The sequence below is a fragment of the Primulina tabacum genome, chromosome 1 (genome assembly GCF_025594145.1).
Source record: "Primulina tabacum isolate GXHZ01 chromosome 1, ASM2559414v2, whole genome shotgun sequence".
In the NCBI taxonomy this organism is placed as follows: Eukaryota; Viridiplantae; Streptophyta; class Magnoliopsida; order Lamiales; family Gesneriaceae; genus Primulina; species Primulina tabacum.
In genome coordinates, this window is record NC_134550.1 from 2952911 (window position 1) to 3005574 (window position 52664).

Consider the following 52664-nt stretch of genomic DNA (forward strand, 5'->3'; position numbering starts at 1 on the left):
TATTTTATGATAGAGGATTTCATCCTATCATCGCCAAGCTTTTAATGATATAGACGTGTATTTAATAAATAGGTCTCTTGTGAGATGGTCTCACGAATCTTTATCTGTGAGACTGATCAACCCTACCGATATTCACAATAAAAGGTTATACTCTTATGGTCCGTTTGGTACGTGTGATAGGATAAGTAAATAATAAATAATTAGAGTGATTAAAAAATGAGATATATAGATTAATAGTATGGTGAGATAAATAACATGATTTTTGTATGATTTTAAAATGATGGATTAATTTTGTAAATTTTATTGTAATGACCAAAATGTCCAAATGCTAATTAAATATATATTCTTAAAATAATTGGATAGATAATTAAATATTTATAATTATAATTTACATTTATTAAAATTAATTTAAATCATTAAAAAAATAAATTAGAATTGAAAAAATATTTATTTTCGTAAAAAAATTAATTAACAAGATTACAAATTTATAAAAATTTAATTTAAAATAGATTTGCATTACAATTTATTTTCTTTAAAATGATTGAAAATAATAAAAATATATGAAATTAATTTATAAAAAAATATAATAAAAAATTAAATATTATATTAATTATTAAATTTTCACTAATTTTAATTTTCATATTATATTGAAGAAAACAATTCAAGGGTATTATGGTCAATATACAATCTTATCATGATCATTATTCAAAAATATTAATTATCACACCCTTTGAGGAGGGATATTTAATCACAAAAATAACCTGAATAGTGTTGGCTTTCAATCATAATCAAAAGCCTGTAGATTAATAAAAAACGAACCAAACGCAAGATAAGAGAATGATTATTAAATAATCATTCCCTTATCATGGCTACCAAACATAGCCTTAGCATAAAAAGTAAAAATATTTCATTGATGACCCAAATAAGATATATGTCTCACAAAATATGACGTGTGTGACCGTCTCACATAAGTTTTTGTCGTATATAACAGATGTGTGTGTGTATATATATTCGGAAGGTACCTCTTTTCGTTGACGATTTATTTGCTACATATACAGTATAATTACATTAAGATGGACCCAAATATAAAATTTATTTTTTAAAAAAATATTCTAAAACATATCAAATTTTTCCCAAAATACTCATTTTCATGCTGTTCTTACTTGGTGTGATTAACCTCAACCTCTCCCTGGATTGTAACCTTATCCATTGGTGCACACCACTTTCGGGCCAAATCCAAATATGGATACCCTATTTGTAAACCCTAATTGATCCTCAATCTTATCCTTCTGCTCAAGATTTCCATGCAGCTACCTTGAAATAGAAATAACCATTTTCCCCAGTCACTTGGGATTTCCTATCCCATCCTTAGCATTGTCACAATCCCATGGCTAGGAGCACACAAATTTTTTTTCGAATTTAAATTGATATAAAAAAAATTTTATGATCAAAGAGAAAATAATTAAGATAATTAGTGATGTCAACTCATTAATCGAACCCCAATAAAGTCAATCCTATCCCCTGAATGGTTATCCCATCCCATAGTACGGCTCCTCCAAATAAACGAGGGACCAAAAAATAATTACAACTTTTCTACATGTGTCACCATTTTATTCCATTGTGCATTTGTGGGGGAGGAAATGTCGTCATGCGCATGTTCTCACCACTTGCCAATATAGGAACTTTATGTTCACGTTTGTTTCCCCTGTGAAAATGGATCATGGTACAACTATACGACCCCTCAAGTTTAAAACTTTCCACAAGAGTAATTTTCAGAAAAAAATTAATAAATATAAGAATTTGTTTTACAAAGTAATAAAACTATTACACCTACTAGAATTTTAAAATTATCAAATTTGCCAATATAATTTGATGTTATCAAATTATTGTTTCAGTTACGTATTTCAAATATCGACAATTTTGATCATTTTTTATCGACAGTGCTGATGTGACACTACAGGTCAACAGCACATCAGTACTGTATCGGTGCTACATAAGCTTCACGTCAGAAAATTTACTAAAATTGTCATACAAAAAAATAGCGAACTAAAATTGAAATTTGATGGTATAAATGACCGCAACAAAACACATCCAGACAAATTTATTTTCCCTAAAAAGTATCGGTTTGACTCAATTTCCATTGCTAAGAAATTACAACTGCCCAGTTTCAAATTCATAATTACCCCCTAGCACATATTGGTTTGTGGGAGATACATATCGACCTCCTATTATTTCTTGAGTTCACGTGTCTATTACAGTGAAAAGGGATACAAAATAATTGTTAACGAAAATCATCGCCTTTAGTGTCGTTCGCTTTAGCGTGACCCCAAGCTTGATAAACAAGGTTCAAAATAATTTTGATCGCATTTACCTACATTCCTAGGCGAGTAGTAAGAAAGTCAATCAAGTTACAATTTTTTTAGGAGGTCTCATTTGAGATTGTTTCACATATCTTTACTCTTGAAATAAGTCAGTCATTACCATATTTACAATAAAATAATAATATTTTTTCATGAATGACTCAAATAAAATATTGATATCACAAAAATAACTCGTGAGTTTCTGTAACATAAATTTTATATATTAAAGGGTGGTTTGACCCCACACCTCTAAGCGATCGATTCTTTCAACGGTAGCCGCCAATACAAACTCATAATACGATACTTAGGTTTCTAGCTTTACTAAAGAGATAAGATCAGTCGAAGTGTATACTGCACTTCTTTTTAGTAAAGAGGATAACATGTATTTTAAGGAAACTTTTTATCTTATAAAATATTTTGTGTTGTATGAACACCAAATTACCACGTTTACATTGGATTCACATTGTGCGTGGGTATTCATTTTGGAAATTGAAATTTCACTTAATTCCTAAAATGACCCAAAAAAATCAGATTTTTTTGGGTATAAGTGTACGTAGCATGAAACGGTTTATATCTAAAAATCCACATTTTTGCTGCTTATTATTTGTCTCTTTTAACCTCGTCAGTCCAAATACATGTTAATCCTACATCTGTTTCGATCTCAAAAAAATTAAATGAATTTACGATCAAAGTTATGGATCAAATTCTGATGCTGGTTCCAATTATTTATTTTCGAAATCGATATTTGGTTATGATTCGAGTTTTGAAATTGAAAAACTGTTTCGATTTTGATATTTGAGAGACGAGACGGTCTCCATCTCACTTATGTGGTTCGAAGCCGAGTCTATGGTAGAGAAGGACAGTTGTCACATCCATCATAAATTCTTCCCAAAATATTATAAATTTTTATATATAATTTTCAAAATTCACAAAACAATTTAAAATCATTTTATTTTAAGTAATTATATAATAAAAAATTATAATTTGGAGTGTCAGATCACACATGAAATAATTGTTGATGAGAGTGATGTGAGAGGGGTCATACATAGGGTTTTGAATGACGTGGAATAACAAGAGATAAGTGGTCCATTGGGGTTGAGCTTCTAGGGTTTTTACACGTGTAAAATTGTAGACTCGAATATGTGCAACGAACCAGCGTGGAAGCTGTCATTTTCTTTGGGTTTCTCTCAATCTATTTATTTATTTTCAATAAGTATAAAAGTATTGTTAAATAAATTTAGAAAAAACTACACTTTTAAATAATTTCACATCCTATATATTTTAATGACATACACCCTTGATCGGAATACTTGAATATGTGGGGGCGACCAACGACTTGCATATCGAGACTATTCCGATCACAAGATATATCATGTTCAATCATTTAGTACGTGGAAGCGATAATTTATTATCTAGATTATTATTTTCATACTGCTCTTCGCAAATCCCAACATACCCATGAACCTCTTAACAGTACACCACTAAATCCTCAATCCTTAGCTTGCTGTACAGTGACAGCATCAATACCCACTAATCGTTGTTTTCAGATATTGTTGCCGGTTGACATCTCTTCTAATTCGTCGTTACTGACACTGAAGTTTGGAGCTATATCACACAAAAAGAAGCATGTTCAGGGTCCCGATGTCTAGTAGAGTAGAACCGAAGCCGCAGGGAATCCCACTCCGTGGATTTCCTGCTTTGTCCCAGCCGGGGAGTTCGTGCTACGGAGTCCGCCTTCGAGCCCAGTTCCAAATTGTTATTAGTATCATATTGAAATGTATCTAAAAAATACATGTTGAAACAAGAGATTACAACTCAACTAAACCGACAAAAAAACTAGATATTTCATTATTTAATACTATGGACAAAAGGAACCTAAAATTAATAATAATCACAGAGTAATTAAATTATTTCGAATTAATTAGACTTAAATACAATATTAATCTTTTTACACTTTTAGTTTTAGTTAATCACCCAACAATAAAGATAAATTAGTTAATCTTTTACAGACTGTACTCTTCTATATGTTATGATGGAAAAATGCAAAGCATTTGCAACCAAACTAGAATATAATATATGAAATATACATTTAAAATAAAAAAAAATAATAATTTATCTTACGTATTATTAAATTAAAATTTTAAAAAAATTAATTTTTTTTTTTTGGTGGGTGGTCATATCAGTTGAGGCGGTTTTTAAGGACAGACAAAGTGGGCAGCTTGGATTGTCGGCTCGCCTTAATTTCAAAAGAGTGCAGTGGCTCAGGCTCTACTCTTGTCAAATCCATCCACATACATCCACTTCCTCCCACACTTGCACTCTTTTTACTGAAAATGACATGCCACGACTTTTATTCGTCCTCCACATGGGATGCATCAAATCCCAAATCGAGTGTTAATTCATTTTCAAGTTAAATATCGAATAATAATGTTGCCATAAATAATTTAATATCGTAAAAATGATAGTTAATATAATATTTGATTTGATCGATTAAATTTAAGATAAGATAATAAATTATAGTTTTTTAAGTAAATACAAAAAATATTAATAATAATATTTATTAATTAAATATTTTGATTGATGTAAAATAAATTATTAACATACTGACAAAATAAATATGCGATATGATAGTTAAATTATCAATTGATTAATAATATTTCATTTGAACTGGTGTATCTTGAGATAACGTCTTATTAATTATTTCCAAAATCTTCATGTTACGTCTGTCCTTGGAATATTGGCCTAAGAATGCATCTAAGAGTGAATATTTATATTTACGTGTGGGATCCTTATAAAGATGACATGAGATTTTCCGAAGCTATGCTACTCATTGTCACCACAGTGATCTAGTCGCATATCTCTATGATAAGACACAGCGTAAAAAACCAACAAAAATCTTTATTGTTGTTAATTAACCTAACATGTGTTTCGATGATGACAAGACGGTAATTATAACACTAATATTGTAAGTAAAGATATTAATTTAGTCAATTAATTAAGATGTCTTGTTTTATAATCTAATTAGTCAAAGTTGAGTTTACATTTCTTTTCTTTATCTTATTTTCTCTCCTACCATTCGAATTTTAAAAATTTATAACTTTCCTTTAATTTTTTTTAAAAAAACAACTTTATTCTTCTTCTTTTTTTTTTTCCAACAACACGTATCGTGTGTCCACGACCGCTAATATTGGTAATTATCAAACCGATAGATGGCCAAAATTTTCTTAAAACGACACATATATTTCAAACCGGTTTACTTTAACTCGACTTTTTTTAAAAAAAAACTTTTACTATTGAAGCACATGCACTTAATTTTTATATATTGAAGTGTATAATCAACCACTTTAAAACTATGCGTCGAGTTCAGAGTGCCAGAACGATGGAGAATGTAAGACAAAAAGATATTTTCTTGAAAATGGACCCCACTTTAAGGCTAATCAATATAACCCTTGCCATTGGCTCTTCGAATAAATATATAAATTAACAACAAATATGTATCCATAATCCAATGTATACTGTCTCCATCCTAAATATAATCTGTATTTTCTTAAAAAATATATATTTGTATTAATTCCGTCACTCCACCGTAATAGACTCACAAAACCCTACAAAACAAAATTTCCGGTGGACAATACAAGACAATGACGTCTGCATTATCTATAAAGAATCTTTCGTAAATGTAATTACTTTGATCACTTGATATAGTTATTTTTTAAATGACAATACTACGTCTATCCTTTTGAAATAAATTAATTTTCGAATTACCTTACTCATAATCCTCGAAATAAATTGTACATATATTTAATGTAAGGAGCAGGTCCCTTGTGAGACGTGTTAGCTATGAATATATTTATGATAAAAAATAAAATTTATTAATGAGTGATTCAAATAGAATAGTCGTTTTACAAAATTGACTCGTTAGACTTTCTAACGAAAATTTTATGTTGGATCTATCACATAATAAGGAGGGCAAAAACTTGTGTGAGACGGTCTCACGGATCGTATTTTGTGAGAAATATATCTTATTTGGTAATCAATGAAAAAATATTACTTTTTATGCTATGAGTATTACTTTTTATTGTGAATATCGGTAGGGTTGACCTGTCTCACAGATGAAAATTCGTGAGACCGTCTCACAAGAGACATAGTCCATAAGGAGATGGGATGCATCAATTTATGAAACGACATACGTTCCATTCTATATATATGGTGATACCCTCATAAGGATCCGGGTCATCATTAACCCGGCTTATTACTCAGATAGCCCAGATCAGAATTAATAGGCCGAGCACTCTCCGCAAGAACCGGGCACTTCTTCTGTTCCCGGGTGATCGCCCAATAGCCCGGGCCCTCAAGCAAATGCCCGGGTACCTTATCACCCGGGCCACCTCGAGAATTGCACCACACTCGAGTGTGATTGATACAAGCTGTCTAAATCTGTCAGAACCACTTGGTCTTGGAGTGTCCTAGAAGTCATCAGAAGCTATAAGTATGGGCAGCCGACTTGCCATACTTTGTAGGTGGCGCGAGAATCGAGGTACATACCTCATTTTCTACTATAAATAGCAGGCATATTTCTCATTTAATGAGGCTGAAATCTTTGAACTCTCAAGCACTGACATATTTTTTCTCAAATATTGCTTGTGTTTATCTGAAAATCGGTTGATTTTAGCATCAGAGTGTCTACGCCGGAAACTCCTGCGGCGCCCATTCACAAGTTCCTTTCTTAATTGCAGGTGTTGTTGCAGCCATTATCTTCACTCAAATTCCCAAACACTAAAAATTATTGATTCTATCCGTTCGAACTCCTTACCCGGCTCATCCATTTCAGCGAGATTGCATCAATATATTTGAATTAGAACAAGATCGATCAATAGGCAGAAGAATAGAAGATAAATTAAGGTATATTTTAGAAATCGAACTTATTTTTTAAACTTATCAATGATAATGTGAGCATTTTGATATTGGCTCGGCATTTGCAACGGACAAGTTCGTTATACCGCCTAGGTTTCAGCCCTATAATACCCTACGTTTTGTCAAGTCCAAAGCACCTCTCATTGTGTGGTTGATTGTGTGTGATGTCATTGCGTGACTGTGGGGTTTATTCCCATTGTAAAATAAATAAATTCCCATCCCACCAATCAAGATTTTTACCAAATTATTATTATTTGTTTCAACAGTTTCACCTATCTCGAGCCCCTACATTCACACTGTTACATGGAATGATTTAATGTGAATATCTGACTGTATTTATATAGTGTTACTATTTAAAATATGTAATTTAATTTTTATATTTAGTTGCATTTTTTTTGTTTTATTGATATATCTATATTAACTATGATTTGGAAACTGTGTTATAAATTTTTTTAATGAATTAAATAATTATAAATAAGAAATTTTTATATTATTTTGTTTTAACTACGATTTTATTTAATTTGTGTGAAAAACAAACAAACTTATATATATAATTGGGATGAAATGAGTAGTATAAAAAAAAAATGGTAAAAACTTGTGTGGGACGGTTTCACGGGTCGTATTTTGTAAGACATATTTCTTATTTGGATCATCCATGAAAAAGTATTACTTTTTATGCTAAGAGTATTATTTTTTATTGTGAATATCGGTATGGTTGACCCGTCTCACAGATAAAGATTCGTGAGATCGTCTCACGAGATACCTACTCATAAAATATTTAAGATAATTATTATCATTTTAACTAAAAAATTTAGGTTTTAAAAAAAAACAAACAAACTTATATATAATCGGGATGGAATGAGTAGTATAAAAAAGTATTTAAGATAATTATCATCATTTTACCTAAAAAAATTTAGGTTAAAAAATTATATCTAAAGATATTCTTCAATCCAAAGAAAGCTTGTCTCAAATGAAATTCGAACCTTGAAATTTTTTTTTATATCCGCAATCTTGAGTAAACTTAATCGAGTTCGAAAAGTCGAACTTCAAAATTTTCTTGATATTCAACTTAGTTAAGTTTGTTTTTTGGTCCCAACAACATTTTCCTTATATGCATGCCTGGGTATCACTAATTATACAGGTAACCTTGGCACCCGGAGTAGTTGTTTTAACATTAATTAATTAGTGTTTTGTTCATATTCCAATTTAAACATACCCAAAACATTAGTATTGCATGGATCGGGGTGGTTACGCTCGGGATCGCCACCCAACCGAAAAGTTTGCCGCACCGGCCAACACTACTGATTTGAATATATATTTTTAGCCAATCGCCGTTATCAGGTGTGAACAGAAATTGAAGCGTATATTATACCAAACGAAAACAAATCAAACCACACACACACAAAATTGACTAAAATTTTAATCAGATCACGATTTGAGTCGGCTTTGATTTATTTTTTTTTTTAAAAAAAAACCAAAAAATTTGAGTTAGTCTAAAATTTATATTTAGGAATTCAAACCAAATTAACCAAAATAGTTTCGTAAGTATTATAATCATATAATAGATATTATTAAAAACTTAATTTAGTATATTTATTTCCAATTATAGAAACTTAACTTGTTATAAATGGTTTTATTTCTTTTCTTAAATCAATTTATACATCTTAAACCATATAAATTATTATCAAAGAAGCCTTTCGTTCGAATAATTAAATATAATACACCAAATTGAGTAATAATTTTAGATTTTCATCCTCAAACTCATCAAGTTGGGCTCTAGTGTAATACTTTTGCCTTAAAAAAAAACAAATTTGCATAGTATATTGACATTATTTCGAAAATTGTTGATGCACCATCAGATATTTATACAAATTATTCACTTATATTTATAAAAAGAATAATCAAATATAGTTTATAATCAAACATTATTTGGAGTATCCGTTCTAGCTTCATTTAAACGTGAAAGACGATATGAAACATATGATAGTGGGAATAAAATAAAAATATTTTAATGTTCAAAAATTGAACTATTATTCTAAACCCTTTTTTTTTGTCGGAGTAAGAAGTTATATTTATATCGGACACGTATTGCATGACCGAAAATTAATAAACAAACATAAATTAAATAAGGTTCCCGAGCTTTATCCAAAATCTTTGGGCACTAAATGCCACCTTCATCACAAAAACATCATATAAATAACATAAAAATCGGGTATAACGATATAATTTTATCATAAAAATTTTTTTGTCTTGTACTATTTTTTTAAAAAAATTATTAAATTTTGTTCATCATAAAATATTATTCATAAAAATTTCCCGCAAAACGCTCAAATCTTAGTCCATACCACTGACTACATACAAATATCAGATGGGGCCTGCGTGAGTTCTTTCCGATCGGTGAAACCTGCCTGCAACATGTATTTTTTTAAAAAATCTGACGAAATCCAAGGGTCAGATTAATTTGGTTGTTTTAAATTATTAAAGTTGATAATAATTTTTTAAAAAAATTAAAAAATAAAACATTTTTAAAAATATATAAAAGTGAATGAGATGATTTGACCATTGTGGATTAAGGTGTGTTATTTTTTAATTATGTATGTTATTCTTTAATCATGTTTTTAAAAATCATGTGTAAGCTTTCAAATTTTAATCATGTGTAATTTTAATTTTTTTCGATTATATGCAATTTTTTTTTTTTTTTTTGTTTAGATACTCATATATATGATGTTTAATTAAATAAACAAAATATTTCAACATTATTTTTGCAACAACATGACCATAAGATGAAATCATCATCGCTGACATCAACCGGCAACCAACGATATAACTAATTTCATCACACCAACATCATCACACCATCGAACATGTTCTAATACTGTATGACATGATGATCCCTTATCAAGACAAAAAAAAAAGAGGATAAATGTTTGGATCATATATATAGGCAATAAACGAAATGCATGCAGCCTTTAAATGAATCACGACTCACCAAATTAAGACACAAGAAAGAAAAGTCCATGGCTTTGCCTTGAGCCAATTCAACTTCCCAATTTGACAAAACCTAATTCCACGGGCTTCTTCAAAACCTATGAGCTGTAATTTCTTTTGTCTCGTCAATTTCACATTTTCAATTAATAATACAGAGCTGACAAAAACTTGTGTGAGACGGTCTTACGAGTCGTATTTTGTGAGACCAATATCTTATTTGGGTCATACATGAAAAATATTACTTTTTATGTTAAGAGTATTACTTTTTATTGTGAATATCAGTAGGATTGACCCGTCTCACAGATAAAGATTCGTGAGACCGTCTCACAAGGGACATACTCTACAGAGCTACACAATTCGCATAACTAAAGATCATATTATTTAGTCTATACATCACAAGATATTAAATACCTCTATTCCAATTTCCACATACCGGCCTTGGTGTGGTACATAGTGTTTGAATTAGTTTATAACGAGCTACAATGAACTACGTAGTATAACAATTGTGATTATATGGAGTAAACGCTAAAAGAACTCATTGTTCACATTACTCTTAAGGTAGGTTTTTTTTTTTTCACATAATGGATAATGAATACCGGAATTAGATCATATACGATTTCTACCATGACAAAAAAATTCAAATAGTCAGAATTCGGTTATATTTAGAAACGTCATGCCAGCACTTAGACAAAATAATTTTAAAAGCAAAAAAATAAAACTACTGTACCTAAAACAAAGTTTGACTAATTAAAAGCCTAAAACTAAAAAAAAATAGGTCCTTATGTGATTATTTTCCACAAAGAAATATATAGTAATATAAAAGATCCATATTTATATAACATAATAGGAGATGTTTGATCGAATAACGACACAAGAAGACACGTAATGTTCACACACGAAATCCATACGAGTGTCCTTCTCGCAATTTTATCAAAAGCCAAGACTGATTTCGAAAATCCATGTTTATAAATAAAGTCTACCCTTCACTTTATATCCAGTCCCAAGATAGCAACTTCTCTTTCTTGCTATTCATTCCAAGTTGCGAGTTAAAAGTCTCTGCAACAGTACTATTAAATTCAACAATCCCTCTACCAAACATACCTATCCACAATAACAAATTGAATATGAACCTTGAAACTGATGATCCAATGGCACTCATTTCTCAGTACTATCCATCAGAAATCTACAGGCAGTTTGTACCAGAACAAGGTTAGTTTGCACTTCATGTACATATACACTATGTATCTGTATATCTGGAAACTATGTTACGTGCATGCATTTGAGTGGATTTGTGTTCATACAGAAGCCGCGGCGCCGAATCCTAAGCCACGGCGGAGACGGAAGAAGAACAGAGGAGATGAGGGCGGTGGAGATGGGGTGATGAGGAAGAGGAAGCTGAGCGAGGAGCAGATGAGCATGCTGGAGAAGAGTTTCGGGAGTGAGCATAAATTGGATTCGGACAGGAAGGATAGGCTGGCGGCGGAGCTGGGGCTGGACCCTCGCCAGGTGGCGGTGTGGTTCCAAAACAGGCGCGCGAGGTGGAAGAGCAAGAAGCTGGAGGAGGAGTATTCCAGGCTTAAATCCGAGCACGACACCACCGTCGTCGAGAAATGCCGCCTCGAGACTCAGGTAGGTACATTCGTTTCAACTGTTGGAGTCGATCATTTGTTGGGTAAATTTCTTTCAATTTCGTGTGATTTTTTTTTATCAAATTTAAAGTTGTCACTTACTGCCATCACACATGTGGTATTGTGGCATAAATCTCTCTCGACGGAGATATCATGCGTTCGAGTTCTCGTTAAAACAAAAACTGATCAACCCCCGTTATACTCCCCCCCAAAAAAGGCTACTTACTTGGGCTACTTTAATTGGAACTTTTACGAAATATATTGTGAAGTGTAGCTAGATGCATGATATTAGCTTAAAATAGATGAAGAAACTAAGTGGAAATGCATGCACTTAATTAGGTTGGGAAAGGGTCCATCTTTGTCCAAAAAATGGAAGACAGGCAGTGGAAAATTGTCATTAGATTCGAGGGTAGCTTCCACCCCAAATTTTAGTCTGTGCTCTGCTATTGTTTTTTCAAAGCTCCGTACATATAGTTTAAAGGTGGACAACTCTGAGCCATAGGCTGTCTTGGTGGAGCTGTTACATGCCACCCCCACCCCACCCCCAACCCACACACACACATACACACACAAAGTGTAGCATACAACTTTATAGTATAAAAGCAATATCGGATTTAGATTACAGATAAAGGAAAATATTTTTTTTTATCGTAGTGATGCGAAAAATGCAACAAAATATTGTATTACTTGTTTTGGTGCAGCTGCTGAAGGTAAAGGCGCAACTCCGCGAAGCGGAGCAGGAGATCCAGAGACTGTCGGAGCGCGGAGATGGGTTCTCGAGCAACAGCCCGAGCTCGTCCTTCTCGATGGATGCCATGAACGAGCCGCCATTCCTCGGAGAATTCGGGATGGAAGGACTCCAGAATGTGATCTATAACGGGTCGTATAATAACTATGGATTAGGAATAGGTTGGGATAATTTGTATCGTATGTGATTAATTAAATTAATCAGTTGATTAATAACTTATAATATTATGTTAGCTAGAGGGGTCGATGACATTTTGCACGCACGTAGATAGTGACTAATAATGTAAATTATTTAGTTTTGTATGTGTAAGTGTAATGTCATGAATTTGGCTTAGCTTTTTGACTAGGGATATTAATTAGGTTGTCGTATATCGTGTCTTTATTCTGTATAAAATGAATAAATTAAGGGTTGGCGTGTGTACATTGTCAATGTTATTAAAAATGTAGCCAACTTCCCCCCAAAAATGTAGCCGAAATATAAGAAATCAGAGCAATCTAAATGGAATACAGGTGAGCAGTTCTTTTGCTTCAATTTTTTTTTAAAAAAAATAGGAAGTTACACATAATAATAATTTAAAAAAATGTACGAGACACATTTGTTAATTTACACCTTATTTGTTAAATTTATAAATTGCACGTTGTCCATGAATTAAATATCTAAAGGTGATGTGGAAGTTGGACTCCATATCCCAATTCTCACCATCTTTGGTCAGGGGAGCACGCAACTTAAAGTTTGACAATTTAAGAAATAAAGTTCGCAAAATTTTTTTCTCATCCAAAGCAATCATGCATTGGAGTTATTTTATTGGAACGTTTACATTCATTTCCACTGCATTTAATGTATTTGGATTTGCTTCCCTCGTGAAAAATGATAACTTGTACGACAGGTACAACCAATGCCAATGAGAAAAAAAACATTATATTTTATTTGTTAGTTTCGAGATTTTTTTTTGAGAAAATTTAAAATATTTATTTGAAGATTTTTAAAAATTTGAAAAATATATTTTTTTGTATATATATCTTGTGAATTTTGAAGATATTATGAGATATTGAAAGAAATTATCTTGATTGATATCAGAAGATGTGATGAAATATTTGAAAATATAATTTCTATCTTGAATTTGATGTGGTCTTGTATATAAACTGAGTGTTCATTCATTATGATGTTCATCGAGGGACAAAATTTGTATGAGACATATATCTTATTTAGGTCATTCATGAAAAAGTATTAGTTTTTATGCTAAAAATACTACTTTTTATTGTGAATATCGGTAGGGTTGATCCGTCTCACATATAAAGATTCCGTGAAATCGTCTCACAGATAAAGATTCGTGAAATCATCTCACAAGAGACCTACTCCTTATCTTATTTCAAATTTTAGATCCCATGTTTTTAATAATAAGAAAAACAACTCCAAAACTAGATGTTTCAAAGTTTGAGATGTCTTAGTCGAAAGACTACTTATGTCTTGTTAGTGACCCACAAATTTAACAAGAGATGGGATGATACAAACCCATCGATCGAATCTGCCCCTTGATTTTTATCGTGAAATACGATATTTTTAAGAAACTTTAGATAAGATTTTAGGGAAAGGGAAGAATCATGGTCCATTTTGAAGAGACTAATATTGAATTGGAACCACACGTGCAAGAAAGTTTCGTTTGTCTTAAAGGCTGGTAGCACCAGCCCGGACTGCCCTTGTGTCTGATATCAACATGGCAGTGTTACCTAACTGGTTAACTAAAGCTCAGCCAATTCTTATTTTTTATAATAAAAAATTCAATCTTTTTCCAAGTTGGATGACAGCATTTAATGGGGTTTCAAATCTGAAAGGTTTTTCAACAATTTACATAGGTAAACTTTTTACCTAATTATTCGGAATTCTTGTCCCCGAGTATTTATTTTTTCGGTCAATCACTTGATAGGGCCTGCTACACTGCAAGTTGTTCAATTATCGGGCCGGGCTCGGTTTGGGTTTAAGAGTGCTTCATTTTGGGCTTGAGACCCATTAAGTTGAAACAAAAGGAGGAAGATCCTTTTCTATTTAGCAATTACGTCGGCTTGTACGATTTACGTTTCAGTTTCCTTTTCTAGTTTTAGTTTCAAATCCTTCCGCGTTTGTTGTCGTTCCCTTCAGTTGTATAAATGTTCATTTGTTCGAAATTGGGCAGAACTGAATTTCATATTGTTTGGGAATTTGATTTTCTTTGTTCGTATATTTAAAATTTCATTTTAGTAGCATCTAAATCAACAGAGACTAGAACTAACCATTGCATTTGGACACAAGTCGCTTAGTTTTTTAAGTTAAATTTTTATTATTTTTCAATCATTCCGTACGTTTCGCATTTGACACACTTACAAAGCTTAGAGCAATTTATAGATGAATTACAAATTGGCTTATGATTTTATTTTATTTTGTTTTATTTTTCGTTCATAAAAAACTACATAATGACCCCAAAAATTATTATTCTTCATCTCTTGTAAATTATAATATACTATATCGTTGTTTCAAATTTTAAAATATGAAGTAGTACTAGAAAGCCAAATAATCTAATATATTGGATTATTGGTAAGTTGTATTATAAAATTCAACAAATGAAAACGAGTGAAAATAAAGAAGAAGATAAAAAGAATTAATCAAAACTCTGTAACATAATATTTTTTATATAAAAAATTATTATTTAATTCATATTAAAAATTATTGCCAAATACAAACAGTGAAAACATATTATCGAATTGGACAAAAACTTGTGTGAGACAGTCTTGCAGGTTGTATTTTGTGAGACATATATCTTATTTGGGTCATTCATGAAAAAATATTACTTTTTATGCTAATAGTATTACTTTTTATTGTGAATATCGACGTGATTGACCCGTCTCACAAATAAAGATTCGTGAGATCGTCTCACAAAATACCTAATCATCGAATTGATAACGAACCCAACTTTAAAAACGTACCAAATATTTTAAATGTAAATTCAAAAGATGTTTAATTTACTGAAAATGAAAACTATTTGTTTCCCATCCAATTGCTAAGCATTATTACAACAAACTACATAATTAACACAAGTGGTTTGGATTATATACGTGATCCCCAACACAATTAAGCTTATTAATCACTATATTTAACCACCATTACATTGGATCATCATAATCCTAATACCCCCAAGCTGACGTGGCAACCAGTGGCCTGTCATGCCAGCAAAGCAGCATCTCCGCCTGTCTCTTGGCAACGTGGAATCCTCGAACTTCAACTTTCCTAAGTAAAAACTCCGCTTGAAACTCAGCAAACTGGCTCAGCCTCACCTGCCTCAGCCCCGCAGCCACCAGCGCTTCCCTCAGCGGCGTCACGCTCCGCCCGGCTGACCCCGCATCTTCAAGGATCCTGGGGAACAGCACGTACGTCTCTATGCGCTGCATGTAATCCCCGCCGCCGTCGAAGTTAGCAGCTTCCAAGGATTCCAACAGCGTGGAGTAAAACTCCAGCCCATCGATTACCGTCTGCCTATACGACGAAGATCTGAAACCCATCGGCCCTTCGACGTCCACATGCACCACTACTTGCGGCGAAACTTGCCGGAGATCGTTCAGAAATCCAGACCCGACGTGCCGGAATATCGCGGGGGATAAGAGAACCGCGACCTTCTCACCGTCCATGAATTTGATGGATTTGAAGGATAAATATTCGAAGGTTCGTATCAAAACAAACTCTATCTCGAACCTTATATCTAGCTCTCGTGCAAACTGTGCTAAATTTTCTCTGGTCAATCTTGATTCCATGGCGCAATCGTCAGGAATAAGAGCCGAAATTCGAAGAATCGGCAGCCCGCCTTTACGCGAGTCTGCTTTCTCCGCCAGTTCTCTCATGAAGGAAGCCCAGTGGCCTCCCAGCCCGATGTCGAAGTCAATGACATGGACTCGAATGGAGCCTTCTAAAGCGTCGAGCATGGCTTGATTAGCCGTGAAGCTTGAAAACATGGTGATCGGAGAGATGCTGGCGAAGATATTTTGAGCTTTGATTGTTTGAATTATCTCCGAAGAGCTTGCGGGACGAGTGATCGGATTTGATCCAGTGAGTAGCGATTGAAAGGCTTCTTTGAAATAGAAAGCAGCTCTCTGAAGAGGCTTACCAACAGGAGACCTCAAGCGTTGATTGAGCCGCGCTAATATAACGTGCCCTAGTTGAAGAGAGTTGGTCTCAAAGCACTCAGCAAGTCGAATCAACTCATCGATGTAATCGAACCCCACGTTCCAGTTGCAGCTGTTGAAATCACCGGCGGGTTGATTCAAAGACGCTGTAGTGTACGTCGATACATCGGAGAGAAGCCCAAAATCAGCTGGCACAAACTGGGTTGAATCGAACGTGGAAACATTTGAAAATTCAGAAAGAGTTGAGTATTGATCTTGATTAATCTGAGTGTTTTCGAATTGCGAATTGATTATTGGTTTTGAAACCGGGGCAGTGGAATCGTCATGCAAGCCCAATTCTCTCATCAACGAATCCCAATCCTCCAAGTTCTGATTGACCAGAACATGATCTTGATCTTCCAGCTGAAGAGAGTCGTGACCACAAACAGAGCCCACTATGTTGTTATCAGTGTTGGAATTGGTGGTGGGCTTTTGATCCGTAACGGGGCTGGGGCTCCCTCGTAGTTCAAGAACCGATTTGGGCTCGTAGGGGGAGCAGCCGGTGGCCGGATTCCTGTTGACGTTACGTTCGAATGATTTGGAATTATTTTGATCGTTAGCAGCAAAGGGGACTTTCATTTCTCGAATAAAACGATCGGGAAAGGGCAAGAAAGCAGGCAGAAACCTTACTCAAGGGGAGGGATGGCTTTGTATTCTGGAGATATTGAATACAGTAGTTTGCAAATTGGAATTTCGAGGGCTCTTTTTGAGTGATGATTGTTGTCCTTTTATCTTTGCTTCCAAGGGGGGAGGGGGGGGGGGGGGGGGGGGGGGCGTGTATGCATGTGTGGGTGCGTATCATGGTCATGCATGGGATGCATGAGTGCATGATATATAATGGGACAATACATGCATATGGAGAAATGATTAGGGCCAGCGACTGATTTATTACTTGGAAGCTTGTTGCTCAAGGCTTTGAAGATACACTTTAATGATATTACTTTCTTTGATACTCATCAGCTTTCTGTTCTTGCTTGATTTGCCCATTATTAATACTTTCAAATATTTTTTCGTGGGGAGGTTTTGACTTTAGTTCCCATAATTTTCACCTTTTTTTCACACCAATTATCATGCTCATCTGTAACTCCTACATACAACTCATTGTCAGACTTGGCAAGATTCTGAAATGTCAAGACCAGTGGTCCATTAATTAGTTTATACTCCAAACACCTGCAGGATCAAATATGGTCGGTCACGTACCCACGGGCCACGAGGGTTTCTGGATTTTACTCTTTCCGCAATTATTCTTGTGATCCATGTCATATAGTTCGAATTATTGGCTTTAATTAATGATATACGTCCTATTTGAATTTTACCTTCTCAAGATTAAATTAATCTAATTTTGGTTTGGTTTGGTTTGGTTTGGTTTGAATTTGGCTTGCTACTTTGCTATTATCATACAAAATGTATTTTCAAATCATAACTCCTAATCATTATCAGATAATCAAATTAAATTCGAATTAATTTGAATTAAGGATTAGGTTAAGTTTTCAATATTTGGTGGGACAATTCGCCTATGTTTTAATACAATATGTTCAATTGATTCGCAATGACATTTGCGTCCAATAGTCCATATGACAAAAGTTGGTTTGCAATTGGTTGAGATATATAGTGCGCTTTAATTTCGGTATAGCGAAAGGAGAGTGTATATATATATCTACCACAAGTCATCTTAGTGGAAACGAAAAGAAATATTGCAAAGTAACTCAGAAAATGGAACATGGACCAATGGGATATTGTCCGCACATTCAAATTATTTTATTTTATTTTATATTAAAATTTTAAATAAACTATGTTTTTTCCTCAATGTGCGTAAAATACAGCATTAGTAATGCGAACTTTATTTTTTTTTTTATTATTCAAAAGAGATGCACATTCTTTTTTTTTTTTTTTTAAAGAGTATGCACATGTAACATGTCACTAATATATGCCAAGGTTATATCCATATAATAGTCGATTTCTATTTTTTTCCCCCGACAAACGAACGATGAATCCTCCGAAATCTTAGTTCAGTAATACTCGAATGACATATATGTCTAGTGCCATCCATCTATGTATTTTTTTCATTTATTATTCATGACACACACACACACACACACACACACACAAATATATATATATATATATATATATAATATTATTATATAATATTTGAGCATCCAATCATTTCACTTTATCAATTTTTGTTAAAGATTGGAACTTGAACTTGACTCAACCTAAAAGCTAGCTCAAGGGAAGAGGAATGTCCAAGTCCATATATGTCACTCCCAAGTTATTTATCCAATCGATGTGGGACAATTAACATCCCCATCACGCTCAGGAATGAACATCTGAAGCGTGAAGTTTACATATGACCCGACTATAGGTAGAATGATGGCCAATTATGGACTATCCAACACATAACGGTAGAATCTGAGCTCTGATATTATGTTAATATTAGGAATTTGAACCTAACAAAATCCCAAAAACTGTCTCAGGGGGATTATCTATTTCGATATATTCAACTCTCAAATCTATTATCCAATATACGTGGGACAACTAACAAAGTTTATTTTTATATTTAGGTTTTCATAATATTTGTTAAAATGAACAGCTTCCAAATCGTAAAAGTAGAAAAATTTTGGCACGAAAAACGACAAATAAGTCAAAATGGTGGGCAAGCTAAAGTTTTAACTTTTCCAAGCGTGAAAATGAAACTAAAAATATTCCCTAATTCCCACAATGAAAATGCCCCGTCTGTGATTAATTGGCATATTTCTTCCACAAGTAATATAGCTCTTAGCTTGTAAGTAACGGTACCTCTATTTGTCAATCTCTAGCGACAGGCTTTTGCGGTTTTGGGCAAATTTTGAGACAGAATGATAATTGGATTGAAGAATGTAATGTATATCTGATATTATTAATTAAAGAAAAAACTGTTAATCGTTAATATTTGGAAAATGACAGAGTTGAATTAAAAGTCACGATTATGGGAAGATATATGAATAAGACAAAGATATTTCTAGGAGAATTCACAAGTAATTATTTACTTTAAATTATATTAATTATCAAAATATATTTACATATATAAAGAAAAGAAAACATAGTCAAATATGAGGATCGATAGAAATAGCTAAGGGAAAATTGTGAAATGTGAAACTCAAAAAATAAAGTATATACTATATATATATATATATATACCTCTGTATTTTTATCCTTGTTCCTTTCTAAAATATATAAATGTGGAATTGAAACAATTACAAACTTTTGTACTTTATTCTAGCATATATAAAAATAAATGACGTCGAAATCCTTTGTACCTAATTATGCGCTAATTGTTCTCGAGAAACAATTTTGATATATGGAATGGAATGAAGGATATTCTTTAATCATCGAATAATTTTTTAGACACAGATTAAATTGTCTTCTTTTATATTATATCATACAAATTCCAACTAAAGAAATACAAACCAATTCTTATATTTATAATTATTGTATAAATTGGTCCAATTTATGCTAGTGTGTTTGATATATCTGACGTCATGTTAACAATTTCTAGAATCATGTCGGCAGAGGATCGAGAGGTTAATTATAAGATCAACTTGTATGACCATTTTTTATGTTTTCGCTCATATATTATGTACAGGCAGATCGATTTTTTTTCCCGAAAATAATATATTGTCTCATGTGATTTTTCGTTACGTACGATTTATATTATGATATTACGAGAATACTCGGAAAAAACCAACCCTAAGATTCAAAAGATGGATTTTAAGACGTTGGATGATTCAAGGAGACATGGAGCATCTCACGCTTTTGTTTTGAGATGATAGGACGATGCATTAGTTGTAGACATTTATACTACTTCTCAAAGGTACCAATATTCCACCCTACAAATCAAAAGGCCACTTTAAGCTAACAAACCCTCCTTCACAATTAATTCTCATAATTTATTATTCATTTTAATACAAAAAATAAATTGCCCATTACGTAAACTGGGTACTACAAATTGACCCGATCGATTGGCCAAGGGTTTGGATCTACATGTATGTATGTAGTTATATATGTATGTGCGTACCACAAAGAGAGATCACTTAATATTGGGGCCTTTCTTTTATTTGTCACCGACAACTTTATTGGAAAAGCATTCAACTTTTAAAAGATGTTTTGAGGTCCTTTTGCTTTAATAATTTCAATTTCATAATAATTTACCTTTTTTTTTTTTTTTGCATATATAAAAAAAAACGTACAAATATCAAATACCACTCATGTCTTCACGAAGATTCATATCCTTAAGCTATTTTCATTCGTATAATTGTACTTTTTCATCTAATAGAAAGTTTAAAAAATTAAAAATTAATATGGTTTCATTTAAATTTCGATTGGATTATTGATGGGAGGAAATATTAATGTCACGATGTTAAGTTGTTGTTGAATATAACGTTTGATAAATCGTTAAGCATCCAACTCTGATAAGGATTTATTTGTTCTTCCATGCATGTAATTTACTTAAAAATTTACTAAATTTTATTATTTAAAAAAATTATGAAAATATAGAATGTTGGTTTAAGATGAGGGTGTTGATGAATAAGGATGAGGATTCTACGCAAGATTGCTACTTGTGATGCGATCGCTATAGCTCAACTTGTCCACATCCACAATGGAGTCAAATACATATTGGAGCTCCTTTAATTTGGAGCCACATCAAGTTTACACCTCTTTCATCTTTTTACAACTTTTCTTTTACCATTTCCAAATTATTCTACACATTAAAATTTACAAAATTATTAAACCCTAGGCAAAAACTTGTGTGAGACTGTCTCATGGGTCATATTTTGTGAGACGGATATCTTATTTGGGTCATCCATGAAAAATTATTACTTTTTATACTAAGAGTATTACTTTTTATTGTGAATATCAGTAGGGTTGACCCGTCTCACAGATAAAGATCCGTGATACCGCCTTTCAAGAAATATACTCTAAACCCTAATATCAAAGGTTTTTTTGCTGATGGATTGTACTGTATCGATTGATTGTACGTATTACTTGTAATTATTTTTATTCTTCCAGCTCGTAAATCATAGACTATGCTATAAATTATAATATAGTTTCCTTGTAAGCATATTGAAAACTACAACAATAAAGCAAAAATAACTTGTTTAATTACATTCAAAATGATATTTAGAATTTGGACAATCGAGTTATAGGATTAAGAGATATTGTTGCAATTCTTTTAAATCATATATACAACAACTCAAATATTATATATCGATCCGTATCCAACGACAGTGTAATCTCTTATCAATATCTCATACGAAAACTACCATATATATACATTTATAATAATAATAAAACGGATCAAATCCACATATTATAATAAGAGTACGTCTTTTGTGAGACGGTCTCACGAATCTTTATCTGTGAGACGAGTCATTAATCCACTGATATTCACAATACAAAATAATACTCTTAGCATACAAAGTAATATTTTTTCATGGATAACCCAAATAAGAGACACGTCTCACAAAATACGACCCGTGAGACTGTCTCACATAAGTTTTTATCTAAAAATATAGATCTGATTTTAAAACTTACCACTTCCAATTTACATTTTGACAAATGCAACGCTATGTTACTTTTATCCGGTTTTATCCATTTGTGTCAAAACTCAAAAGTTATAATGCTTTATAAAACAACACACAATGTCTCTATAATCTGGAGTTGATTATTTTTACGACGCACCGCGGTATATATAAGAAACCATAATTACTAGAATTTGTTGTGGAAAAAATCCAAAATTAAAGCTATCGAGCAAGTTTGTTACAATGTTATCTTGGTTCTTGAAATTTGATTTTAGTACGATACATTGATATTTCTGTATATTTAATTAATCCGATTTCCACCGAAGAACTCACATGATACAAAGATATACACGATAACGATATCTATAGGCAAATTGTTGATTGGGATGGCAAAACTAAAAGGACGTTTCGTTCAGATAGTGTGTCTAAGCATCTTTATTTTGGAATATTACAAAAAATCTAACTAGCTTTTAATCTTATATGATGATCAGTGACGTAATTGTGCATCCATCAAATATATTCTTTTGCACATGTCAAAGAAAAAAAATTGTTAATTATGTTGCGATTAACAAATGTGAGATCTTAATTAATTTGGATGTTATTTTGACAGAGAACACATAAAAAATCTGATAAAGGGAGACACAAAATGTTCAATTTAGATTTAGATATTGAAGATAAGTTTGCTTATTACTTATTTCTAGTTGAAATTTTGTTTCGAGCTCGAATTCGATCTTTTTTATGGTACTTTATTCTCGAGTATATAATTCATCGTTATTATCATAACTTATTAGTGATAATGACATCATAATTAATATATGAAAAATACTTAGGAGTTAAGTTGGTAATTATAAATATGTACACGGGGCTCACACGGCCCCGGAAAAGAAAGCGAAGCTTGCGGCACACAAAAGAAGAGGGGTTTGGTTGAGATTCTTGATTAGTATCAATCGTAAAAAGATTTGTCACACCATTATTTCTTCCAACTCCCAAAAGCTAAAGCCTAAATGTACCTAGTTTAGAATTTCTGGAGAAAAGTAATATTTCTTTATGAGTTGGACCGGATCGGAGATTCGTTTAACAAAATTGATCTATGAGATGTTCTCACGAAAGCTTTTTGTGTTTATTATGATGATGAAATTTTCCTACAATCGCTACATTTCCGTACATATTGAGTAAATCTTAAGACTAACTTAGTAGCTAGCCAGCCTCAATTCATACTAGCACCTTTCTAATTATATTTAAGGTGTCATTTGATTTGTACGATAAGGTGATAAATGATATATAAAAAAATAATTGAAAGCATAATATGTGCATGATAAATCGATAGATATGAAAACATAAAGGAAATATTTATTTTAGAATTCGAACAAAACTAAAAATCACAAATTCTCCTTTCCATTTGCACCAAATGATACCACTTGATTCATTGACTTCAAATTATTTGTGACCACTTACCAGGTCACATATATACAAGTGTGCAAGTAAAATGAAATAACGGGCTAACTCTAGCTATTCATCTGCCTCAAATCTGTTTCAAATACTATTTTGTCTTCTAATTTATTTTTATAAATTAGAAGACATGCATCCATGAAAAATTTAAAACCATAATTTAAAATATGAAATTTGAATAAGTTCCCACTTTAGGATTGAGTGTTTTCCATTTTTCTTAGAGTCATGTAGTTGGTCGTTCCCTTCATTCTGCTGTGTCATGACCCCGAACCGGGCCGGCTTTTTGGATAGCTCATTCCCACCACGCTCAGTGTCACGTCCCGAGCCTGGGTCCACGTCTTTGTGACTGCACAATGGATCCTCTATAGCAACTACTTCGTATTCGTCATCGCTTTTACGAAAATTATTAATCCAAGTTGCTATAGAAGTTCATTGTAAGTTCATTATAAACTCATTTTAAATCTTTAATTTTTAAGATGTAGGACAATGGTATCACACTCACGGCCTGACTGAGCAGTGTGAGATCATTTTATATATCTATTACATGTTAAACCCCAAAAAATATAGTATTGGCAAACAAGTTTTTATACAAATGCCCTTTTATATAATAAATTTAATCACGACTTTTATTCACATAAATCAAATATCACTAAAATATCAATTATAATAAACGTGGATATAAAGCATTCGGGTTCTGAAACTCACTAAGCCCAATTAACAAAACCTCAACTAGGCCCATTCTTCCCAATCCGTATCTGAATTATTCAGAATCTGCCAAGAGAGAAGACGACTGATGCTGCTTCCAAATTTTCCCGCTACATGCACTAGTAAGTCAATCTCCACGGTCCGACCCGATTCCCGAATCTCCCACGTGTCCATGCAAACGCCACGTACCCGCCAACCTAGCTCTGCTTTCGGTTCTAAAACCCATTAATCCCCGAACGAAAAGCTGCAGAAACAAGAAAATGTTCAAGAAAAGCACGAGTCTCTCCAAAATCATCCCTTGCATTCTGCTGCTTCTTCTTGCGATTTCGACTCTGTTTTCAGCGATCTGTGATGGGCATGCGCGTGCAATTGACAGAAGTTGGAAAGAAGTAGGCGGCGGTGGTGGTTGGGTTTCGGGGCCCTTGGTGAAGACTGAAGAGGGAGGAGAGGAGGTCGGTGGTCTCAACGGAGTTTGGAGAGATATCGGACGTGAGGATTAGGGATGATCTCAACGGAGGATCCTATCTTCTTCAGTTCTTCAAGTTGGAGCCGATTCGCTCTTTCTTCCTGTAATTCTGCATGCAGATATGGTTTTCTGTGTCCACTCAGGTAGTTTCATGCATCAATCATTTTTTTGAGATTATGCCTCTGTCATGTGAACAAAATCGCTTGTTTTTAACATCTTAAATCTGAAGTGTTTCATCCCCACAGAATGTTTGGAGATCTCTAGGTTTCGTTTTCAAGAAAATTTTCTTGGTGTTTGTGTCGAGTTATCGATACATTGGACTGTGGTTGGTGCGGTTGACAAGAGGGTTGTATATTGAAATTAAAGAAATGGCATCCCTTTGAATAACAGAAAATGCCATATTTAAAAATTAAAATAAAATTTGGTCCAATTCCTCAAGCTACTTAACAATTGTGCAAGATGGGAGTATTATAACCCATGATTTCCTTTCCAAATGTTTATTAATTGATTTCAATTTCCTACTCCAATTTGGTTACAAATTACAAAACATTCATGGTTGCATGTATGGACAATCTTGAAATTAGAGATCAAGTTATAATCATTGCTCAATATTGTTGTGGCATCTGTTCAATTAGCCAACTAGTTTGAGAATACCACATACATGCCTCCTAAATGAGCTCGGATCGTCCTTGGATGGAAAATATTTGATTTGGGGCGGAATTTAAAGAAGAAATGACACCCGAAACATGGGCATTATATCCACATATATAAATTACCATGCGATCAAATGAATTTGAAATCCATGGATTTAAGTCCTCAATCAAAGCTTATCCCCGGGTTCTTTCGAAATGAGCTCTTACCATAGACCAAGATAGCTAGGAAAGAGAACCAGGGATGATCCTTTCACCTGAAAAGATTTTAGTATTAGATATATTAGTCTCGTTCAAATCCATGATCGCATTCGGCCGCCCGCTGATGCGGTAATATAATTTTGTTTTTGCCTACTTTGAATAAGGGCACGGCAAGCTGAGCTGGACGGAGGAAAATGATCTCAAGCTTACTCATATAAAGCAAGGAGATGTCTACAGAGTGGAACAAGGATCCGTTTTCTTCGTGCATAGCAGCAACGAAACCCATCAAGCCGAACCACAAAATCTTAGGATCCATGCCATTTTCGCTAATTCAGATGAGGACCTGCGTGTAAGATATTCTTGCGTGCTATACTTTCCACATATATCATTCATTTAGTACATGATATATCTGTTTTTGGCTTATGGAAACGTAATGTATACTTCTAACTCGTGTAGCTTATACAGGAACCAGCGACTGGACCATATTCTAGTACCTGAGACATGATTCTTGGATTCAACAAGAGAGTTTGCAGGCGACTTTCCAGGTAGCTAGATACTTGATTTCTTCTCCCCACGGATCCAAGAATTTCAATGAGATAGGCGTGATTAATTTAGATGTAAATGTACATGATTTGAAGGTTTCTGCTGAAGTGATGGAAGAGCTATTAAGCGGAACAAAACCACCAGTTATTGTACCTGGAATTAAGCAATCAGAATCGGAGAAAACGTCATGGGAGATTGAGGATCAATACATAACAAGACTTCTTTCAGACATAAGTTATACTTATAACACATTCTTATCGAACAAGAAGAAGAAAAAGAAAAAGAAAGAGAGTGCAAAGTTGTTCAATCTCTTGGAAGAGGAGAAAGATTTCAAAAATTGCAACGGCTGGAGCACGACTATAACGAAGAAGTTGTCTGCACTCAAAGGTTCCTCCAACTTCGGTTTATTCATGGTGAACCTGACGGAAGTAAGTTACCACACCATAGAACATTATACCACAAGACATCATGACCATTAATGATAGTTTATAGTAATACAGATATGTTCATATTTATGTATAAATGTTATTGTGATCTCATTATAACGAATTATACTGGTAAATATGTGACCACTAGGATTCAGTTAATTTTGATAGTATAAACTATGTAAATAATTGGTATACTAGAAGCATGAAAATATAATTGTTGGGTCAACTTGTATAAACTCCAGCTGTTGAGTGATCGAATATTGTTCTAATATGTAGGGATCGATTATGAGCCCACATTGGAATCCGATGGCAACTGAAATTACTATAGCATCGCATGGGCAAGGGATGATCCGGGTGGTGTGTTCGAGCCTTTATGATGATACAGAGTGTCAAAAAATGAGGTTTAAGGTTGACGAAGGTGATGTATTTTCAGTTCCAAGATTCCATCCGATGGCCCAAATGGCTTTCAACAACGATACATTCGTTTTTGTCGGATTTAGTACTTCAACAAAGAAGAACCATCTCAGTTTTTGGCAGGACAGGCTTCCATCCTCCGAGTTTTGGACATAGACATTCTAGCAGCATCATTCAACAGCACAAAAGAGACGATCGACGAGTTAGTGGCTTCCGAAGATGACTTGGTTATCTTGAAATATACCTCTTGTGCCGAGGAAGAATTCTGGAAAACGGGAGGAGGGGAAAGGGAGAGGGAAGAAGAAGAGAGGCGAAGAAGAAGAAGAAGAGAGACAGAAAAGAAATTGTGAAGCTCCAGGTGGTGAAACACCGTTAAGTCCCGCAAGTCACCGGGGTAAGAGGGTTTCGAGGATTAGATTGACAGAGGGCTAAATTTTCGACGTATTGATTTTCTATTTCGTGTCTTCTTCAGATCGTGCTCTTTGTTATTTCTTGTGTTTGGTCTCTGTAACAAGGCTTGCTTATGCGGCAAACTCTCTGCTTGTAAAGTTACTTTACGAAATCTTTTCTTTGCCCAAAAAAAACCAATGAAATTTCTGGCTTTTGTTTACATTTCAGTTCGCCTTGCATTGGATCCTTATTTTCCAAGTGAAGTCCAAGATATTTTATGGCAAGCTTATCCACTAAACGAAAGGGACATTTAAACTTACAATTTTTTAGTTATAAAATCAGGCTGCACAAATTACAGCAGGTATTTAGAAGTTCTCAGGGTTCCTTTAGAAAAAGGTAAAAGCCTCGATAAATTGGCCAATTTTTAATGATTGCCGCCCTTGTTTTCACCCACTACCATGCTATTTGCTTCCCACTAATTTCATATTCTGAGTCTCTGACTGTCATTTTCACTCACCACCTAAAATGTTATATGGATAAGAAATATAACTGACAATAGTTACTCTAGATTTTTTTTATTATTAATGACACAATTAGAGAAATTTATTCACAATAGATTTGGATCCATTATTTGCAAAAATCAATCTGTCCCAAAATAGTAAATATCGTGAACAATGAATGATTAGAAAACATATCTGAAGTTTTAAATGCTGAAATATATTAGATGGAGGCATGGTCTCAATCTCCATTACAAGGCAACAGACAAAACATTAAAGAGCCTCAACCGCTCCCATCTTCACTTGTAAGTGTGCATTATTGTGTGATGTAGAAAATGTAGGTGAGACAAGATAAAGCATTTTTTATACACAAACAAAGAAGACTTCAAAATTGTAATTGTTGAATCATATATAACGTGAATAATAGATATTTAAAATATGCAATCAATCCACATCAATATTACATGAGAATTAGCTAGAAGTGTATCTCACCTTTGTAGCATAGAGCCGGTCATGACCTTCTTCTCATGTCTTCGCCACCATATTCTCCACCGTAAAATGGCGGAGCTGAGCCGGTAACATCAAGCCCACCGTTGATGGACGACATAAGGGCCGATAGCCCGCCACCTGATCCGCCACTTGCGGCCATTCCTAGCCCGAGAAGGTCGAGAGTAGGATGCTTAGGACCGAAAACCGATGGAGCGCCCAACATGAGTTCCTTTAGACCTGACCCCCCATCACAGGCCAGTCCAAGGCCAAGGCCAGCAGCTAACGATGCCCCGTGGGGCTCGATTCGCTGCCCACTCCATTCTTGTGAACCAGTATGGGACGTGGAGGAAGACACTAACCCGAGGCCTCTTAGTAATGAGGCATTTGATGTCGTGGCACCCATCTGAGCAGCCTTCTGAAGCAATGCTGTCGCAGACATAGCTGGCTGAGGGGAAGGAGCATACTGCCTCCATTCTTGCCCTGCCGTACCGAAAATTGACGAACCTTGATTCATTGCGAGGGAGAGTGATACAGGTTCGGAAGATGAAGGTTGTGTGATGCCTTGAACATGGTCTGGATGAGAAATTGCTCGGAATAAATCAGTAAATCCGGTTGTCTGAGATTGCAAACTTGCTGTTGATGTCGTCGAAGCAAACAGGCTGGCAAAGACTTTACTGCTTGAACTTCCATTGCTACTGGAGCCGCTGCTGCAACTTGTTGTCAAGTTGACCAGAGGGAGCGTCTCCTCGAAAATCGGAGTGATAGTGGGATTTGGGATAGTGCTTTCTAGCAAATCTGTAAAAATCAAGAAGATGTGAACTGTAAAGATAAAGAAGCAAGGGAAAGATAGGCATCATAGGCTTTTATTTAACAATAATAAATACGAAAAGGGGTCTCCATTTTAAATCTATATGTGCTATCCCTTTTAGCTTTTGCATCTTGACGTCTCTAGCTTTAACAAAAAGACAATTCAGATGAATCTCAATTTTAAATTCAGTTGAATCACTATTTGTTTCTCTATCAACTTGTAGTTCTTCAAGCACACTTCTTGAGCTTTCAAATGCTAGACCAGACTTCGTCCAATGTAATATGTAGATACCAACAAACACCAGTAACAGACAAAAAACAACTAAACTCCAAGACCACAGACATATAAACAACAAAAAAATTTCTGGTTGAACCAACACACATAGGACAAACCCCAAATCTTAAACTGCCAAAATCCAAGCATCTAGTCAAAGTACCTGGTGTTTGAACAGGTAAAACAGAAGACGTATCAGTGGAAACGCGTGTATGTGCTGGGGCCTGTAGTGCTGCCGGTGGTGGTGTTGGTGGCGGCGATGGAGGCTGCTGAGGTGCTGTTGGTGCAAGAACATCAACTTTTGGATCTTCATCAGCACATGGAGTCGCAGCCACCGCCTGTACCTTTGTACTTTCCTCTGCTAATGCATCACAAAAGGCCCTGTGTGTAATAAAACTATCCCTCCTGCATACCAATCATTCAAACCACAAATCAACCCCAAAAGAAGCATGAATCAATTTAGTCGAATAACACAAAAAGGGTTAAACATGAAACACTCGAACCTCGAAAACAAAGTTCCACAATCACATTTATACTCCTTTGTTCCACAAATCTTCAAATGCGCCTTCCAATCCGATTGGACCGCATAGTTCTTGGAGCACTTGTCACATTTCCACTTCTTCTCCCCATGTTTTCTGCAGTAATGCTTCTTGATTCCCGTCAAATCGCCCAAAGCCCGTGTGGGATCGTGATGGACGCAGCTCTGTTCGGGGCAGACGTAAACCCTTTTCTTTATCTCATTACCTGACCTTTGCTTAAGCTTCCATGGCAAATTATGACCCCTCCGATGAAGCTGTAAATTCTGGTCCCTCTGAAAACCTTTGCTGCAAATTTCGCAAACGAATCTATTCGTCGCCAACAAAGTATTTGGGGATAAAGCAATCACCTCCGCATCAGGATCTAGGAATAACACATACAAAAACTGCCCGCTATGAAGAATTAAATCTTTCCCAATGATTGATCAGAAATTATAACAAAGAACAAAGTATTCACAATTTTTACTTTATTTTACCTGGCATTCCAGGAAGGTTCCGCTTCTTAGCAGCTGGTTTCGGAGGCGGCAGTTCGGTTCCCTGAAGAGGAGTCAACGGACACCGCGGAATCATTCATGGTACTCAGCACGCATGAATTGATTGAACAGTAAGATTTCGCTCTTCTGCGATTATTACAAAGAGAAAATTCAAGAACTGATTTGAACTGTAGAAAAAGTGAGCTCCGACAAATTCCCCATTACTTCATCAAAGCTTGCGACTTCATAAACTTGTGCATATTTACTGTTCAGTCCACCATATTTAATAGCTAACCACCAGTTCCAGGCCAAAACAAGAAATGCTTAACCAAACCAACAAAACGAGCAATGAAAACAGCCCCACCGGAAAACCAATCTCCCGCGAGCCCACGAGAGAGAAAAGTGGACCAGAACCAAAATCTCAAAGCTTAACGAGATGGGGTGCGGGAAAAATGGAAATTTCGAGAAAGTTTATGCGTATTGACTGATGAAATCACAGAAGCTGAAGCATAATTGTGCTGAAATCTAGCTATGCCAACTCCAATCAGCTAACAATCGCTGCAAACAATTGAACAAATCCGAAACCCGTTTCTTGAGGTCGGTTATCAGAATACGTGGAATAATTGATAATGAATCGGTGGCTTGGAAAAGCAAGAGAATTTTCCGTATCGTGCGTAAATGACTGTGTGTCTGTGTGTGGGAAAGTCTATCGTCTTCAGTGTTTGCCTTTCGGGTCTTCACACTTTTGTAACTTTCCATAATTAAAAGAAATGAGTATTTAATATACTTTGAACTCATTTCAATGTTAATTTGAACACATAAGTACCATTTTCAGTTCTTCCATTCAGTACGAGAGTAGATTTTCGTGAGATAATCTCGTTAATTTTTACCCTATTGATATTCACAATAAAAAATAATACTCTTAGTATTAAAAGTAATATTTTTTCATGGATGATCCAAATAAGAAATCCGTCTCACAAAATACGATCCGTGATACCGTCTTACACAAGTTTTTTCCTTAATACAATATACAAAATCTTTTGTGAGAATGTGTTGTTCCACCGTTAATTTTGTGATCATGAAAATATATCATATTTTATGTTAAAAATTTATTTTTTCTTGATAATTATAGATCAAATCAATCTACGTATAAGTAAAAATCAAGGAGAACTCTTTAAATATTGCAACTATATTCATTTTGAAATTGGGTTCTTTTCGTCCGTATTACCTTGGGTCAAAATTGTTATGGGCCTATTTTATTGGAGGAGTACGAGAGAAATACCATAATTCACCAATTTTAGATATTTTTTAGTCTGAAGTCAGTTCATCGTTTAAAACTGGAAAAAGATTAATCAAAACGATTCTGTTCTCGGAACCCAATTTTTAATGGAAATTTGGCACTTGCATTTCATTACTCTTTTGCGTTGGTTATTAACGAACAAGCGACGATAGGGACCAAACATGATAAAAGAATCCGGAAATTCAAGGATTTTCTAACCAAACAAATTAATCAAAATGGTAAAAGTCCTATACATAATGGACAAAAATAGCGACGACAAATACTTTAAAAAAATATTATGGATTTTTTATTTACAGATTTGTGAAAAAAGTTCGTATTTATTTTTCAAGCATTTATAAACACTATATCGTTTTAAAAAACACACATGTATCCCTTTAATTTTATTGAAATAATGATATTTAGACAACCGGTTAATTTGCAAAAATAAAAAAAAATTGATACGAAGAATGAAACATCACATTCTCGTAACATATATCGTCTGACTTGAGTTTTACGATAATTTGAGTCAAAATAACTATATATATATATATATATATATATATTATATTTATTTATTTATTTAAAGTTATTATTCTCAAATTAGAAATATTTTATTCTTCCATTTCAAAAGTAAGGAAGAAGAAATAGGAAAGAAAACTATCAAAAAATACAAAATAATACTGAAAAATTCTATAAAACGCATGCATCTAAAAAAATATCAGTTTTAATGGATTATATTATCATCTTACGAATTCTTTTAAAAAAATTAAATGAAAAAAATTTGTTTCTTTATTAACTCAATGGAAAAAATATTATGCTTCAAAATGTTGCAAGGTGGCGACATGACTAAAGCCTAATAAAAAGAAGTGCTTTGTACATAGACATATTTTGTATATATAAATATTAAATTAAATTTGATTGAAAGTAAAAATTAACGGTAAAAAGTAAAAATATCAAACTCATAAAATATATTAAATTATACACTTTTATAAAATTTTTTCCACTCAATTGTGTTTTTCTTCACAAATTGATAGACTTATTTAAATAATTTATTTGTAAATAATATAAAAATAAATACGTCATTGCATACATAATCACACACTAATTTTCAATATTTACAACTCTTATTTTCAACACTCAATCTCTTATTTTCAACACTTCCCCTTGTGATGATGATCATGATAAAATGATTGTCTTCATTACGTGTTTTTATATTGCCTCGTTAAAAACGTTACTAGGAAAAACCAATTGAGATAAAAACCATAGTAAGGAAAAAAGATTGCAGTCACTAAATTCCCCCTCATGTTAATATGGACAATTCTTCACAAATTTCGTAGATTGCGCATCCCTATAATATATATGTGCTTTCTGAATATTATCGTATGAAGTGCCTTTGTGAAGCGATTTGATGAGTTTTCAATTGACTGAATGTGACGAATATCAATATATTTATTCTTCTCAAATTCTTGGGTGAATGCGAAGAATTTATGGAGAATATGTTTAGTTATGTCGTTTTTTATGTATCATTCTTTCATTTGAGTAAGACATATAACATTATCTTCATATAGTGTCACAAGCTTTTTGTCGAATGATAATCCGCATGAGATTTGGATATGTTCGGTCATTGATTGCAACCACACACATTCACGACTTACTTCATGTAGTGTAATAATCTCGGCGTGATTTGATAAAGTTGTTACGAATGTTTGTTTGTGTTAGCGCAAAGAAATTGCAGTGCATCCACGAGTAAATACATATCCGGTTTGTGAACATGTCTTGTGTGGATCAGATAAATAATCAGCGTCAGCATAACCAACTATGGTTTGATTGATATCTTTTGAATACAAAAGTCCAAAGTCTGTCGTTCGTCGTAGATAACAGAATATATGTTTAATTCCGTTCAAGTGTCTCTTTGTTGGATATAAGATAAATCTTGTCAATAAATGTACAGCAAAAGATATATCAGGTCTTATAAAATTTGCAAGATACATAAGGACACCAATAGCACTTAGATATGATATTTCTGGACCGAGAATAACTCCATCAACTTCACATGGACGGAATGGATCCTTTTATATGTTTAATGATCTAACAACCATTGGAGTACTTAAATGATTTGATTTATCCATATTAAAACATTTAAGGACCTTTTCTGTATAATTTGAGTGGTGAACAAATATTCCACATTCTTTTTGTTCAATTTGCAAATTCAGATAATACTTTGTTTTTCCAAGGTCCTTCATTTCAAATTCTTCCTTAAAGTACAACAAAACTTCTTGAATTTTCTTATTTGTTCCAATTATGTTTAAATCATCAACATATACAACAATAATTATGCATCCAGATGTTGTTTTCTTGATGAAAACACAAGGACATTAGACCGGATTGCTTTAACCCATATAATGATATTTGCAATTTCACAGAATAACATTATATGGGTTTTGAACTTTGTGTTTCAGACATCTTAAATCCTTCAAAGATTTTCATATATATATATATATATATATATATGTATATATATTATTATTATTATCGAGTGCTCCGTACAAGTAAGCTGTGACAACATCCATACGACGCATTTCTAAATTTTCAGATACCGCCAAACTAATCAAATACCGAAATGTTATTGCATCCATAACATGAGAATACGTTTCTTCATAATCAATTTCAAGTTTTTGAGAAAAATCTTGTGCAACAAGTCGAGCTTTATATCTTACTATTTCATTTTTCTCATTTCGATTTTGAATAAAAATTCATTTGTACCCAAAAGGATTTACACCTTCAGGTGTAAGGACTATAGGTATAAAAAATTACATTTATTTAGCGAATATAATTCAACCTGGATGGCGTCTTTCCATTTTAACCAGTCTTATCGATTTTGCATTCACCAAAAGATTTTGATTCATTATCTTCATTGTTCTTTATGATGTCAAATGACGCATTGTAAGAAAATATCTCATCAATTTCTTTTATATCTTTTTGGTTCCATATTTTTCCAGTATTAATATAATTGATAGAGATTTCACGATTCTCATCAGTTTATGGTTCTAACAGAACATTTTCATCATCATGTATTTCTGTCGAAATATCATTCTCTATTTTTTTATCATCATGTTTCCCTATACTTTTTTTTCGAGAATTTTTATGCTTGAACATGATTGGTCTCTCATGCTTCAAGCGTTTTATAACATCATGACTGTCTACAATTTGTTACTTTGGAACATATTTAAATTAATTTATGTCTGATGTAACAAGCATGCAGAACAAAAATCTAGCTTTCGAACCTCAAACCCATCATCTAAAAATTGAAAATCGCGTAAAAGGTTTTACTGGATGAATGCCCCTAGACTTTCACTCCAGCACCGGGGATATTCTGCGCATGGAGGCAGAGATCATAGTTCCGGGTGTTAGACCAATAGACGGATATCAACTCCTAGGGCGTTCAGCCAACGGACGAGTCATGTCTTAGACATTGATGAATAAATCATAACTATCCGCCCGAACATCCTGCAAGTTCTTCTTGGGATCACAGATTATGTGCCAACGGAATAAGCAAAATCCTGGCATCCCAAGGTTTTTGGGGATACAATACTTATGGCCCTTGCGTCTCGAGATGTTCAAAATAGAAATCTTGTATGTTAAAAAAGCTATTTTATCGACACTTTGGAGGCTAATTTCACCTCAAAAGAAAAAAAATCTGGGGGTTGAAAAAATCGAGCAAGAATTACATGAAAAACAGGTCACTCCAGATCAATACAATCAAAACCAAGTCCTTTTTTTTTTGTTTTGTTTTTTGTTCTTAGCTCATATTCTTGAATACAGTTCTCCAGAATCTGATACTTATTTCTTCGTACTCAAAATTCTGGGGGGAAGTTGAAATTTTGGGTGTAATAATATAAATTTGACTAAAGATATCATATTCATGTCAGACATTGTTCGGAAGATCTAAATCCAGTCTGGAGCAAAAAACAAAAATCAAGAAATCTATATTTATACCACAAAAATATTATTGCAGCATATGATGTCAAGAACTTCAGTTAACTTACAAATCAAAGAAAGAAAAGTAAAAGATGGAATCAATCCCACACTTCATGTTCAAATTATGATCAGATTTGAGGCTCCTGCGTCTGGTGATGTATCACGATAGCAGCGTGAAAAAGTTTCCACACAGCATTAGAAGGGTGTATATACTTGGCAAGAGTTGAATAACACAAACAACAATGGACCTAAATTTGACGTGTGATTTAAGAGGATAAACCAATGAGAAACCTAATGACAAAATAAATTTTAACTTTAATTTATTTGAAATTTGAGGTTTTGAACTCCCCCTTTTCAGTTTTTATTTAAATCGATATATTTGTACACCAGAACTTAATTATTGTTTTCATTAAAAATTCTTTTAATGAAAACATTTAAAATACCAGGTGACTTTCTACTAAAATTCATGTCAATATCAGTGCCGTCACATAAACAATTTCCGGCATACGCGATGGACATGGGCTCGTGTAAAAAAAACTTAGAAATTACATAACTAAAAATATGAATTAACATGATTGAAAATAAATAAAAGAAAAAGAAATTACATAACCAAAATATAATTATCTCTACTGATAATTAACTGGTAATTTCGCATACAGCTTGTAAATTACTTTAACAAAATTTAAGATTTAAAATATTTATTATGTGTTTGTAAAATAACTATAATAATTTGAATGATAGTTATGGACTTTTCATAAAAATTTATAGAGACACTAAAATAATAACTACCCATTTTATATAATATTTTCTGTTGAAAAATATATTTAAAATGTGTGTATTGAATATTTAAATGTTGAATATTTGAATCTTGAAAATAAGAGTTGTAAATATTGAAAATTAGTATGTGATGATGTAGGTAATGATGTATTTTATTTTTGAATTATTTGTAAAGATTTCCTATAAATAGATCTCTCATTTGTGAAGAAAATCACAATTGAGTAGAGAAAAAAATATTATAAAGTGTGTAGTTTGGTAAATTTTGAGAGTTTGAGATTTTTACTTTTTACCATAAATTTTTACTTTTTCACAACACGTTATCAGCACGAAGCTCTAAAAGTCCTCCATCCTTTTCCAAGCTCCAAACAGAAGAAAAAGATAACAAAAGTAATAATATTTATTTTACTGTTATTTATTTATTGTGTATATATTTAATATATAATATAATGTTATTATTAATAATAAAAATAAATTTTTCAAAAACTTGTTATAAATCCTGGGAGGATGTAAAGACGACATCACACACTTCCGGTAAGGGATACGACAAGTATAAAAGCCTGTAAGATTTTTAAATAAAATATCTTATGACACATCATAATATGATATGATATACATAATTATTTAAATATGCCTAATATTATATAAACCATATTATTACCATAAAATTATACAAATACATACCTTTATTTTTTTATACACCAACGGTCATAAACGGTAAAAAAACGGTTAGTTTTTGCCCTATAAATATGATCTCATAAACACATTCAATCACTCCAACTTTCTCTTCTTCTCTAAAAATTATTCTTCACTAAATTTTCGAAGAAAAAAGAAGATGGCTTTCTCAAGGTTATTTTTAATTATTTTGGTTATCATGCTCACGAGTCTTTTATTTATCGGAGAATATCCTCCTCGTGTGTTTTCTTTATTTTTACAAATGCTTGTACTTGTTGTTTATCCATTACTTTGTATTGCAATATTCATTAACTAATAAAATGCATCGTAATTTTTTTTAGTACCACCATGTCAAATTTGCAAAGCTCGAATTTGTTGCGCTCGACATCACGGGAAAAAATTATATGCCATGGACTCTCGATGTAGAAATGCATCTTGAGTCATTGGGTCTAAGTGAGACAATAAAAGAAAATGGCATATCGACATCACAAGAAAAGGCAAAAGCCATTATATTTTTGCGTCGACATCTCGACGAGGGATTGAAATGTGAATATTTAATTGAAAAAGATCTCATGGCTTTGTGGAAATGATTGAAAGAAAGATTTGAACATATAAGGGAAGTTATACTTCCGACCGCTCGTGATGAATGGAATATGTTAAGATTCCAAGATTTTAAGAAAGTCAGCGATTATAATTCAGCGATGTATCGAATAATCTCGCAGCTAAAATTTTGTGGACATGAGGTCACAGAATCGAAAATGCTTGAAAAAACATTTTTCACGTTTCATGCATCAAATATTACTCTACAGCAACAATATAGAGTACGTGGATTTGCGATATATTCTGAAATCATCGCTTGTCTTCTTGTGGCGGAAAAAAACAACGAGCTATTAATGAGAAATCATCAGTCCCGACCCACTGGATCAACAGCATTTTCAGAAGTAAATGCTGTAAGTAAAAATGAATTTAAACCTGGAAACCAAAATCAAATTCAAAGACAAGGTTTTGGTCGAGGTCGAGGTCGAGGTCGAGGTCGTGGACGTGGACGTGGACGTGGACGTGGATGTGGAATTGGCCGTGGTCGTGGTCGAGGCCGTGGTTTTGAAAACAATAGAGATAGTTATTTTTATAATTCATCTCAAAAGAGCGTCCCAAACCATCAACAGAAAAGGCATCATGAGAATACAAGTGTTAATGAGAATCACTCAAAAAGATATGAAAGTTCTTGTTTCAGATGTGGTACTCCAGGACATTGGTCCAAAATTTGTCTAGCCCCTGAACACCTTTGTAAACTTTATAAAGAATCATTAAAGGGGAAAGAAAAGGAGACCAACTTCACTGAACGCAGTGACCATTTGAGTGATTCAACTCATTTTGATGCTGGTGATTTTATGAATGATTTCTCTGGAAATGATCAATATGTTTGTGGGATAGAAATGAACAATATTGATGCTGCAGATTTTCTCAATGATTTCTCTGAAAATGAACAATATAGTGGTAGAATATAAATGTACAATAATTTATTTTTCATGTATCCATATAATGTTTTATTGTATAATTATGATATGTGTTATATTTAAATATATATTGCCAGAAATTTTATTTCATTGCATATTTTTTTGAAGTTCAAAAAATGGAAAATGCTATGAGCAAAGCTGAAGTTTGCATACCCGATAGTGGTACAACGCACACTATCCTCCGAGATAAAAGATATTTCTTGGAACTAAAACCAACAAAAACAACGGTGAATACAATATCAGGTCTTGTAGACTTGATTAAAGGATGTGGTAAAGCACAATTTTTGTTACCTAATGGTACAAAATTTTTGATCAATGATGCTTTATATTCACCACAATCGAAAAGAAATTTGTTGAGTTTTAATGATATATATTCCCATGGGTATGATACTCAAACAATGAATGAAGGGAATAAGAAATATATGTGTCTTATCACATATAAATCAGGAAAGAAATATGTGATTGAAAAACTACCAATGCTCCCTACTGGATTGCATTATACACATATAAGTCCGATTGAATCAAACATGGTAGTTGATAATTCTTCAATATTAACCAATTGGCATGATCGATTAGGACATCCTGGTTCAACAATGATGCGAAGAATTATAGAAAATACACATGGTCATCCGCTGAAAGACCAGAAGATCTTTCAGAATAATAAGTTTCAATGTACAGCATGTTCTCTTGGAAAACTTATTATAAGACCATCACCAGCCAAAATCCAAACTGAATCATCAATGTTTCTTGAAGGTATTCAGGGTGATATTTGTGGACCAATCCATCCACCATGTGGACCATTCAGATACTTTATGGCATTGATTGATGCCTCCAGCAGATGATCACATGTATGTTTATTGTCAACTCGAAATGTTGCATTTGCAAGATTACTTGCTCAAATAATAAAATTGAGGAATCAATTTCTCGATTATACAATCAAGAAAATTAGACTTGATAATGCTGGTGAATTTACTTCCCAAACTTTCAATGATTATTGTATGTCTATGAGAATCATTTTTGAGCATCATGTTGCTCATGTACATACACAGAATTGATTGGCTGAATCATTGATTAAACGTCTGCAAATGATTGCTAGACCAATGATTATGAAAACAAAGCTCCCTATTTCTATATGGGGACATGCAATTTTACACGCTGCTTCATTAATTCGCATCAGACCAAGTGCATATCATAAATACTCCCCATTGCAGCTTGCATTTGGTAAAGAACCAGACATTTCTCATCTGAGAATTTTTTTATGTATGGTGTATGTGCCTATTGCACCACCGCAACGAAAGAAAATGGGACCTCAAAGAAAGGTTGGAATTTATATCGGTTATGATAGTCCATCAATCATTCGATATCTTGAACCTCAGACAGGCAACGTGTTCACAGCACGTTTTGCTGATTGTCATTTTAATGAGGAAATCTTCCCAATGTTAGGGGGAGAACAGAAACATACCGAAAAGGAAATTACATGGCATGTATCATCATTGTTACATCTGGATCCAAGAACAAAAAAATGTGAAAAAGATGTACAACAAATTGTACACTTGCAAAGAATAGCCAATCAAATACCAGATGCATTTGCTGACACAAAAAGGGTAACTAAATCATATATACATGCTGCAAATGCCCCTGCTCGAATTGAAATTCCAAAGAAACAAATTGAAGACACTCATGATGTCATTAAACGCCTGAAGCGTGGAAAGCCAGTCGGTTCCAAGGATAAAAATCCTCGAAAAAGAAAATTTATAGAGAAACACGATGATCACAAAATAAAGAATGATGTTCCTGAAGAAACACATGATGATCACAAAATAGAGAATGATGTTCCTGAAGAAAACACATGATGATGAAAATATTCTGTCAGAACCACAAACTGACGAGAATCATGAAATCTCTATCAATTACATTAATACTGGAAAAATATTGAACCGAAAAGATATAGAAGAAATTGATGATATATTTTCTTATAATGTGGCAATCGACATCATAAATGATAATGAAGATCATGAACCAAAATCTTTTGGTGAATGTAAAAATCGGCAGGATTGGATAAAATGGAAAGAAGCCATCCAGGTTGAATTGGATTCGCTAAATAAACGTAATGTTTTTGGACCTATAGTCCTTACACCTGAAGGTATAAAACCTGTTGGATACAAATGGGTTTTTATTCGAAAGCGAAATGAGAAAAATGAAATAGTGAGATATAAAGCTCGACTTGTTGCACAAGGTTTTTCTCAAAGGCCTGGAATTGATTATGAAGAAACGTATTCTCCCGTGATGGATGCAATTACGTTTCGGTATTTGATTAGCTTGGCGGTATCTGAAACTTTAGAAATGCGTCTTATGGATGTTGTTACAGCTTACTTATATGGATCACTTGATAGTAATATATATATGAAAATCCCTGAAGGATTTAAGATGCCTGAAGCACAAAGTTCAAAACTCAGATAATGTTATTCTGTGAAATTACAAAGATCATTATATGGGTTAAAGCAATCTGGTCGAATGTGGTATAATCGACTAAGTGATCACTTGATGAAAAAGGGATATGTAAATAATTCAATATGCCCTTGTGTTTTCATTAAGAAAACAACATCCGGATGCGTAATTATTGCTGTATATGTTGATGATTTAAACATCATTGGAACGAATAAGGAAATTCAAGAAGTTGTGTCATACTTGAAGGAAGAATTTGAAATGAAGGATCTTGGAAAAACCAAGTATTGTCTGGGTTTACAAATTGAACAAAAAGAATGTGGAATGTTTGTTCACCAAACAAATTATACAGAAAAGATCCTTAAACGTTTTAATATGGATAAATCAAATCCTTTAAGTACTCCAATGGTTGTTAGATCATTAAACATAGAAAAGGATCCATTCCGACTATGTGAAGAAGATGAAGATATTCTTGGTCCAGAAGTATCATATCTAAGTGCTATCGGTGCCCTTATGTATCTTACAAATTGTACAAGGCCTGATATATCTTTTGCCGTAAATTTGTTGGCAAGATTTAGCACATATCCAACAAAGAGACACTGGAACGGAATTAAACATGTATTCCGTTATATACGAGGAACGAGACAGACTTGGGACTTTTGTATTCAAAAGATGCTAATCCAAGTATAATTGGTTATGCCGATGCTGGATACTTATCTGATCCACACAAGGCACATTCCCAAATTGGATATGTTTTTACTCGTGGAGGCACTGCAATTTCTTGGCGTTCACAGAAACAAACGCTCGTAACAACTTCATCAAATCATGCCGAGATTATTGCACTACATGAAGCAAGTCGTGAATGTGTGTGGTTAAAATCAATGACCCAACATATCCAAATCTCATGCGGATTATCATTCGACGAGAAGCATGTGATACTATATGAAGATAATGCTTGCATGTGTTGCTCAAATGAAAGAAGGATACATAAAAAACGACAGAACTAAACATATTCCTCCTAAGTTCTTCGCATTCACCAAGGAGCTTGAGAAGAATAAATGTATTGATGTTCGTCACATTCAATCAAGTGAAAATTCATCAGATCTCTTCACAAAGACGCTTCCTACGTCAATATTCAGAAAACATATATATAATATTGGGATGTGCAATCTACGAAATTTGTGAAGAATTGTTCGTGTCAACATGAGGGGGAGTTTACGTGACTGCACTCTTTTTTCCTTGCTATGGTTTTTATCCCAATGGGTTTTTCCTAGTAAGGTTTTTAACGAGGCAGTATAAAAACACGTAATGAAGACAATCATTATGATCATCATCACAAGGGGGAGTGTTGAAAAATATATTTAAAATGTGTGTATTGAATATTTGAATGTTGAATATTTGAATGTTGAAAATAAGAGTTGTAAATATTGAAAATTAGTATGGGATGATGTAGGTAATGATGTATTTTATTTTTGGATTATTTGTAAAGATTTCCTATAAATAAATCTCTCATTTGTGAAGAAAATCACAATTGAGTAGAGAGAAAAATATTATAAAGTGTGTAGTTTGGTAAATTTTGAGAGTTTGAGATTTTTACTTTTTACCATAAATTTTTAATTTTTCACAACATTTTCTAGTTTATAAAGTTTATTAAACGAAAGGGAGGGAGTAATATTGATTGGGTTGATAAATATTTAAGTTATAATTTTGTATGTTGATTATTTATTATACATTTATCAAATTATTGATAAAAAGTATAATATTGGATTTCATATATTTATTTATACAATATAGTTTATTTTATAATATTAAATATCTCAATAAAATATTATAATAATTACGATATTATTTATTCATACCATCTCGTCAAAACATCTCTTCATTCTTATAAAATTTAAATTGAACAATTTTTAAATAATTTCCAGAACAACAAATTTAAATCGAACAAATTTTAAATAATTTCCAAAACAATGGTTGTTCGACAGTCAGTTCTCTGTTTCCTCCACAACTCATAAACCCAGCTCAAATTATCCGCTCTCAAACCCTAAAATGTCCCGGTCTTTTACCTTCCGCCTTGTCCGCCGCCTCACCACCGCCACGGATTCCACCGCCAAACCGCTCACTGTTTCCTCTGTCAAAAACAGACTAAAAAAAACATACGACCCTGATCAAGCCCTCAAAATCTACTCCTCTTTCACTGCCGCCGCCAACATTTCTTACGACAACCCCGTCTCCGCCCGCTACGCCCAAGAATCCACCGTCCGCCGTCTTTCCAAATCCCACCGTTTATCCGACATCGAAACCTTTCTCGAATCCCACAAATCCCTCCCTCAAATCACCCAAGAGCCGTTCCTCTCTTCCCTCATTCGCTCCTATGGCATTGCCGGAATGTTTGAAAATGCCTTCAAAACCTACCAGCAAATGACCGATTTAGGAAGCCCTCGATCTGCCATATCATTAAACGCACTCCTCAAAGCCTGCCTCCATTCCAAGCTCTTTGATCGCGTGCCTGGATATTTCGATGAGTTCCCTTCAAAGTTTGGATTTTTACCGGATAAATTTTCGTATGGGATACTGATTAAGTCCTACTGCGAGATGGGTTCCCCTGAGAGGGCAATGAGTAAGCTTAATGAGATGGAGGAGAAGGGGATTGAGATTAATGCTGTAACATTTTCTCCAATCTTGCAAGCACTGTATAAGCAAGGGAAAGGCGACGAGGCGGAAAAATTTTGGGATGTTATGGTGACGAAAAAGCGATGCTTGCCTGATGTGGGGTCTTACAATGTGAGGCTGATGCATATTCAAGATGGGGATCCCGATGCTGTTAAGGGTTTTATTGAGGAAATGAGTGAAGCTGGGATAAAACCTGATACAGTTAGTTATAACTATTTGATTACTTGCTATCTTAGAAATGGGATGATGGATGAAGCCAAGAAGGTGTATGATGACCTCAAGGAGAAAGGGTGTCATCCAAATATGGCCACTTTTAGGACTTTGATATTTAATTTGTGCAAGCACGAGCGTTATGTGATGGGATATAAGGTGTTTAAGAAGAGTGCGAAGGTGTACAAGATACCAGATTTTAATACCCTGAAGTATTTGGCAGAAGGGTTGGTGAAGAACGGGCATACAGAAGAGGTAAAAGATATGATCCGGATAATAAATAAGCGGTACCCCCTTAATATGTTGAAGGCATGGGGAAAGCTCGCAGTAGATCTTGGGTTGGTCATTGGTGACACTGAGAAAACCGGTGTTGGTGAGCTAGACAAGGGGGTTCATTCTGATGAGACAGAAAAGGCCAGCATTACGTGAGTTGTGTCTTAGGAATAATTGAAGAGTGTTGTTGCATGACATTTTCTAAGCCTTCGGCCGCAAGCACGAAACAAGGCTGATGATTCTAGCTCAATACTGGAGAATATATTTGGAACTCGAGTTGTATTTTATGTTGAATTTGAAGAGGCTTGGAACAGCAGAAACATACTTGATGTTCAGTAGTTTCTGTGCTTTGCGCGTATTGCTGCATACTTGGTATTTTGAGTGCCTGCTGGCTGTTTTGTAGGTGCTTACACGTTTTGAATAGTTATCCAAAAATTGAGGTTTCAACTTTTTCAATGCCTCGTGTTGTTTCCTTATTGATAATTGGGACTTCGAGTAGAAAAGTCTGTAAAACCTTTCTTGCCAATGAATTTAAATTCGATCCTTTGATTTTACGTGGACTAAAAAACTGAGATTGGCAAATGGGAACAAATTTCTGTGATCTGTTATATACCATAACGAAGCTTGTTAAGCTTATCAATACTATAAAGTTGTTTCGTTTCCGTATGCATTTTGAAATTTATGCTGCTTTTTGGCAAATATTTACCCCCATCTACCCGGAAAGTTGCAATATACTTGGGAAGAGTCTGAATTCTTGGTATTTTGAATTTGATATGTTTCCACTTTGATAAACATTGTGTCGTATCATTCAATTATAGTTGTGTAATTTGGACAGAGTGATGAAATTATTCTTGTTAAATACAAAACTAGCAGCAGAGAAGAGAAAAGATCAAGGGAGAAAAAAACAGTGCTAGGTGCAGGGAAAATCTTCTTTTCCCATTCACCACCATAAGTCGTCTAGAAATTCAGTTTATTTTCAAGTGTCGGCTTTAGCCTATCATTGTTGGCTTTTCCATTTGTTGATTACTTGTCGTAATAGCTTTTTTCTTGAAGAATCTGGAGATGTAGTTGAATGCAATGTTTTGCTCTCAGTGTTCTGAATATTTGTTGTTTGAGGTTCGTTTTATTTTTTTGATGAGTGACATAGTTTGTACCCTTTTCTTCCATTGGCATTTTACGGTTTTTACCTTTCGAAACGATCCTGGTGATAAACTCAAAGGTTTGGTCTGGGGTGCCAATTAACCAAATAAGCTATTAGATATATTCTAGATCGATCGTAATTCAAAATTAGAATATTTAATTTTTTTGCTATGATTAGAGCTTCAGCTCAAAATATGTTTTGCGAACTATGTGAATTATTATTCGAAAATAAATATTGGAAATATTTTTATTTTTTTTATAAAATTATATCATATTAATAAAATATTAAAATTTATGTGTTCGATTTAAATTCACTAATTTCGAATACAAATCAAATATTTTTGAACCATATTTATTCATTTGGGCAACTAACATCTCGCGTGATGGCTTACACCATTGATTTATGCTTCACGAGTGTACAGCGGCTCCCGCCTAACAAACATGTCGTTTTGATCTTAAAATAGAAAGGCCCAAGATATCATCCAGCATCGGGTCAGCCAGCCTGAACCCGCAAGCCAGGGTATATTATTATACTTTACTCGTGTATATCGTGGTTGGGTAGAATCGAATTTTCATTATTATCGATTTTATACGTTAAGATATTTTTTGATCGAATGCTTGTCAATTTACCAAAAGTTATATTTGATGATAGCAGTGAGTTACAACACACATGTTTTTTTAGTATGTAACCCGAAAGAGTCCTCAGACCTATTGTTTAATACAATATACATTTATCACATATGGTTTCTAATTATCTATATTATATATATATTTATATTGTCTCTCTTCATGTCATCAATAAATTTACCGAAGCACGTTAATTTTTCAAATTATCCAAATGGAGTTAGATATATTCCAAATTACCTAATAACCGGCATGCAGGATTTGCTTAGTATTCGTATGATCGGATGCATGCTGCTCAACTAAAAATTATAGCTGGAGGAAAAATGCATCTTCAAGATTTTAAACCGTACAATAGTCAGAACGTGAAGTGTAGATCGTTTTCATGGTTATAGCTATGTTTACCTCAATATCTTTTAAGGGTGGTGAGCTCATTTATTAGTTGTTGATATTGTTTAGTACAAAATAAAGGAACGCAGGAGTTAGTTAGCTCGAGGCAGTCATGCCATGCTCATGCTAAAAGATTTTACCACGTACTTTTTTATTGCATGCCAATCCTCAAGTCTTTGACATGCATTTAACTTTTAACAACCCCTACTGTATCAAAGGTAGACATATGGATCACTTACTACCTTGTCTCCTCCTATCTCAACAAACTATTCAGTGGTCAATCAGACATACTGTGAGATATATTCATTTCCTTTTGTCTTGCGGATTTAGAATTTCGATTTTGGGGACAGTTTACAAAAAACACACAAAAAATCGAGATATAAAGGATTCGAATTTGGGTATCTAAAAAGGAAAAATATAAAGTCACTTCTACTACTTAGATACATGTTCTTTTCGATTATTTGTGGGAGCCATTTAATATATTTTTCTTAATACATAGTAAAAAAAGTAAAAATATTTGGGGGAGGCGTGGCCCCGTTCGCGTATGCTAGATCCGCCACGGTCCTAACTTGTGTTTTTTTTTTTTTTTTGCCTTTTTCGATTAATTTATTATCTTAATTTATTTACTAATATGCACTTTTGTCGATTTCAGTCATTTTTCATCAGAAAACTAACGTGACACAAGAAAATGTTGTATACAGTTAACATTTCTTATGTATCTGATATCATGTCAGGACTTGGGTGAAAAAAAACTAATTTTTTTAAAAAAAAAGTTAGTGGGTAAAATCATGGATGACAAATGCACCTCATTGCCATAATGATGATATATGATACATGAGAAATGTTCATCGGCAATAAGATGGGTTTCTCATCCTTATCTCAGCCCCGGCATTATATACACATCCTCGCTTCCAGATAATCAGGAAATCCTCATCTCCAACCCCGTGGAGATTGAATCATCGTTCTCGTCTATGTCTCCGTTCCCACCCCCTTCTTATACCCATTAAATTGGCCAATAAATTTTTTTATTATTGTTAATTATTTTTATTATTATCATTATTCATAAAATAATTATGATTACCATTATCGGTGAGGATTCGAGGATGATGACAACATCTTATACTTGTCTCGTTTTTTTTTTTTTGGGATTTAAAAAAATCTCAAACTCACCTCTTTTCGGGTTTTCTCCGTGGACACCGAATCCGTGAGAAAAATTGTCACTCTTATTTAAGATTGTGAATTGGCCGATAACTTGAAATTTTTTTTTTTTTAAAGTTACGTTGACCTAAAATATAATTTTTCATAGACATGTTACTTTGATGTTCAGTTTTTCCAATCAAATTTTATTCCTTTCGAAGCCATTTTTTCCGTACGCTATGTCTAGTGTCTTCCGTTGGTGTTGGGTATGGCGATAGGAGTTGGAGGTATAAAAAACGAACACGAAAATTAACGCCACATATTTAAATGAAAAACTTCTAAGTATATTATGATTAAAAAAAATCACACGCGTGATGGAAAAAGATTTCATCATGCTATTGTATCTATTTTGTTCAAAATTATAATGTGATTTGAGCACAAGTACTTTTTTCTTTAATTTCAAATTCACTTTTCAAAATAGTCATTTCAAGAAATTTAAACGTGATGAGACCAGGTAAAAATGGGTGCAAGATGCGTATGCAATTTCACCGGATCGTGTTATGAAAATGATTAGAGATAAGAGTACATGGAGATGTGTCCAAACCAGATATTTTTCTCCTGAGAAAAACTGGTACTGACCTGTAAACACGAAGGTAACCATGTGAATGAGCGCCGGAGGGATGTCCGGTGTGACCACTCCGATGCTAAAGTTAACAGGTGAACGAAAAGAATTAATGTAGCAAAGAGAATGGTGTATAAATGATGTATATTCTAAAGGATGCAAGATATATGTCAATGAATCCTTTAATGTTTAAACAAACATGTTATTTATAAAAAAAGTCAATGATGACTTTGTTTTCAGTGTCCACTTACTAATTATGGCAAGATGGTTGCTCATACCCTACTTTTTTGACATTCCAAACTATCTTTTCGCCTTGTCAAATCCATGCAATTTTGTCAGTAATGATTGCTAAGATAAAGTATTTCATACTTGTGCACTCGAGTGAGTTGCTATTATCGAGGTAAACTGGATAGAAGGCCATCACCTGGGAACTCGTCCAGAAGCCCGGGCTTCTGATAACCCGGGGAGATGATGTCTCGGGCATTCATTTGCCCGACTATTTGTCGGATTAGCACAAAACACCCATGACCCGGGCCTCCCCGAGGGTATCAAAACGCAACCATAAAGTTTTCAATAAAAAGAAATTTTTCGTTCCAACAGAGTGCCCGAGTTAGTAGACTAGTTTAGCGTTTTCTGGTAGTCAGAAATTCCTTGGCCAATACCCAATACTTTTTCGTGCAAGTATGTCATACATAACTTATTCAATTCGATTTATCTGATTAACGTGATATATCTAAAAAAAATTCAAATACACATCAAAATAAAAAGTGAAAATTCAGCTTTTCGAAAAATCCCAATTAAAATCGATGCCTTATATCGACACGTTCCACTCAGGATCAGGCAAGTATTGCTCTTTCATGTCAATTAAAATCCAATCGCTGTAGCCTTTTCCCGACTTTTGGCCTTTTCTCCATATAAATTATTCTTCTCCAAAAACGTACCAAATGTTAAAAAGCTTATATATATATATATGGGGTTTTGATTCAATTTTTTTCATCGTTATCATATATTATATATATAAACCCCATAAAAATTTAAAAAAAAAACTTCAAATGTAATTCAATTGTCATTTTATCTTGAATAAATCCCATATCTTGTAGGGAAATATCTCAAAGGACTCAAAAATCAAAAGTCGTGGAAAAATATTTGTAGAAATGTAAATCCCAAATATTGAGTAATCGGGTAAATAGTCTGGATATTAATGAAATGGTAAGAGAATCTCTGATAGCGTGAGGATGGGGTAAATCTTTGCCATTTCTAGCAAACGTACCCATCGATTCACAGCACAATACAATCCCAAGAAACGTACACCGAAATCCAGTTTGTAAAAAGAATACAAATTTCTTATGTACCTTCTGAATGACTTTGGTTAATAACTTCCCTTGAAATTTTAAAATATTTATTTCTCATGCACATTTTTTAAAATAATTTTATATTTATATATTTTACAATTAATTATTTCTCATTTTACTTTAGTTTTTATTTAAGAAAAGGCAATATAATTTTATTTGAATTCTGAGAAATAACAAACGATAACTTGTTATAGATAAATCGAGTAAAATTATACATCTATTTTTAGCGCGACATATTATTTATACAGTATGCGTGTACAACGTGACACCAAAACTTTTCTATGAAAAATGATTTAAAAAAATAAGAATAATAAATTATTTTTTGACAATATAAATAATCAAAATTGTGAAGAGACTGTTATTCGACGGAAATTGCGTTTTTTCTATCAAACATCATTTTATAAAGTAACACCATTGTTTTGTTAATTTGAGCAACATGCATGGAAATGTGTCGACGAATGCGAAATCAAATCAAATAATTTTGAATAAAAGCAAAATCCGATGTGATATTGCACAAATATGAATGATATCGAGTCTGCAAATCGCATTCATTGTATATGATGCATAAATATGGATATAACAAATAAATATATCTATATTATTAATACTTTTTTATAAAATAGTATATCAAAAATTGATATTTTAAAATGTACGGGCAAGAAAATTAATTTAGTAGTGTATATAAATGCTTAAAATATTATTATGAATTTCTTTTTTACAAATTTGCAAAATTTTGTAACTGAAAATTTTATAATTAATTTTAAAAATAAGTTGTAAACACTAATTATTTGTATTTAATTGCATAAATTATCTCGTGATGTATTATTTTTATTTAAAAAATAACATAATTCAATAACTGTACAAAAATTAAAAACAAAAGATAAAAACTTGTGTGAGACTGTCTCACGGATCGTATTTTGTGAGACAGATCTTTTATTTAGATCATCCATGAAAAAATATTATTTTTTATGCTAAGAGTATTATTTTTTATTATGAATATCGGTAGGGTTGGCCCGTCTCACAGATAAAAATTCGTGAGACCGTCTCACAAAAGACATGCTCGACAAAAAAAGACTATGATTCAATATATAATTGTTGAAAATATATGCCAAAGATATATCGATTTTATTTCAAATGGGTGAATTAATATTGTGAATAACATAAGTTATAATAATAAATACTGAAACAAGATAAGTACACATAGATGGATAAAAGAAAAATATGATGAACATCTAAAAATTAATCTTCCGATGGTTAATTAAAGGGGCCCGAATCTGGAATTAAACCCGCCGGAGACTACTACCGGAGAAAATTTTTTAACCTTCTGCAGAAAAAATGGCATCCCAGATTTCATAAAAAGCTTGAATGATGATTCCGTGGTAATGTCGGGAATTCAGCGACAGGAAACACTGCAGCAGCTGCTCCAAATCTTGGTGTTCGAACATCTGCTTCTCCACAATCATGTCTATCATTGAGTTCTTGAAATCCTCGTACGGATTCTTGGACCTCTTCAAGATCGCGAAGCTTTCCTTGATTTTGCCGTCGACGATGCACGGTGTCAGTTTCATGAACATCGACAGCCTCGCCGGAATTTCATCCTCTGACGCCGGGTTTAAAACCGGACGTTTCGTAGCTTTGGAGAGTTTCCTTTTGTATTCAGGGGAATTTGCTGTCGAGTTTTGGGTCTTTCGGATGGGATTTAATGGGAAATGATGATTGAATTCTGAGGAAGAGTCGGTGGACAGAGTTAAGGAAGAGGAGAAGAGAGTTTCTGTCTCCTCGTGTCCGCCGCCGCCTCCTCGGCAGCATTCACAGCTAAACCACCCACTATCACCTGAAGAGGTGCTCTTGCGAACTCGTCTAGTGACGTTCCGCTTGTTCCTCTTCGCGCGTCTTTTCTTCTTCTCCGCCGCGGGTTGCCGCCGCGGAGGAGGATTCGCAAACGTAAAGTCGTCGTCTTCGGAGTCGCCGCGGGAGGCGGCTGAGTTGTACATTTTCCGGCGAGGTTTGGATTCTTGGCAGACGTTAGCGACCACGTTGCATTTCTCTTCCTTCTCCCACTTGAATTGCTCCGGAAAACTCGCCACCGTAATCTCTTTGTCCAAAGCTTTCTTATTTTCAGATAAACAACAGCCGGAGGGGCTGTGGCGGCGGTTTGGGCATTTGGCGTTGACCTGGGAGAGGCGGGAGAATGAAGGGACAGGATCTTGCGGGAGATTGAAAGGGTCTTTCGAACGGCAGGATTGCAAAGTGGCAGCGATTGCTCTGCAGATCCTGAGCTTGAATCGTTTCGCCATTGTTGCTGTGCAAATGGAGAAGGAAGGTGACATGCGTTTATATAGACCGATAGACTCATAGACACCTGCGGAGCGGAAATACTTTCTTGGCTTTTCCACCTTTTCTTTTAATTTTCACTGTACCATTTCATATAGCACAAATTTGGACTCTAATAATTATAGTTGTTAAAAATTGCTAGGTTCAGCTCGCATCGTCACATAAAATAGGTGGATTGTGACGTCGATATTACGATCCAAAATCAATATGTCTCAACAAATGAAATAGATAAATCGAGTTTAGTAATTTCACATCCAACGTTTTGACATGTATATTGATAAAAAGAACGTAATACTCTCTTCTATGCTATATTTAAAAATAAAAATTTTGTGAGACGGTCTTACAGGTCGTATTTTGTGAGACGTATATCTTATTTGGGTCATGCATGAAAAAATAATACTTTTTAGGACAAGAGTATTACTTTTATTGTGAATATCGATAGAACTGACCCGACCGTCTCACAATAGACCTACTTATATCTAAATTTGTTACGTAATTTCGTAAACAAAGTTTTTTTAAAATTTAATATATGATCA

At 33.7% G+C, this 52664-nt stretch overlaps 5 protein-coding genes, 1 long non-coding RNA gene and 1 pseudogene across 7 annotated transcripts; 3 read left to right on the top strand and 4 right to left on the bottom strand.

Annotated features, from left to right (window-relative positions):
* Window positions 1-10057: 10057 nt before the first annotated feature.
* On the bottom strand, window positions 10058-12714 carry LOC142516089 (uncharacterized). Its single transcript, XR_012811907.1, has 3 exons — window positions 12578-12714; window positions 10264-10367; window positions 10058-10168 (listed from the first exon to the last, which is right to left on the bottom strand). It is a non-coding gene; the product is annotated as an uncharacterized LOC142516089 (long non-coding RNA).
* LOC142516063 (homeobox-leucine zipper protein ATHB-40-like) lies at window positions 11265-13071 on the top strand. 2 transcript variants are annotated; one of them, XM_075619835.1, is made up of 3 exons: window positions 11265-11471; window positions 11569-11891; window positions 12592-13071. In XM_075619835.1, exons 1-3 carry the CDS (start codon window positions 11387-11389, stop codon window positions 12823-12825), a joined length of 642 nt encoding a protein of 213 aa, XP_075475950.1. In that variant the 5' UTR covers window positions 11265-11386; the 3' UTR covers window positions 12826-13071. The 2 variants fall into 2 exon arrangements, with proteins under 2 accessions (XP_075475950.1, XP_075475949.1); XM_075619834.1 differs by having other exon boundaries at window positions 11566-11891; window positions 12592-13069.
* A 2570-nt stretch (window positions 13072-15641) lies between these two features.
* LOC142515534 (scarecrow-like protein 15) lies at window positions 15642-17545 on the bottom strand. The gene has a single exon (XM_075619807.1). The coding sequence runs from the start codon at window positions 17402-17404 to the stop codon at window positions 15794-15796; it is 1611 nt and encodes a 536-aa protein (XP_075475922.1). The 5' UTR covers window positions 17405-17545; the 3' UTR covers window positions 15642-15793.
* A 7346-nt stretch (window positions 17546-24891) lies between these two features.
* LOC142516228 (vicilin-like seed storage protein At4g36700) lies at window positions 24892-28088 on the top strand (annotated as a pseudogene).
* Window positions 28089-28467: 379 nt separating this feature from the next.
* Window positions 28468-31458, bottom strand: LOC142515694 (zinc finger protein GAI-ASSOCIATED FACTOR 1-like). Its single transcript, XM_075619815.1, is given in 5 exon segments — window positions 28468-29413; window positions 29863-30104; window positions 30203-30599; window positions 30712-30758; window positions 30760-31458. Coding segments are annotated over 5 exon segments (1509 nt in total). The 5' UTR covers window positions 30810-31458; the 3' UTR covers window positions 28468-28640.
* Window positions 31459-43354: 11896 nt separating this feature from the next.
* On the top strand, window positions 43355-44988 carry LOC142515855 (small ribosomal subunit protein mL103 (rPPR7)). The gene has a single exon (XM_075619823.1). It carries the CDS (start codon window positions 43426-43428, stop codon window positions 44686-44688), a length of 1263 nt encoding a protein of 420 aa, XP_075475938.1. The 5' UTR covers window positions 43355-43425; the 3' UTR covers window positions 44689-44988.
* A 5912-nt stretch (window positions 44989-50900) lies between these two features.
* On the bottom strand, window positions 50901-52177 carry LOC142516100 (transcription repressor OFP7-like). Its single transcript, XM_075619836.1, has one exon. It carries the CDS (start codon window positions 52122-52124, stop codon window positions 51111-51113), a length of 1014 nt encoding a protein of 337 aa, XP_075475951.1. The 5' UTR covers window positions 52125-52177; the 3' UTR covers window positions 50901-51110.
* Between the last annotated feature and the right edge of the window lie 487 nt (window positions 52178-52664).

Coding starts and splice junctions, on each gene's coding strand:
- LOC142516063 (XM_075619834.1), top strand. CDS start 11,387: ATGAACCTTGAAACTGATGATCCAATGGCACTCATTTCTCAGTACTAT. Junction 11,472..11,565: donor GCAGTTTGTACCAGAACAAG/GTTAGTTTGCAC, acceptor GTGTTCATACAG/AAGCCGCGGCGCCGAATCCT. Junction 11,892..12,591: donor AATGCCGCCTCGAGACTCAG/GTAGGTACATTC, acceptor GTTTTGGTGCAG/CTGCTGAAGGTAAAGGCGCA.
- LOC142515534 (XM_075619807.1), bottom strand. CDS start 17,404: ATGAAAGTCCCCTTTGCTGCTAACGATCAAAATAATTCCAAATCATTC.
- LOC142515855 (XM_075619823.1), top strand. CDS start 43,426: ATGTCCCGGTCTTTTACCTTCCGCCTTGTCCGCCGCCTCACCACCGCC.
- LOC142516100 (XM_075619836.1), bottom strand. CDS start 52,124: ATGTCACCTTCCTTCTCCATTTGCACAGCAACAATGGCGAAACGATTC.